We start from the raw sequence: 70,886 nt of genomic DNA, 5'->3' as shown, positions 1-70,886 counted from the left end.
TTAGAGACAGCTGCATTCACGTTAAAAGGGCACCATCTAAATCTGTTGAGACGACACCGTATGAACTGTGGTTTGGCAAGAAACCAAAGTTGTCGTTTCTCAAAGTTTGGGGTTGCAATGCTTATGTGAAAAAGTTTCATCCTGATAAGCTCAAACCCAAATCGGAAAAGTGTGTCTTCATAGGATACCCAAAAAGTTACTGTTGGGAACACCTTCTATCACAGATCCGAAGGCAAGAATTTTGTTGCTAAATTCGGAAACTTTCTGGAGAAGGAGTTTCTCTCGAAAGAAGTGAGTGGGAGGAAAGTAGAACTTGATGAGGTAACTGTACCTGCTCCATAATTGGAAAGTAGTTCATCACAGAAATCTGTTCCTGTGACTCCTGCACCAATTAGTGAGGAAGATAATGATGATGATCATGTAACTTCGGATCAAGTTACTACCAAACCTCGTAGGTCAACCAGAGTGAGATCCGCACCAGAGTGGTACGGCAATCCTATTCTGGAGGTCATGTTACTTGACCATGACGAACCTACGAACTATGAGGAAGCGATGATGAGCCCAGATTCCGCGAAATGGTTTAAGGCCATGAAATCTGAGATATGATCCATGTATGAGAACAAAGTTTGGACTTTGGTTGGCTTGCCCGATGATCGGCAAGCAATTGAGAATAAATGGATCTTCAAGAGGAAGACGGACGCTGATAGTAGTGTTACTATCTACAAAGCTAGAATTGTCGCAAAAGGTTTTCGACAAGTTCAAGGTGTTGACTACGATGAGAGTTTCTCACTCGTATCTATGCTTGAGTCTGTCCGAATCATGTTAGTAATTGCCGCATTTTATGAAATCTGGCAAATGGATAAACAAAACTGCATTCCTTAATGGATTTATTAAAGAAGAGTTGTATGTGATGCAACCAGAAGGTTTTGTCAATCCGAAAGGTGCTAACAAAATGTGCAAGCTCCAGCGATCCATCTGTGGACTGGTGCAAGCATCTCGGAGTTGGAATATACGCTTTGATGAGCTGATCAAAGCATATAGTTTTATACAGACTTGCGGTGAAGCCTGTATTTACAAGAAAGTGAGTGGGAGCACTACAGCATTTCTGATAAGTATATGTGAATGACATATTGTTGATCGGAAATAATGTAGAATTATTCTGTAAAGCATAAAGGAGTGTTTGAAAGGAGTTTTTCAAAGAAAGACTTCGGTGAGGCTGCTTACATATTGAGCTCCAAGATCTATAGAGATAGATCAAAACGCTTGATAAGTTTTTTTTCAATGAATACATACCTTGACAAGATTTTGAAGTAGTTCAAAATGGAGCAGTCAAAGAAAGAGTTCTTGCCTGTATTACAAGGTGTGAAGTTGAGTAAGACTCAAAGCCCGACCACGACAGAAGATAGAAAGAGAATGAAAGTCATTCCCTATGCCTTGGCCATAGGTTCTATAAAGTATGTCATGCTGTATACCAGATCTATTGTATACCCTGCACTGATTTGGCAAGGGAGTACAATAGTGATCTAGGAGTAGATCACTGGACAGCGGTCAGAATTATCCTTAGTGAAATAAGGATATGTTTCTCGATTATGGACGTGACAAAAGGTTCGTCGTAAAGGGTTACATCGATGCAAGTTTTGACACTGATCCAGATGATTCTAAGTCTCAATCTGGATACATATTGAAAGTGGGAGCAATTAGCTAGAGTAGCTCCGTGTAGAGCATTGTAGACATAGAACTTGCAAAATACTTACGGATCTGAATGTGACAGACCCATTGACTAAAATTATCTCACAAGCAAAACATGATCACACCTTAGTACTCTTTGGGTGTTAATCACATAGATATGTGAACTAGATTACTGACTCTAGTAAACCCTTTGAGTGTTGGTCACATGACGATGTGAACTATGGGTGTTAATCACATGGTGATGTGAACTATTGCTGTTAAATCACATGGCGATGTGAACTAGATTATTGACTCTAGTGCAAGTGGGATACTGAAGGAAATATGCCCTAGAGGCAATAATAAAGTTATTATTTATTTCCTTATATCATGATAAATGTTTATTATTCATGCTAGAATTGTATTAACCGAAAACATAATACATGTGTGAATACATAGACAAACAGAGTGTCACAAGTATGCCTCTAATTGACTAGCTCGTTAATCAAAGATGGTTATGTTTCCTAACCATAGACAAAGAGTTGTCATTTGATTAACGAGATCACATCATTAGTTGAATGATCTGATTGACATGACCCATTCCATTAGCTTAGCACCCGATCGTTTAGTATGTGTTATTGCTTTCTTCATGACTTATACATGTTCCTATAACTATGAGATTATGCAACTCCCGTTTACCGGAGGAACACTTTGGGCGCTACCAAACGTCACAACGTAACTGGGTGATTATAAAGGAGCATTACAGGTGTCTCCAAAGGTAGATGTTGGGTTGGCGTATTTCGAGATTAGGATTTGTCACTCCGATTGTCGTAGAGGTATCTCTAGGCCCTCTCGGTAATGCACATCACATAAGCCTTGCAGGCATTGTAACTAAGATGTTAGTTGTGAGATGATGTATTACGGAACGAGTAAAGAGACTTGCCGGTAACGAGATTGAACTAGGTATTGGATACCGACGATCGAATCTCGGGCAAGTAACATACCGATGACAAAGGGAACAACGTATGTTGTTATGCGGTCTGACCGATAAAGATCTTCGTAGAATATGTAGGAGCCAATATGGGCATCCAGGTCTCACTATTGGTTATTGACCGGAGACTTGTCTCGGTCATGTCTACATTGTTCTCAAACCGTAGGGTCCGCACGCTTAACGTTACGATGACAGTTATTATGAGTTTATGCATTTTGATGTACCGAAGGTTGTTCGGAGTCCCGGATGTGATCACGAACATGACGAGGAGTCTCGAAATGGTCGAGACATAAAGATTGATATATTGGAAGCCTATATTTGGATATAGGAAGTGTTCCGGGTGAAATCGGGATTTTACCGGAGTACCGGGAGGTTACCGGAACCCCCCGGGAGCTAAATGGGCCTTAGTGGGCTTTAGTGGAAAGGAGAAGGGGGCAGCCCAAGGTGGGCTGCGCACCTTCCCCCTCCCGTAGTCCTATTAGGACTAGGAGAGGTGGCCGGCCCCCCTCTCTCTCTTTCCCCCTCGGGGAATCCTAGTCCAACTAGGATTGGGGGGGGGGAGTCCTACTCCCGGTAGGAGTAGGACTCCTCCTGCGCCTCCATTGGGCTGGCCGCACCCCTCCCCCTTGGCTCCTTTATATACGGAGGCAGGGGGCACCTCTAGACACACAAGTTGATCCTTGGTGATCGTTCCTTAGCCGTGTGCGGTGCCCCCTGCCACCATATTCCACCTCGATCATATCGTTGTAGTGCTTAGGCGAAGCCCTGCGTCGGTAGAACATCAAGATCGTCATCACGCCGTCGTGCTGACGGAACTCTTCCCCGACGCTTTGCTGGATCGGAGTCCGGGGATCGTCATCGAGCTGTACGTGTGCTAAGAACTCGGAGGTGCCGGAGTAACGGTGCTTGGATCGGTCGGATTGGGAAGACGTATGATTACTTCCTCTACGTTGTGTGATCGCTTCCGCAGTCGGTCTGCGTGGGTACGTAGACAACACTCTCCCCTCTCGTTGCTGTGCATCACCATGATCTTGCGTGTGCGTAGGAAAATTTTGAAATTACTACGTTCCCCAACAACCGGCTCCTTCTCCAGCGCGTGGCGGCACTCCGCCTCCTTCTCCGCCTGCGCCGACGCACCCGAGCAGCCAGCCTCCTCCTTCTTCGCCTGGTCACCAAGGGCGGAAGAGACCTGCCGCCGCTCCGGCTGCTCCGGCGCGTCGTAGTCCTTCTCCTCCGCCTCGTAAGCAAGTAAAGAAGACAACCGCTCCGTCTGCTCTGCCGGCGTCTAGCAGTACAGCCAGAGGCGGGAGGAAATACAGATTTGGTCCTTTTCTAAAGACTCCAGAGAAGTTACCATATGAGAGGACCCCGGAGGAGAACGCCGAGATCGCACGAGAATAAGTGAGGAACTACTTTGAAGGGGTGAAAGCAAAGAAACATCCACCTCCGGAGGAGAAGGTAGATCCGGTGAAAGCGAAGCGCACTCTGGCTGCCCTGACAAAACCACCCAAGTCTCCGCCGAAAGCAAACTATGAGCGCATTATTGGAAAGGAATTTGCCAAAGCGGAGTAGTCGGGGAGTACTGTCAGTGATCAAAGGCTGAAGGAACGACGAGCTGGGAAACAAATTGCCCAGCTCGGCGAACAAGCGAAGCAATCGTGTCCCCCGCTCAAGGTGCCTAGCGACAACGTCGCTAATGATCCGAGGATGGTGCCCGGTTATAGCAATCTTGGCGATTACCTGCCCGATGATGTACATTATGATTTCATGGAGGTGTAGATACAAAGATACGAGTACGGGAAGCCTCTCGTCAAAGATGAAAGATCTCTATCAACGATGATGCGAAGATTGCATGATTGGTACTTGAAAATCTGTAGAGACTCTGGGGGGAGGAGTACTTTGTATGTGAAAGTTAAAAAGGAGCATGACCTCGTTGGAATTGAACTGTTGCCTGTTCCATTCGAGGAGTTTTTTCAGTTTTTCAATCAATTGGCCCTCGATAAAACAACGGTCGCCTGCTACTGTCTGTAAGTAGTACTACTTCTGTCATTAAGTCTCTCTATATAGCTCAGCTCTTTCATTGCATGTATTTATAATCATCCTCAATATATTATGCAGATTGAAGATCACCGAATTGAAGAAAAGACAAGTCGGTGATATTGGGTTCATTAACACATATCTCATAGATGCAACTCAGGTTAAATTTCATGCCGCAGATACCGAGGCCAACTTTCTACGATCGTTGGTAATAAATGAAAACAAAGATATAATACTCTTTCCTTACAACTTCAAGTGAGTGTTACTGTCTTGTGCGTATTCGGTTTCCCTTATATATTAGTCAAGGTTATAGTAATGTAATTGATGAGTTATGCATGCGTGTGCAGTTACCACTATATTCTCCTAGAGATTAAGCTTGAGCAGGGACTAGTAACCGTCTTAGACTCAAGACGAAAAGATCCCCAGGACTATGCAGACATGACTCAAATGCTCGAGAAGTAAGTTAAATCAATCATTATCCACCATATCAGCAACTTTGTTCATTTCCTGATATATCAAGTAATTGTTTTCTTTGTCCGGCAGGGTTTGGAGAAAATTCACCAGAAAAGCTCCGGGACTGCCGAAGGAGCTGCAATTTAGACACCTGAAAGTAAGTACTAAGTAGCATGTTCCGCGCATCTACTAGTGATTCAAGCGCTAGTTTCATCAATACCCATTTGGCATTCTTGCTTATCAGTTTGATTGACCTCTATTTCTTGTAAAGTGGTTGTGGCAGGAACAAGGGAATGATTTCTGTGGATACTACGTTTGTGATTCCATCCGCCACACGACCTGTGAGCGGGGCTACACTGACGAACAATATGAAGTACGTAAATAACAACATTCACAATTTTTATTTTATTACCATCATTTGTGTTGAGTTTCATTCATTCATATATATATGTATTGACCCCCTTCTTCAAATTAGATGTTTCGGAAGCGGGATGAACTCCTAGCACCAGCTCGCATGCGAGCAATTCAAGAGGAATTGGCGGCATTCTTTCTTGACCACGTGATCACTGAAGACGGAGAATACTATGTGGACCATGAGTCCGTATGATTATATTTGTAAGAGATAATTATTGTATATATGTAGCCGGTAGTGTCGGATAGATATACGAGAACTTGTTGTTCGATCAATCTCTCGGAGAAGGAGAGGTGGTCGATATCACTTCTCTCTGTATGCATATATGTTCATGACGATCTTCTGTTTCCTTCGTTTGCTTACTAGCTAGCTAGCTTGTCTAATCCTCTTTATACGTATGTATAGTACGTAGCGTCGACCAAGCACGGACATAAGAGAGGACACTTCTCTTTATTAATTATAGCTAGCTAACACAATATATGAAACACCTAAATTAACCCCCCAAAACCCCCAAAACCCCCCTCTTTAAAAAAATAAAAACCCCAGCCACAGAAATGCTGACACGTGGATGCCTATTGGTCCCGGTTGGTGCCACCAACCGGGACCAAAGGGTCTCCTGACTGGGCTCCACACACGGGCCACGTGGAGGCCCATCAGTCCCGGTTCTGGATTGAACCGGGACTAAAGGGACAGGGCATTAGTACCGACCCTTTAGTCCCGGTTCAGGAACCGGGACAAAAGGCCCTTACGAACCGGGACAACAGGCCCTTTTTCTACCAGTGGGGACGATCATGGAGCGTGAGCATCAGTTCGAGACGAGATCCACCCATCTCAGATCGTACACCTCTTGGAGAGGGAAGACATCTCGAACAACATCTCAATTGCGTACGATAACTTGTGCAAATTCAGAGACAGCCAATCATCTATGAAGAAGCAGGAGGATGACTGTATGTATGCGTATGATTACTGCATGAGCATCCTCCAGGAGCAGGTTGCCATGGAAAAGGAGCAGGCTGCCGAGGAACAGAAGATCCCTTTGTGTTTGTCGGACCTGCCTTCGGTGGCTTGGAGTGTGTGTGTCTGTGTGGTGTGTACCTTCATAACTTTATGCTCGGTGGTTGTTTTATTTATAAAGCGGGGCGAAAGCCTTTTTCGGTAACAGAAGATCTCTTTCAAAGAGCCCGAGGAGTACATGTATGAGTACGACATGCTTCATCCTCAACAGGAGGAGGAGACGGAGCTGACGAGCTCTGCCAAGGATGAGATTGCACTGGAGGAGAGAATTTATGCTGCCTACTGTAGCGGCAGGAATGATTCATCGGCGGGTTGTACCTTCGAAGCCAAAAGTAAGCAAGACTACTTACTGCAGACAAGCAATCAGCTAGCTAGAGCACGCAATTAATCTGTTTGATAACTTAAATTGCTTTATTCTCTTGATCAATTTGTAGTACCACATAACTCATTAACCAAGCAGATCCCTTTCTTTCTCTTCTTTGACTAAGTTGATCCATGTTGATTCCTCACAACTCCTCACTTGATTTGCTTGCTGCTGAAGCCACGTTGAGTCCAGTGTACTTTACACGCTGCACGCCTGGAGTATGCATCCAAGACGACCTTACTGCTACGACCGGGACCAGCTTGCAGATCTTCTCCTTCAAGATCGCTGAGATTAAAGGTGACTTAAAGTGGCCTCTCTATGTGTATGGCGTGGTTGCTGCAGGGACGAAGTGGATTTCAACCGCAACATTCTCTTCAATCGAACAAGGAATAACGCCCAAGAAGTCACAGAAGATGTATGTATGCTTTGAGTTTCCTGTTTTCTCTCCATTTTCCTTTCCTTTATTTCGTTTTTTAATTTGCATTGCGTGTATTATTGTTGATTCGTTCATTGCAATTAAGTGTATATAACGATGCTTGCAAGGTCCATTTTTACGCTTGATTGGCCCAGCTCGGGCAATTTTGCCTGAACTTGAGTTTGAAGTCGAACTAAGGGTTAAGGGCAGAACAAAGTCTCGCGATAAAGCATTGATCAATAAAAGATACCCTTACATCAATTAGGGTACTGGTCTCTTCACCATTGACTTAAACAACTGTCGTTGTAGAATCGAGTTAAGCTTGGAGCAACTTACGAATTCAGTTCAGGCCACTATCATGGGTGTCCGGATCGTTAAGGGTGGCCCGTGGACATTCAAATATGGGGGGCGAGTTGCTTCCTCGTCGCCACCTCATGAAGTTTGGGTCATAGATAGTCAAGGCACTGTTTTGGAGGTTACTGATCCGCCATCCATACAAGTTGTGTTGCTTGATTCTCGATATTGTGATAGTGGAGAAATGCCAATGGGTACTGATGGTTACCTTGATCTAACAAGGCGTGTTGTCTCTGTGGAATTACGAGAAAGCCATGTTTATTATCCAAAAAAGTTTGAAGAGACCTTCAAAGTTGTCATACAAGCCTATTCAGAATCTGGTGATGTTGCTGCACAAGGTCATGTCAAGCTCACCCCCAAACTTTGCAACATAAGTCAAGCTGTATGTGACCTTGGCGACTCCAAGGTGGAGATTACCGTTGCTTGGTCGGCCCATGTTGAAAGCAACATATTCCTTTGAGGCGTGAAACTATCACCCTGTTTTAGTAGTACTGGTTTGTTTGATTGTCTAAGTATTTATGTATTTAACTTATTTTCTCCCAACGTGATAAAAGACATCCACAAATGCGGCGTAACGAACAAAAAAACAAAAGGGAAAAAGACAGTTCGGGAAGTACCGACGCGGCGCGAGTAATGGGCTTCCTGCAGTGATCCGCTTGCTTTTCCTTGCATTTTCTTTTCCCCTTTTATTCATGACGAATCCACCCTAGCTATCTCTTTCTGCAAAAGAAATCCGTCACATCTGACGTTATTGTCGCTGATATATGTCTGCATATTCAGGATTTCAGTTGATTTTTCTCATACCTTTTTCTGACTATCATCATGGTTCATGGATTTTTGGACATAAATCTATGCAGTTCTAACTTCAATCTTGTAATTAGCAACTGAAAAACATGCAAAATTTGCTAGTTCCACGAACACGTGGAAGGAAGGAACCGTGGGGTGTTCCAGGGAGAGCGAAGATCCGTTATCAATGCCGCATTTACATTAGAACTCCAAACTTGTGTGAATCCATTCATATTGAAATTGCACCACAAAGACGCAAACAGAGTAGATCTGATCTAATCTATATGTTAGTTTGTCGCATCCAAGATTAGCTCCACAAAGTTCCTCCAAGTCGTTGCGACGAGGTAATGAAATGTTTCTTCATCTGACACATAAACTGGTTTTAGGGTTTGTTTATGTTTAGATGAGTAAATTTGGACCTCATAAATAAATACGGAATATTTGATTTGTGCACGGTGAGCTGGGGATGGTTTGTGCGTGGTGTTTACATGTTTTTTGCATCATTGTTGGAAACTTGTTTGATCAATTTTATCAATTGCACAGCACAAAAATTTGAGATAGATGATTTAGTCTGAAGTCTGAACCCTTTTTCTTCTACAGTTTATACTTGAGAAAAAAACCGTCTGCAAAGAGATCTTTCCTTAAACACTATTATCAGTAGGATGTCGCTCTCAACCTGGTACAATAACATCTAGTCCTATTGTTCACTTGACTTTCAAGACTTAATCTGGGAAAAAGTGTTGTTGCTTCTATAGTTATCAGCTTTTGCATATCTTCGACCAAATCTCATACGGAATCTTGTCGCTTTTGCAGTAATGTTCAGTCCCATACCTTGCTTTTATGTGTATTATCTTTTTGCATATCTATAATTAAAATATCAGTAATAGAACCAACGAAGGCAAGGCAGGTAGAAATAACAAACTGAGTAGGATAAAGCTACTTTTCTTTTTGTTTCTCTTTTTCAAAGCGTGCTGGGTGCACAATATTCCAAAGTTGTCTTCTTATACATGCATGCTAAAACTTTGTTGCTCTCTGCAACTTCTAAAATCAGGCAACCTGGCTATAAGCTGTGGTTTTGAATATAAGCCGTGTCTTTGACATTTTATCCATTTTCTTCTTTAATAACAACAGTCTGTTAATATGTATGATGGTTATATTTTGTGGTTTGCACATGATACTTTCCAGTGCCCTTACTAATCTTTAGGTTACAGTCTGATGAAAGATGTTACTCTGTTTGGCTAAAAAATATTTAATGATATATTGTTTGTTTTTGCTCATTTTGAAGATTTGAACTAGAACTCTTCCAAATTTTGAATTTCTTACTTGCCCCTTTTATGCTGGTTGCAGGAGCAGAAACCAATCAATTTACAGGAAGCCGGAAGCATTTTCATAAAGAGGGAATATCATGGCTACTAAGGAGTTACCGATGAAGCTCCTGGTTGATACCAGGGCTCAGAAAGTCTGCTTTCCCGAGGATGACAATGAAGTCGTCGAGTCCCTGTCCAGCCTCCTATGCATCCCTATGAGCACCGTCATCAACCTGCTTACCAAAAAGCATATGGTTGGCAGCATCGGAAATGTCCTTGATAGCTTGGAGACGCTTGATGCCAAGTATATATGCTCAGGCAAGATCAAGGAGCCCTTCATCAGCCCAACAATTTCCCCCGCTATGCTCTATCCCTTGCAAGAGCTACTGGGGGTGGGGGATGCACAGTTCAACGTGCTTAAATATGGTTTTGGACCAAGCTTATCCGATTTTGAGACTTGAAGGACAATATATATATATATATATATATATATATATATATATATATATATATATAACGAAAATGCTGATGGAGCAGCTTTTCATTGAAACTTGGGGGGGGGGGGGGGGGGGGTTAGAGGGTTAGATTATTGCGGATTTACATGTCCAGACAACAAACTGTTGGACATGCCATCGTCACTACATCTATTATCGGGTTCCTTGGGTCTGTTGAGCAACGAGTTTCCTCAATCATTCTTTCCAGCACTGTCCGCGCCAGCGAGGGTTGGTTCCTGAAGATTCTGGCATTGCGTTCGTTCCATATGGACCACCATACAAGTTAGACCAAGGCGCTCCATTGCTTCTTCGTTGATGCAGAAACTATGTCGGTGGTCTGCTCCACCCATCGCACAAGTGAGGTTGTGTCGGATGTAGGAGCGAGGTTCGGCTGTAGGTTGCAGCGAGTAATGATGTCCTGCCACATCTGGACTGAGAAGGGGCATGATGCTAACAGGTGTACGACGTCCTCCATTGGCCCATTACATAAGGTGCATGTTCGGTTGTGTGGCCATCCCTTCCTCGTAAGCACATCGGCGGTGTTGCAGCGTCCAAGCAATGCCAACCATGCAAAGAGTTTGCATTTGCCCGGCGCGTCGGTCTTCCATACGAACTCAGCAAAACCAGACCGGGAGCAGCCCTCAAACTGAATGATATACGCCGAGTTGGCCGTGTACATAGCATTTGTTGTCCATTTCCAACGTACCCGGTCTTGCTCTTCCGTTAGGTTTATGCTTTGTACCCCTGCCCAAAGTGCTAGGAATTCCCTTGCTGCATGTGTTGGTAGGTTTGTTTTGAGGTGTCTGACCCATCGGTTGTTCCCCATGGCTTGCGCTACTGTGAGGTTTTTCCTGGTGCAATGCTGAAACAGCGCGGGGAAAGCATCCTGGAGGGTGACGCCCTTAAACCACGACTCCTTCCAAAAAAGGACACGCTCTCCATTGCCCAGCTGGAAGTCGACAGAGGCATTGAAGAGAGATTTCACTGTATGATCAATAGGAATTTCCAGTCCCTGCCAGGTTTTGTTGTTATCGGTCCAGGAATGTCACAGCCACCTCATCCATAGGACGCGACTTTGGGCCATCAAGTTGATGATACCGAGCCCGCCGAATTCCTTTGGCCTACAGACGGTTCTCCAACTGACAAGACATTTCCCTTCGGCCGCCATCCCGCTGCCCTCCCAAAGGAACCCGCGTCGAACCTTGTCAATCAGTTTAGCAAGCCATGCCGGTAAGATCAGCACGAGCATTTGGAAGATCGGCATCGCCGAGAGCACCGTTCTGATCAGGTCCAGCCGCCCATCTAGGGTAAGTAGGGAGAGCTTGCAGCCCTTCGTCCTGGCAATGAGCTTGTCGCAGATAGGCTGGAGGTCATTTTTCTTCAGTTTCGTGTCCGCCAGCGGCATGCCGAGATAAGTGCATGGGAATTCCTTGATGGGGCAGCCCAAGTCATGAAGAAGCTCATGGAGGTCCATCCCGATGCAGCAGATAGTGGAGACAGATGATTTTGCAAAGTTTGTGCGCAGGCCTGTAGCGTCTCCGAACAAATTGAGGATTTGAATCACCTCAAGCACCTCCCTGCGGCACGGGTTGATGAAGAGGATTGTGTCATCGGCATACAGCGAAGTTCTGAAAGGCAGTTTTTGATTGCCAATTGGCCCAAGAATCCCCGTAGCCACCGCCTTGTTGATCAGGACGGCTAGGTAGTCCATTACTAGCACAAACAAGAGTGGGGACAGCAGGTCCCCCTGCCGGAGCCCCTTCATCAGATCGTTCTTATCAGAGAGTTCACCATTGACCAGAATTCTTGTGGATGAGGTGCTGAGCAGCGCGGACAGGCAATTGGTGAAACTCCTCCCAAACCCCCTTGCGGCCAGCAGTTAGAGTAAGAACTCCCAGGACACCGTATCAAATGCACGTTGGATGTCAAGCTTAAGCACCAAATGTATATCAAATAAAAATAAAAATCTTAAAGGACCAAGTATAATTTGGGGAAACTTGAGGACCAAAAACATACTTTTCTCTTGGTCTTGTCTATTGTATTAGGGTTTTCTTTCTGTTTCGTAGAGTACCACCTTATCAGGGTTAATCAACTCATCATCAAACTTTCAGTTTCAAGTAGTATATTAATCCATTCTCTCTCAAAAAAGTAGTATATTAATCTTACAAATGGATGTGATAAGCACGAATGGTTTTTTTTTTAATATCAGTACAGACACAAGCGCTCATATATGCACGTATACACTCACCCTTATGAACGCACACACGCACATCCTACCCTTATGAGCACCTCCAAAAGACTGAACCGGCATATCATCTTGAAATTTATGATGTCACCGTAGGCACCTCGTCGTCGACGAGAACGTCTTCTCCTGAAATAAATTCAGAAATAAATACGAGCACTAGGATTTAAATTCTGATAGGCTGAGAATACCACAGTCCACCATCCAATCACAAGTTGGTTCGCAGCATGCATATTGTTACGGTTGTACCGGTGCGAGCCGAGAGGACACGTGTACCCAGTGCCCACACGAGGAATAACAAACAAAACGTGTACTAGATTGTTTGTTATTCCTCGTGTATATATATAGATCGATCTGTTCCCTAGGTTGTGCGTGCTCCAATGTCCAAGCGAAAAGCCGGCGGCGGCCGCCTCCCCGACGCAGTGCCGGACGCCATGGAGGATCCATTGCCACACATCCCCGACGATATCATCGAGGATATCTTCGCGCGGTTGCCATCCAGGTTCGTGCACAGGTGCCGCTGCCTCTCTCGCGTCTGGGCCAGTGGCGCTGGCCACCGACGACTTCGCCGAGCTCCACTACCGCCTCGCCAACCGCCACGGCGGCCCAAGGATCCTGTTTGTGCAGAACTCGCACTCACCGGCCGGACAACCCAAGGTCCAGGCATGGTCGCCCGCCAACCCCGGCGGCACGACGCTCACGGAGATCCCCCTGAACCCGGTCCCGCGTGTTGTCACGCACCAGTGCCGCGGCCTCGTCATCCTCCAAGCCGCAGGGGCACACCACGTGCTCAACCCATCCACCGGCCGAGTGGCGGCGCTCCCGGAGAGCCGTGTGGTGGGCTACCGCGTAGGCCTCGGCTACGACGTGCGCACCAGGAAGCACAAAGCTGTGCGCATCGGCTACCTCCCGGAATATTTAGGATACGAGGTCTATGAAATCAACTCCGGGCCGACGCTCTGGAGACCGGCGAAGGGTTGTGCTGCGGAGAAATCTGATATTTGGATGATCGAGATCGACATCAGCATCTTTGCGCAAGGCAACGTGCATTGGTTGGCCGTGCGATCCAATGAGACGTTCATCTTCTCCTTCTCCCTGGACGACGAGACGGTTGGGATCGTGCCATCCCCACCACTGGACATGTATAGAAACTTCAATTATCAAAATAAATACAGTTTGACGGAGCACGGCGGACGCCTTTGCCTCTTCCACACTGAAATTACCGACAACATATGGCATCATACCACATGGCCGCGTCGACACGATGTTTGGCTGCTCCGCGAGCATGGTACGGGTGTGTGGGACCTGCGCTGCCGAATAGATCTTCACATGGTGCCACATAGTGTTGTTACATCCATGCATTATGCAGACTGGGTCCTCCCGTTCGCCATTGCCGACGGTGGTTGTCGCATCATCTTCATACAACCACGCTTCATGTCGTTTGGAGGACCAAACTTCCAGTTGCGTGTATACAACCCTGTGACCGGTGACATGGAGAACCTCCTCAACACGAGCGGCCTTCTCTCCAATAGTAGCAAGGTGTTAAAACATGCCGGACTCTACGAGGAAAGCCTCGTATCCCCCGGTAACTATCGACAGTGATTTTCAATTATATTCTTGGTTTTTCTGTTGTATTCCTCATGTATGCTCCTACTTACTAGTGATATAAGATATTTTCTATTTTTGGAATCAAGGACTGGAAGAGAGCCAATCCTATTTCTATTTTTGGAATCAAGGACTGGAAGAGAGCCAATCCTAGTGCAATATATGTCACTAAGAAAGATGTAAAGACTAGACTCAATGCAAATTAAAACTTCTAGATAATAATTTTTTTATCTCAATTGTTTGATTGAGGCAACAGGGAGGATAAGATTTAGATGTTTTGAAGGATAAGCCTATGTTGAAGGAAATTGCATCACACAACTCATCTGGGAGGCGCCATGGGAGAGGTGAAATGAGGAAAAGAAAGAGCAGAAAAACATCAGGGAGACAGCATGGGAGAGGGGGAGAGAGAAGAAGAAAGAACAAAAACAAGCCAAAAAGGCATAGTAGAGGGGCAAGTACCTGGAGAGAAGCAAGGGGGGAGAACAGATCCAAATGCTTGGTGGAGGACGGAGGAAGATCATCCAAGAGTTCGTCCATATTGATTTCACGTAGGCTTATTTAGTCCTTAGACGTGGGATTTATTAAGGCCGCAAAATCAAATTTTTTTAATACTGCGTGGGCAGGGTCTTGAACACAACTCATCTAGGAGGCGTCATGGGAGAGGGGAAATGAGGAAAAGAAAGAGCAGAAAAACATTAGGGAGACACCATGGATGAGGGGGAGAGAGAAGAAAAAAGAACAAAAGCAAGCCAGGAAGATCATCCAAGAGTCCGTCCATATTGAATTCACATAGACTTATTAGTCCTTAGACGTGAGATTTATTTAAGCCGCAAAATAAATTTTTTAATACTGCGTTGGGGAAAAAAATTATATGAGACCAGGTCTCACGGTTAGCAGGTGAGACCCGTCCTAATGGATGACACGTGGCATTCACAAATCACAAAGCATCTAATCTCCCCCCCCCCCCTGATTTTAAGTGGGGGGTGGGGGGTGCTTTGTGATTTGTGAATGTCACGTGTCATCCATCAAGATAGGTCTCGCGTGAGACCTGGTCTCATAGAATTCTTTTCCCTGCGTTGGCATGGTCTTAAACACAAGACCTCCTGGCTCAAATATCATATTGAATTTATGCTCCAGACAACTCATTCAGAAGTCCGAACCGATGGAGATAGGCAGTCAATATATTTCAACAGTCCACAGCTCTAGAAATGTCCTACTCCTTTTGATCAAACTTCTGTTAAACTCTTCCATGTTTTTCCCCACCCTGCTGCTCTACATACATCTGCTACATGAACTAGCCTGCAGAAGAAAAACATCATACAATCTAGCGAAAATTTTGGAATCATCGGGGGGGGGGGGGGGGGGGGGGGGAATTCTAACTGTCTGAAGGTATAAACTGTTAATATTTCATTGTCAAAACACTACACCAACACGAATTCCAGTGTAAGGTACACATGAAAAAAATCTTAGCTGCAGTACACATGAAAAAATCTTTGCTGCGGTACAGGGCAATCTAGGTAACATGAACTGTGAGGAAATTGCATCAAAACATAAGGAAATTCCAGTTTGTGTTCCTTAAGTATCTCAATTCAAAATTTGTCCTGAAGCTGACAGGTGGCCTGTGTGTCGGACTGACCTTGCTGGTAACTAGGTATTACAATAGGGTGGGGCAATTTTCTATGTCACTGGGACTGGTCCATCTAAACCATATGCGACCGAGCCGCTCCTCACTTCAGTTTGCATGGACCTGCCTAAGATTTTGACATAGCAATGTGGTTGCATCAATCCACCAGCGAATGCCGCAACCAAGCAGTGATGGAGGCTTCGACACAGCAGATGACAACCAAGTGGCGACCCCGGGGCCAAGCTATCACTTCCATCAGGGGATCTGTTGAATCACAGGAATGTTGCCTATTCGAGTAAGTGCACAATTTTGCGGCGAGAAAGATTCATAGTGTCACCGCCGGCTTTTAGAGTGCACCATGGGGAGATGCGTATGAATGCTCGCAGATGATGAAACAATGAAACTGCTATCAATACAAGCCACCCCATGTGCTAGATCAAGATGGTCGTTCACTGTCATTAAAAAAGTTCACCCACCTCAACTTACTAAGATTGTGGTAAGTATATGGGGGATTTGGAGTGCTACAATGAAAACCATCGACAGACAAACAGTTTTTTCAAAGTCTCGTACCTACCCATAATTTTTTGGAGCCATTCATAGCCGATTTGGAGTTGACTGTGAAGAAAGATGTGCCTACGTACCAGCCATGCCTATGTTTAAAGGCCGCGTTGGATCCGCCTTGATGAGAAGTGCTAAATTCATGTGTTAATAAAAGGATGTCCACACATAACTGACATTCCACACGAAGGGACGCTAGCACGAATGATACCATGAATTTTGAGTGAACACGTTTTCTCACTCAAAATTCATGGTAGGAGTTAGAAAAAGTGTTATGGTCACGTGGCAAATTAAGGGGAAATTGCTTCTCAAAGAGCCTGGCAAATTTGAAAAATGTTTGTTCTCATCACAAAGCTAGATTTACCAAAAAGAGAAAAAAAACATTCGTGTTAAAAGAAGGTTAATGGAAAATTGAGAAAATAGTCGCATACTAAACAACAACAAATGGTGCTAAACCGACATGGTGGAGCATGCTGCGGCCGGGGAGAAAGGATGGTTAGTTCATAGTACGAATAGAAAGGCTAGGTATCTAGGAAACGCCGCACTCGGTTGGATTGCCCTTGCCGGCCAAAGAAGGACATGGGAAAGACTATCGTTACGTGTCGTTGGTAAATATAAAACAAGTGAGAGAAAAATCCATAAAATAGGTTGCTTAACTTCAGCTATGCAGCTGATCTCTGCGCCAATTAACACAACTCAGCAAACAAGCCCAAGTATTATGCGTTACATAAATAACAATAGTCTTGAACACAAATGAAATACGCAACCCTCTTTTTTGTTGTGAAAATGATTAAATTTATTATGAAGATTCATCGGAAGTACGAAACATCTCAAACATAATAAAAATTACATTGAGCTCAATGGATCACCGAACGGCCATTGCTGCCGCCAGAACGAGCTGCCGAGGCACTGCTGTCGCTGCTTCGAGAACGAGCCGACTTGACCTTGTCGATGACAGCAGAGAAGACTTTGTGCACATGCCCTAAGAACCAGCACCCTGAAGCAGTGCTCCTCACCCTTGAATCATTGAATCGTTCTGAAGAACCTGACACCAAATATCACCGTTGCCTACGCACGATGTGAGAAACCCTAACCTCGCCGCCCTGAGGAGTTGGCAGGAATCTACGCTAGGCTCCGTCTAATTTACCCTTAGGACGCAAGGATCGAACCCCGAAAGCCTGACTCGAAGAAAAAAATGCAGCCATCCATCTAAACACCGCCCTTGCAAGGACTAAAACCCTACCAATCTACTAGCCGGATTTGAGGCAGTCGAAATCCCCTCCCCGCCACCGGCCGCCGGAGTGGCGAGTGGAGGGGAGTGACCCACGGGCTCAACGGTGAAGATCGAGGGGAGGAAAGCTTTCCCTAGTCACCTTGCAAGAGGGGAAAGAAATGATAATTGGCAGCCCTTTGCACGCAGCCCTCCTATGTCTATTTGGCTAAGGTTGGGATTGAAGCTAACCAGATGGCAGAACTGAGGCAATTGAGGAAAATATCCTTCAAATAGTTCACTTAACTTCTGGTCAAAAAATTCATTATGAACAGATTCTTATGTCATAAAAATCAAATCGCCAAAAAAGTTATAGGCAATGATCATTGTCAAGGCAAATAGAAACGCAATATTAACATAATTATTTTGCAGATAGTTGAGAAAAAAAGCTTGCAAATAGTTCGCTTGACTTTCGAGTTGCAGTTGGTCACTGCGGCAATTGATGCAACAAGTTATCTAGTATGTATTTATAACAGGCCAAAGGAAAGGAAAACAGCGGACACATCGCATAAGAAAAACCCAAAAAAATCGGTGCAACCAGATTCCAACCTAGAAACGGTTACGGGGCGAGCAAAGAACGGACGTTCAAAGCAGCAGAGAGAATACGTGGCCCATGATTTAACCCAATCAAAGCGGTGGAAGACTCAACAAGCCAAACGTGCAAAATGCATAAACAGTAAAGAAAAACCACGCACAGGAATAACAACATCAGAACAACAGCATCACACGTGTCTAACAAGGGCCATAATTGAAAAAAAAAACAGAAAAATCGATTCCTTACAGGCCTAGTTTCTTAAAGCATCTCCACCCATCCCTCAGGAAGGCCCCAGGAGCACTTTTTCACCGCCGGCGGATAAAAAAGGTCCCACTCACGCCCCCACGAGCTCGATTAGCGTCATATTTGTCCAAAAACTGAGTCGGCGACCCCGGCGCAAACTCAGGGAGCTGGGGGGCACCTCGAGGGCTTAATTCGCCATTTTGCATGCACCGACCCACCTGCCAGCGTCTCTCTCCCTTTCCCTCCCCGGCCCACCCACGTGCTCCCCTCCCACACCCATCCTCTCTCTCTCGAGGTTGGGCTGCAACTCCTCTCTCTTCTCTTCTCCTTCTCTCCCCCACCAACTCCCACGCTCGACGCCTCGCCTGGCACGCCGCCGCCCTCGCCTCGCCGCACACAGGTCCGGGGCAGCACACGAATAAGGGGGACGGTAGGATGAAGGGCTCCTCCTGCGCCACCACTGAAAGCACGGCCACGACACGCACCTCCTGCAGTTGGGCTGGACGCGCCGGTGCGACCAGGAGATGGCGCCCACGCTGCTCGCGCCCTGCTCTTCCTGCTCGCCGATGTCGTTCCTCCATACATCCGGTGGGCGTCCGGTGCGGCGCAGACACAGGCGAGCTCGCGGTGCGCGGGCGCGGCGCAGGCGCTGGCCTGCCCGAACGGGTCGGCCGGCGGGGACGACGCTGACGCCCTAGATGATGTCGGCCTCGTCGGCCGGCGGGAACGAGCTCTAGGTCCGGGTCGGCCGCGTGCTGCAGGGGGTGCGTCGGCGAACACCATTCCTGCTCCGGCGGTATAGGGACCGAGCTCGAAGAGGTCGCCGACGAGGCTTGAGTAGCCCAGGCCGCCCTGCAGCCAGAGGAGCAGCGGCGTGTCGACCGGCGTCGCCTCCTTCCCCGTCGGCTCGAGGGACCGGGCACGGGGCAAGGGAGCGGGGCACGGGGCGGCTCGACGTCGGCCTCCGGCTGCTGGACTCATCACCTCCTTCCCCGTCGACGCTTGCGCTCCTCCGTTGGGCACGGGCCGAGGAGGTCATCGACGCCGCCGTGGGCAAGATACTCGACGAAATGCCGCTGGCTCCATGGGAGCCCCACACTGCTCGTGGGGCGCAATGAGTGGAAATTTTGGTCCTCCAGGCCAAAATTTTCACCGGCAGCCCCCAAGCGGCGAAAAAATGCCTCCTGAGAGGGCAAACGAGTGGAGATGCTCTTCGTTATTAGTGTTGTGGGCATGGATGGGAATGGAATGGAACATGATAGGATATGCTCAGCTAGCCTCATTGATTCTCCAATCCATGTAATTCGAGCACAGTATTGGAAGTTCATGCATATCACATCACTCCTATGCAGTTTTCAGAATCAGGACAGAAATCTTACATCCTGCTCTCAGAAAGAAATTGTCGATCTTCTTATAGATACTTACATTTCGGCGGCTCCTTTTGTTTTTTTAAAACAGTCATTCTTTTGCTCGATGGTGTTCCCCTCATTTTAGTCGAGTCCTCTTTGAGTCTAGTGCTCTTTTGCCCATTTTGAACCTGCCTTTAGCAAGAGTTTATGTCTTGCTCAGTCAATAAGAATTCTGCCAAGTGGTGGCTAAATTTCATGTTTTGACCCTTTTCTGAAACCTATTCAAGATTTGATCCTAGTTTGAATTTTTTTTTTTTGAGATCTGACTCTTTTGCTACCGCCAGGGACCATGGCGGTAGGTATAACAACCTATCGCCAAGGTCCCTGGCAGTAGGGTTGCATGCCCTACCGCCAAAAACCTCCTAAGTATTGAACACAGTGCGTGCTCATGCCTACCGCCAAGCACCTTGGCGGTAGGATTGTGCAGGCTAACCCAGCCCGGTTGGCGGTAACGATGTTTCCTACCGCCAAAGTTCCTGGCGGTAGGCTGTTAGACCCTACCGCCATGGACTCTGGCGGTAGCAAAAAGGTCAGATCTCGAAATTTTTCCAAACTAGGGTCAAATCTCGAATAGGTTTTAGAAAAGGGTCAAAACACGAAAATTTGCCCCAAGTGGTCGCACTCTACGAAAGTTTCCTTTTGTTTTTTTGGCATGCACCATCGACCCTTTTGTGCCTGCCAAATTTCTTGTCGGATCAACAATGTGATTTTGGTATTCCATTTTGTGTCTACCCAATTCTGTCGGGTCCATATTGTGAGTTTGGTACCGGGAGCCAATCAGCAGCAGTGCAGCACTCCTATGCCATTTAAGATCGGACGGCAAGCAGTGGCGGCGCCAGGATTTTGAGGCTGGGTATTCATTAGCATAAAAAAATTACTCTAAATGTATTATAAAGACACCAGTACAACAATAGTAATTTTTTAATGCATCAAACCATACTAAATATACATAAACATAAAGACGCCAGTACCTTTTGATTGACAGATTGATGATATCCCATCTTACAATATAACTTTGTGATCGCCTTTTCGAAAAAGATTGATGACATCCTCATCCTTTACTTGATTGAAAAATTCTCTTTCAATAAATGTAACCAAACAATTGTTCAAGTAATCATCACCCATTTTGCTCCTTAGCTTATTCTTCACATAGTTCATTGAAGAGAACACCCTTTCAACACTAGCAGTAGCTACTGGCAGAATTAATACCAACTTAAGAAGCTTGTAAACAATATAGTATTGTTCATGCTTGTTTGTCTCGACAAGCATAACTGAAAGCTCACACAGATTCTTCAAGTTTTGAAACCTTTCATCTCTACGCACATGAGTAACATACATGTTTAGTTGCCATGTAAGTCTTGCCAGTTCATCACTTGTGAAATCATTAGCATAAAACTTTGTAGCAAGCCTAACCAATTTCTCTTGATCATAAGCAGCAAATAGACGAAGTGGACAAAATGCTGCCATGCAAGAAAGTAGATCTGTGTTTACCTCATCAAATCTGCCATTCAACTCACTAATTTGCCTATCAATGACACTCACATACATATCAACTTTGAAACGATGGTAATTCGTTGCACCATTAAAGAAACCCCTTCTAGGCCGACCAGCGGGAAAGTGAGGACCCTCCATATGAACAATGTTGATCTTATGCTTTGTACAAAAAGATGCGACCTTTTTGAGAAAATCATCCCATCCAGGATCAGTCCTCAAACCCTCCAAGTGATACTTTGTGATATCAACAAGCTCAATAGCATGAACAATATCTTGGTCTTGCTTTTGCAAAGCTCTACTCAACTCATCTGTGTATCCAATATTTCTTGCATCAAGTGTGCCATGAAAACAAACTCAAATGATCGAAATGGTGTCAATATGGTTAGAGCCGCTTGCGCCTCCGCACCATGGTACTCTTTTCCAATCTTGATGAGGACTCGTCGTATTGCACCATACATACAGATGACATGGTTCACGGTTTTGAAGTGAGAGCCCCAACGTGTATCACATGGCCTTCCCAAATCCATTTCCTGATTCAGCCCACTCCCTGTTTCTACTTCTTCCAATTCCAATGCATCAATGAGTTCCTCAGCCTGAGCTATACGAAGCATTCTCATCTTTTTACAAGACATGCCAAGAGCATTTAACAAGTGTGCAAGTTGTTGAAAGAACCAAGTAGAATCACCACTCTCTTTAGCAACAGCAACAAGAGTTAACTGTAGTTGATGGGCAAAACAATGAACATAGTAGGCAGAAGGAGACTCATCCATAATCAGTTTTTTTAGGCCATTAGCATTACCTTTCATGTTGCTAGCTCCATCATATCCTTGCCCACGAACCATTGCAAGGTCAAATTGTACTTCATAAGCATTTGCTCAATTGCAGCTTTAAGTGTCAAAGAGGTAGTATCTTGAACATGAGCAAGACCAAGAAATCTTACAACAGCCCTTCCTTTCTTATCAACATAACGCAAGAAAATTGCCAACTGTTCATTCTGATACACATCACTAGACTCATCTGCAAGTATTGCAAAGTGGCCACCATCAAGTTCTTCAATGACTAATTTTGTAGTCTCCTGTGCACAACATTTTATTAACTCATGTTGTATATCACGGTGAGTCATCTTGCAGTTCTGTGGAGCATTTTTTAGAACAACCCTATCAACCTCTTCAAAATTTCCAGCTAGCCAATTTAAAAGCTCAAGAAAATTTCCTTTATTTAGTGAGTTTTCACTTTCATCATGTCCTCTAAATGCCAAGCCTTGGTGCAATAGAAATCTCAAACATTTGAGTGTCCATGTCAAACGCTGCTTATACAAAGCCTTATATTGTGAGGTGTTTGAAGCAAAAAAAACTCCCTAATTGATGCTTGTGGTGTAGTGAACATATCATACTTCTCTTGAGCTTCAGCATGAGCACTACTGTAACGCCCTCGATGTGACTATATCTCCCACATGTCGAAGCACGACTTAGAGGCATAACCGCATTGAAAGCAATGTCGCAAGTGAGGTAATCTTCTCACAACCCATGTAATACATAAGGGAAAAGATACATAGTTGGCTTACAATCGCCACTTCACACAATTACATAAATAAGGCATTACATCAACCAGTTACAATCAAGGCCCGACTACGGAGCCAAATAAAAGAAGACTACCCCAAATGCTATACAGATCCCTGATCGACCCCAACTGGGCTCCACTACTGATCAACTAGAACGAAACAACACAAAGGGCGAGATCTTCGTCGAGCTCCTCCTTGAGCTTGGTTGCGTCATCTGCACGGTTCAACGGCACCTGCAAGCTGGTTTTGGAAGTATCTGTGAGTCATGGGGACTCAGCAATCTCACACCCTCGCGATCAAGACTATTTAAGCTTATGGGAAGGGTAAAATGTATGAGGTGGAGCTGCAGCAAGCGACTAGCATATATGGTGGCTAAAACATACGCAAATGAGAGCAAGAAGAGAAGGCAAAGCACAGTCGAGAAACTATGATCAAGAAGTGATCCTAGAACAACCTACGTCAAGCATAACTCCAACACCGTGTTCACTTCCCGGACTCCGCCGAGAAGAGACCATCACGGTTACACACGCGGTTGATGCATTTTAAATTAAGGTCAACTTCAGGTTTTCTACAACCGGACATTAACAAATTCCCATCTGTCCATAACCGCGGGCACGGCTTTCGAAAGTTCAAATTCCTGCAGGGGTGTCCCAACTTAGCCCATCACAAGCTCTCATGGTCAATGAAGAATATGCCTTCTAGCGGGAAGACCCGATCAGGCTCGGAATCCCAGTTACAAGACATTTCGACAATGGTAAAACAAGACCAGCAAAGCCACCTAGATGTGCCAACAAATCCCGATAGGAGCTGCACATATCTCGTTCTCAGGGCAGACCGGATGAGCAAGACGTCGGGTAAGCCAGCCCAGAGTTGCCCCTGGTAGCCTCGGACATCGCTCAGTTGGACCAACACTTAGAGAAGCACTGGCCCGGGGGGTTAAAATAAGATGAACCTTGAGCCGGCCGACTCAAGGGAAAGAAAAGGCTAGGTGGCAAATGGTAAAACCAATGTTGGGCCTTGCTGGAGGAGTTTTATTCAAGGCGAACTGTCAAGGGGTTCCCATTATAACCCAACCGCGTAAGGAACGCAAAATCCGGGAACATAACACCGATATGACGGAAACTAGGATGGCAAGAGTGGAACAAAACACCAGGCATAAGGCCGAGCCTTCCACCCTTTACCAAGTATATAGATGCATTAATTAAATAAGCGATATTGTGATATCCCAATAAAATATCCATGTTCCAACATGGAACAAGCTCCAATCTTCACCTGCAACTAACAACGCTATAAGAGGGGCTGAGCAAAGCGGTAACATAGCCAAACAACGGTTTGCTAGGATAAGGTGGGTTAGAGGCTTGGCTTAACAATATGGGAGGCATGATAAGCAAGTGGTAGGTATCGCAGCATAGGCATAGCAAAAGAGCGAGCAACTAAGCAAGCAAAGATAGAAGTGATTTCAAGGGTATGGTCATCTTGCCTGAAATCCCGCAATGAAGAAGAACGATTCCATGAAGAAGACAAACGGACGTAGTCGAACGGACCCTCACAACTCCGGAACGAAACCGAAGCTAACGCGAGAAGCAACCCGGAAAGAAGCAAACAACATAGTAAACAACCATCACATAACATAGCATGATGCACAAACAAGTATGATGCATGTCCGGTTTAAATATGCATGGCATGGCAAAGGGCACAAACAAAACTACAAGTTAAGTGGAGCTCAATATGCAATGAGTTGCATATTGACGAAACACCACATCAATTATTTAGTTCTCTCGCGTTTAGGTACTCAACAATATTAAATGTTGGTTAACATGGCAAGAGGTGAAACATAGCAAGACTAAACCTCCTAAACAATTTAAATGGGGCTGGATATAATAAACAACAAACCCGGTAATCCCCATATGCATTTATCAATTTGGTGCAACAACAAATTTTAACATTTAAATGTTATTATCATGATGCGGATGACAAGAACAAGTTTTAAGCAATATATATGAAAACGTTGACATGAGCATAATATGGAGCATTTGTCATCGTGGCGAAAACGAAAGGGGTGCCACGACAACGAATCCGAAAATGATGTCACGCAACATATCGATTCCTGTAGCTCATGGAGATGCCGGTGAAAAAGGAAAAGCGACGTGAGCGAGTTGAGCAAGATGGTGGGGTGCTCCCGACTACCGGGTTCCCACATGTCAGTGACAAGGCAAAAGAGGGGCAATGTGCACTGACAGTTTTGGACTCGAGGAGAACAAGGGTGCATCTCATACATCACACAACATGCATTCGTTTCGCGGGTCATCGTCTCGGCGGTTATACCTTCGAAGCGTGCAAACGAGGACGGTTCGAGTTCGGTGCAAAGTAGAGGAAGTAGACGTTCTCGGGACGCTCGTAGTGGAAGTAGTTGTTCTCATTTCGTAGTTGTACACACTCCGTAGGTGTTCGGGGTCGCAACGAGGAACTTGCCGTCCACAGGGTCTTCGAGGGTCGACGGTCGTGGTACTTGAGGTTTGCGAACATGCCGGTCTCGTCAAATCGAAGGGGTATTTGACGTTTTTAGTGGTTCCGAAGACGACGGTAGAGGTACACTTGTTGTAGGGGTACTTGTCGGATCCCTGAAACGTCTTGTGGGGGTTCATGTCTCGGCAACAAGTCTTGACGGTCCAAAACTCCAGGAACGGAGGTGCAACGAGGCAGCAAAATGCTCGGGGGGGGGGGGGGGGTCTCGGCCATGGTCATGCCAAAACTTCTCACGGATGGCCGACGAGGACGAGGGGAGGCACGAACGGGAGGTGCTCGGGAGAGCGTCATGTACTTGGTGCATGCTTGAGCAGCGAGATCCTCTCGCTCGGACGTAGCATAGAAGATGGAGCTCGGGCTCCTGGACGCTGCTCAGGAGGCGCGACGCAGAGGAGGCCGGTGCCTCGCGGGCTGCGCGGGGACGAGGAGGCGTTGGGGCGTTGCTGCAGGCATGGATGGAGGAGACGGTGGCACGAGCGTGTCATGGTGGCAGAGGAGAAAGGAGGAGGCGCCCTGATCCGGCGGCGGCCAGCAATGGCTCTGGTGGCCGGCACGGTCAAGGGAGCAGGCGAACGGGCGCAGCTCCATGGCGAGGCAGCGGCGTTGGAGGAGATCGGGCGGTGGCTCCTGCTCGGCGACAGGCGAGGCGGCAAGGAGGAGGCGCTTGGGGAAGCTCGGGCTGCGCCCCTGTGCATGAGCGAAGATAGGGAAGGAGATGGGGATCGGGCCTCGCTGGAAGGAGTGGAGGGGCTCGGCGCGATGCGAGAGAGGCTAGGGAGGCTGAGGCAGTGCTAGAGGGAATAGGGAGGGAGAGATCGACAGGAGGGGGAGGGGAGAGCCTTGAGGAAGAAGGGGATCGATCGAGGCTCTCCCTCGCTCGATGCATGCGGGATTGGGTGGTGGCGGATGGGAACGAGAGGGGTGGAGATGTTGAGCGGCTAGGGTTAGAGGGTTAGGTGGGCCGGCGCGGTAGTTGGCCTAGGTGGGCCGACGCGGAAGGAGAGGCCCAATTGGGCTGCGGCTGGCCTAAGCTGCTGTCTCCTTCTCCCTAATTTTCTTCAAGGAGAAAAATAAAGAGAAAAGCATAGGGGAAAAGGAGAGGTGTATGAGAAATATAAAAATATCCTCATGACCCTGAATTCATGCCCTATTTGATAAAATTGGTTTGGACATTTTTAGAGGTAGAAAAATAAAACAAGTTTAAATATGATTCAAACTTGAGGCATTTTTGAATCTAACCAAAACAACTCCAAAGGATCTGAAATTTAGCAGAGAGGTTGAAGGAAAGGTGTATGGTTTAAAGGAAAAGAAAGAACATTTATGGAGAAGGGGAAAAAAGGTCACTTTCCAAAATGAAAGAAAGAAGAAGGAAGGAGGAGGTGATGATGCATGATCACACAAGGAGCATCCAACAATGTAACATGCATGAATATGACAATGCACATGATGCAAAGATGAATGCAACGAACCAAACAAAATACACGACGAAACTTGGAACCCATGGAAGGCATCTGAAGCTCCGGTCTTGGGGCGTCACAAATACTAACCTCACCTTCATGTTTCTTCAATCTCGATTTCATGTTCCAGTTCCTAAATCCATTCTTCACAAATGCATCTCCACCGGGATATTTTGTCTTATCCTTGAACAGATAGCAAACAAAGCAGAAAGCACTATCTTTTGTCACACTATACTCAATCCATGGAAATTCTTTAAACCAAGCACGACAAAAGCGACGGTCAACTCCACTTTTATTTGTATACTCAAAGTTATGATAATTTGGTTGACATGGCTTCATCTAGGATTGGGGAACGACCGAACGAGGCAACAAGCAAGAGAAGGGAGCGAGCAATGGGCCGTGCACGTTGCATCTATGTATTAATATTTTTTTGGCACTCAATAATGGGTATTCACGCGAATACACATGAATATCCTCAGTGCCGCCAGTGATGGCAAGTCGTCTGGATGTTTGAAGTGTTCCTTGTCCGTTTTATTTCTACCGATTCATTCGGAAAATACGCGGTTGTTTTCTAGGTTATTCATTTGGGAATGACCTTCATATGAGTTCGGTAGTGTTTTATATTGGAATGGATTATTGAGGACCAAGGAGTAATTTTCTTTACCCCAATTATCATATGTCTATAACGCCTCGTTTTCCTTCTCTAACCCTAGATGGTTAGGGCAAAAATTACACTCCAGACTTCATTGACGAGGTTGTGGATTCACCATCCCTCTACCTGCCGCTCCGGCGGCGGTAGTGGGGAGGCGAATCCTAATGCCTTCGCTCCAGTTAGTAGTTTAGCGTATGATTTTTTAGTCCTCGCAGGCATGGCGCTCAGACGAATGGCAATACTTCTTCTTGGTTTCCATCCAACTCGAGTGAGCTCCAGCATAGATTCCTGCTGTCTCTTAGGGGCGATGAGGTTACGGTTCCTCGTCATGTAGCGAGATTTGGTGTCACATGCTGCAAATCTATGCAAAGGTTCAACGGCGATGACTGCGGCTCCAGGGCGCTGGTCCTTAAAGGCAAGTGCACGGAAACTTTCTGGCTATCAAGGTCAAGCCCGCTCCGGTTGAGGAGTGGCGACAACGGTGCGTCGATGGCTCGTTCTGACAAAAGTAGTGGTTCGGTGTTCTCGAAATCTCAATGTAATTTTTACTATGTTTAAAATGCTTTTTACTTCCAACTTTTATAATAGATTTGATCATTTTCACAAGAAAAAGTGTAACTTTTAATGAGAAAATAATTTGTATTACTCAAATACAGGGTTACATTCAACGCGGCATTGTTCAACGACATCATCAGGTCCAAGACCCTAACCAAACGACAGTGCGTTTTTTCTTTGAGGGGAGCGACAATTGTGTTTTTGACATCTACGGAAGTTCGCCAAAAGCTGGAAAAGCTGCAATGGAAAGGAAACAAGAAAATCCAGCTATGGGTCCAATTGACCCAGCTTGACATGGTCACATTACATCAAACCTTCCCATATAAAGGACTCCCACCTTTAACGACATGAATCCACGTCAAGTGTTTCACGCGGGGGATACTTTCGGGTTTGACGTGGCGAACATGGCGGTAAGATGCGTACATGATGGTGTTTCAGACGCCCACAAACCTTCCCCTAATTTATGTCAGGTTTAGAAAAAAAAAGCAGACGCATTCACGGACAAATAAGGGTTCGTGTTGGATGATAAATGACGTCTACACACCTTGTTGACTATCATCAACAAGGTTCTGATGGCAGTAGTGATCATTCGGTGGTCTCTAAATTTTGAATTTTTTTTGTTATATTTGAGATGTTTTGTATTTCCGATAAACTTTTGAACTTTTACAATAGATTTGATTGATCCTTTTCACAGAAAAAGGTAATTATTTTTGCCAGAAAATAATTTATATTACTCGAATATCATGGCTAAAATCGTCGAGGCATTGTTTGACTACCTCAGCAGGTCCAGGCCCTAACCAAACAACAGTGCGTTTCGTGTTGCATATATATATATATATATATATATATATATATATATATATATATAAAATAAACTACGTCTACACACCTTGTTCCGTAGTATTGCAGACGTTTTTGAGGACGCCCTAGCCTTTGCACATCTCATATCACACGTTCCCATAAAAGGATCCCTCGAAAAAGAAAGAAAAGAAGAGGAGATTCGTGACGCGGTGGCAAAGAAAATCCAGCGGTGGATCCAAATTGTCCCAGCGTCACACGGTCACGCCGCATCAAACCTCCCCATAAAAAGGCCCTCCGCCCTCCCTCCCGTCGCCCCCCACCCAATTTCCTAATCCATGGACGCCAAGCCCGGCGCGCCCGTCCACGAGCCGCTGCTCGCGGCGGCGCGGCCCGGCAAGGACGCGGCGGACGACGATGGGGCGCGCCAGGGCCTCGCCGCGGCGGAGGTGAAGCGGCTGGTGCGGCTCGGCGGGCCCATCATCGCCAGCTGCATCCTCCAGAACGTCGTCAACATGGTGTCCGTCATGGTCGTCGGCCACCTCGGCGAGCTGCCCCTCGCCGGCGCCTCCCTCGCCACCTCCCTCGCCAACGTCACCGGCTACAGCCTCCTCGTACGTGCCATTACGCCCCCCTAGTCCCCATCTATTTTATTAATTCTTCCGTGCCCTCGGCTTGGAGACAGCCGGTTGCTGATTGATTAATCTGGTGGGCTGCAGACCGGCATGGCGACGGCGATGGACACGCTCTGCGGCCAGGCCTACGGGGCGCGGCTGTACCACCGGCTCGGCGTCTACAAGCAGCGCGCGATGGTGGTGCTCTCGCTCGCCTGCGTCCCCATCGTCCTCATCTGGGCCAACACCACCAGGATCCTCGTCTCCCTCGGCCAGGACCCGGCCATATCGGCCGTGGCCGGCGAGTATGCGCGGTGGATGATCCCGTCGCTCGTCGTGTACGTGCCGCTGCAGTGCCACATACGGTTCCTGCAGTCGCAGAGCATCGTGCTGCCCGTGACGGCCAGCTCCGGCACCACGGCGCTCTGCCACCCGCTCGTCTGCTGGCTGCTGGTGTACAAGGTCGGTCTGGGGAGCAAGGGCGCCGCGCTCAGCAACGCCGTCTCCTACGGCATAAATCTGGTCATACTGGCTCTGTACGTCAGGCTGTCCAGCACCTGCAAGAACACCTGGAGCGGCTTCTCCCGGGAGGCGTTCAGGGAGCTGCGCCAGTTCACCGCGCTCGCCATGCCGTCCGCCATGATGATCTGGTTGGTACATACTCCAAAACAAAAGAGAAATTTTAGTATTTTCTTTTCTTCTCTGGTATAAATTACTGTATTTTTGACTTGCAAGTTGGAATAATTACTGCCTGTGCATGTGCAGCTTGGAGTGGTGGTCATTTGAAATCCTTGTGCTTCTCTCTGGGCTTCTGCCCAATCCTCAGCTTGAGACATCAGTGCTGTCAATATGGTAAGCACAATGTTCTCATCATGTTCATATCATTGCGTGATTTAAGCTTCAGAAACTAAATACACCTATATATATATAGCTCCATCTCTGTACTGTACTTAGTTGCTCCCGTTTGCAGCCTTAACACAGGGGCTCTCCTGTACATGGTACCACTTGGCCTTTCCTCTTCTATCAGGTCAGTTGTAATTCCCCAACACAAAAGACCAATTCTGAATCCAATGAGTAACATTATGATGTCCCATCATATATGTGGTACAGTTAGAATTTTGATAAGTCCAGTATAATCTTGTTTATCTACTCAGCTGATTCTTGCTCTTTTTCTCGTCCATAGCACGCGCGTCTCGAACGAACTTGGCGCTGGCCACCCAGAAGCAGCAAAGCTAGCGACGCGAGTGGTCATGTACATGGCCTTATCTGTAGGATTGGTGTTAGCCCTGACCATGGTCTTGCTGCGGAATGTTTGGGGGTACCTGTACAGCAATGAGCAGGAAATCGTCACATACATTTCCAGGATGCTGCCCATTCTCGGAATATCTTACTTGATAGATGGACTCCACAGTTCTCTTTCAGGTACATAGTCTTCATTGTTCTACACAGCTACTTCTGAATATATATAATCAGCAATCCATAAGAGCAAGAGCTAATTTACACAATTAACTAATACCATATTTTCTCAACTGTAAAGGAGTGCTTACCGGCAGTGGCAAGCAGAACATTGGCGCAGCAGTGAATCTCGGTGCATTCTACCTGCTAGGCATTCCCTTGGCTGCGATGCTTGCATTTGTCTTCCACCTAAACGGAATGGTAGGAACTTCTCCTGCTCAATTATTTTACCTGCCATTGAATTGAATGGATGTCCTGAAATCTGAAACTGATATGCTTCGACTAGGGTCTCTGGCTTGGCATCGTTTCGGGCAGCTTCACCAAACTGGTGTTGCTTACATTTATCGTGTGGTGCATAGATTGGGAAAAGGAGGTAAATATAGCAGACCTACCAATCACTAGGAGCAGTTTCATTCTTACAGTTTACTCTGAAGACAGGACAATGTAATGTGTTCTCTCTTGTTCATCCGATTCAGGCACTAAAGGCACAGGACAGGGTCTTGGCTTCAGCTCACCTACTTCCAGTAGCGTAGCAACGTGAAGCATCGATCACGTGGATACACCATAGCACTTGCGCGTTGATGAGGCCTTCTTCAGCAAGGACGACGTATGGTCCTCGGATGGAAAACAGAGCAGATCCTCAAACATGAGATCAGCAGGCAGGCAGGCATGATCCAGACATTTTGGCAGTTGTATGTTTGGTCGGATTCATTCTTGCGGTAAGCGTGTAGCTGAGCTCTTGCTATAGGAGACAGTTTGTGGGTAAGCAATGCGCGGCGAAACCATTGTAATCTCCACCCAATTTGATCCAATGATGTTTGTTGTGTGGCATGTTGAGATGCATATATCCACTATGCAGCTTGGGGGGCGTCTGGAACACATAGCAACTGAAACTGAATATGATTGATTTGAAGAACTTGATCAGTTGCAAGCTACTCCCTCCGTTTTTTGTCCCATATATTCAACCTTGTTTTATGCGGCTCCGTAGCATAGCACGGACACCTTACTAGTAACATTGCAGGATGATCTCCAAAGCATAATAAAGCGGAGATCAATTCAGACGTTACCTCCAGGCCTGCAAGATACTCCATGCATTCACTGTTATAACATGTTCTAGAGTAACTTAAACCGATTAGGACGTATATAGACACATTTAGTGTGTTTGTACACTCATTTCAGTCCGTCTGTAGTCCATATTGAAATAATGAAAATATCTTACTATATTAATGGCCAGAGGGAGTAAACAAAGACCATGGCAGCACTTCTAACTCGAGCTATTCGAGCTATCAAAATTGGATGACAAGCTGTTCAGACGAAAACTACTCCAGGTAATTAAACAGAGAGATATGTGGCTGCAGGCTGCAGCAGAGCGAATCATGTCTGAAAACTACGAACCACCTTACGTTAACACTGCAAACTTGTTCTGCACACATTAACTTTGTTGAAATCTTGGACACTTGAGGGGAATTAGATAGAATAATTAAGTTTCTAATACTACTAGCACATGTTTTTAATAGAAAGGAACATATCATTCATTAATTTCTTCAACGGAACGAGGCATTGCAACTGTCACAAATCACACACTCATATTAGTAAATTTAGATAGACTGACAGACATCACCATACACAAGTTTCTACTAGAGCATATGCTAGGCGTGACAAGCATAGGGATCCTTAAATCTTGGATCTCTAGCGCCTGCTGCGCTTCAAATTTCTCCCACGGGCAGACTTGAGGAGGTCTGCCAGCACCAAAGGGCAGCTGGCCTCCAGGTGCTTGTACCCCTCCGTCGCCAACACCGCATCAAGAACCGCAGTAGTGCTGACAATGAACTCGATGCACTTGGCCTTGAGCTGCGAGCAGTTGTGCTGTTCCGCCAGAGCGAGAGTCGTCGCCGCGGTCTCGACGGTGATGCCATGGGAGAGCTTGCTTTCGCAAATCAGCTTGAGCCTCTCCAACCCGTACCTGTCAGCACCCGCAAGCAGATGCTGGGCCATTGTCGCCACCTGCTCGACCCGTGGATCAAGCTCGGGCACTGTGTCCGTGTAGATGAAGTGCAGCATGGCCCTGAATGCTGACGCCTCCATGTCCTGCACCTCTACACGACGCGAGCGCTTCTCCTTCATTGCTCCAAAGAATTCCGCCATGAACACAGGTGACCTTGAGGCAAGTATTAGCTTGTGCGCAGCGAAGGACTCGCCGGACACGATGAAGGTGACGTCAGCGCCCGTCCCGCTCCGCAGGAGTTCGCGGAGGTGCTGGTGCAAGTTAGTGGGCGGCGGCGGCGCGACCACTTCCTCGTCTGTGATTGTTGGTACTGGTAATTGCCTGAGCACCGTGATGGCGCATTCCACAGCCAAAAATTGTCCCTGAGGTAGCCGGACTCTGCCAGATCGTGCATCTCAATGAGCACTACTGCAGGTGCAGGTGAGTAATCCTGAGGACTCAAGAATTGATGTGACATGCTCTTTTCTTGGGATGGTCCAACCACGCCCCTCTGGTCTATCAACCGGCAGCCTAAAGTCGCCTTCATGGTGTAATTCTTCTTGCTCGTTCTGGGTTCACCGAGGAACGCAAGCTTCACTGCAACCCACCTGGAGCAATAGTCCCAGGACGATTTCCCGTCGACAAATTTGGACTTGGTCGACTTCCGATACAAAGGTTCGTTATACTCATAAGCGATCCCGAACTGCGAGGTTGCAGGATACAGCTGAATTTCCCACTCGTAACCATCGACAATCCATCTGGATTTGATGCAATCGCCACTGGACGTACTCGCGCTGTAGCCGTCGATCTTGAGGACCTGCACCAGGCGCGTGGCATCAGTGAGGTTCGTGCATGCACTAGCCATGGCGAAGGCTGGGCAGCGGGCGCGGTGGATGGTGGATCGAGGGGAAAGACTGGGATGCCGGCGCCGTGAGCTCGTGAGAGAACGGCTGGTGTTTGCTGGGAGAGATGGAGTACATTTTGATTTTATACTGGGCTGGCGATGTGAACCGGCGACGGCTCGTGGAGAGGGAGAATCCGTAGCGTACCGATGCACGTTGGAAGTTGAAACAAACAAAGTGATCAATCAATACAGAATGCCAACAATCACCGCTCGCATGACCACTTTAGCTACAATTCAGTCAGCTGAAATTTCACTTTTGCGTCAGTCAATTTTGTGACCATTAGATTTTTCTTTAAGATTCGTGCTGTGTATTGTTCTTTTTTTAGGCAATCTCGCGAAGCTTTATTCAACCCGTCACAATGTTTACAGGGACGAAAGAAAGACCTTCCGGATGGCCCAGCCATACATGACGCCCAGGCCCTAACCTTAATGCATGCTTCGCTAAATTGTGAGCCTCCTTATTGGAGCTCCTAAACTCATGAACTATGTTACATGAAATAAAAGAAGGAATAGATAACTTAATTTCCTCTATGATAGCACCATAAGTCGATCCACTCCCAGATTTGATATCAGCCACCACGCCTTGGCAATCCGACGCTAGATGTATTCGGTGCACATTCAAATCTTGAGCTAACGCCAAACCTTTCCTGATCGCCATTGCTTCGAGGGTAGCCGGATCGCCTTGGTTTGTGAATACTATCGACTCATTGCTTCGACAGATCGCCGCGACTGCTCCATGTCGCCCCCCTCTGCCCACTGCAGCATCCACATTAATTTTCATATAGAACTCCGGTGGAGCAAGCCATCCCGTGCCTCTGGTGGCCGCGATCCCTCGATTCATCTTCGTCGGAGTCGAGTCCTCGATCTCTCCCAGATATGTGTTTACAAAGCCATGAATAGCAAACGGGCTCTTGAATATATCTTCATATATCGTCTTCCGTCTCGCCCCCCGTAACGCCCATAGCGTTGTCGCGCATCTTACGAACTCATCTGACGAAAGAGTTTTCTCCATGGCAAATATCCACTCCTTGGCACTATCCTGTTGATTGAGACTTAGCTGATCCAAGATGATATCAGTTGAAAGCGCCCAGGTGCTCCTAGACATAGGACAGTCCAGTAACGCGTGCCTCCATGAGTCATGTACTCCACATAATTTGCAAGATGATGATGTAGACATATTACGCCTATATAACACAGCCGCCGACGGGACAGAATTTCTTGCCAGACGCCACAGGAAAACCCTGATTTTCGAGGGAACTTGCACCTTCCACAAAGACTTCCATTCAGCTCCTTCAGCTTCTAAGTTTGATGTGCCCTCCCTGCCTTTGAGCCAAGCCTCTCTGTTTTGTTTGGTTCGCACTAGCATACGGTACGCCGAGCTTATCGAAAAGTGACCTCTTGGTTCCTCGCTCCAAGCCCAAAAATCTGAGAGCCATCTAGTGCATAACGGGATTTGAAGAATTGGTTCTGCATCAAAAGGAGTGAACACCGTACGAACCAGCTGCTCATTCCACACTGCCATCGATGTTTCTATTAGTTCTGCCACACGTCGAGGGGGGTCCGGAACCAGTGAAGTAATGGGCCTTTTGTAACTTTCCCTTGGTATCCAGTTATGAGCCCAGATGTCCATGTTTTCTCCATCTCCTATCCTTCGAATGATACCTTGCGCTACTACATCTCTCCCATCGAGAATGCCTCTCCAAATTTGTGAAGGACGGGAACCCAATTCTGCCTCCAATAGTGATCGATCAGGAAAATATAAAGCCTTCAATATTCTAGCACTCAACGACTCCGGATCATTCAATAGCCTCCAAGCTTGCCTTGCCAAAAGGGACAAGTTAAAAATTTCCATATCTCTAAATCCCATGCCTCCCATATATTTTGGCATTGTCATTGTATCCCACGATACCCAAGCTGGTTTCCTTCTTCCGTCCTTACAACCCTACCAGAACTGTCGGATTATTGATGCGACACTCTCACACAGTCCTCTCGGGAGCCTAAAGCAAGACATAGAATATACTGGGATCGCCTGGGCTACTGATTTTATCAGAACTTTCTTGCCTGCTGCAGACAGTAATTTTCCCATCCATCCTTTTACCTTCTCCCACACTCTGTCCCTCAAATACTTGAAAGTACCATTCTTTGAGTGTCCCACTTCCGTTGGCATGCCCAAGTAACGATCATTTAGAGACTCATTATGCACCTGGATTTTATTCTTCACCCCGTCTCTGATTGTTTGAGAGCACCCCTTACTGAAGAATATAGATGATTTTGCATTGTTTACCTTCTGACCCGAAGCCTGACAATAAGTTTCCAACAAGTTTGATATCCTCTCTGCCCCCTGCACACTCGCCTTAAAAAGCAACAGGCTGTCATCTGCAAATAATAGATGGTTAACGGCGGGTGCCGTGGGTGCCACCTTAATACCTGCCAACAATGACGATTGTGAACTAGATTTCAAGAGGCACGAAAGGCCCTCTGATGCTATCAAGAAAAGGTAAGGGGAGATGGGATCTCCCTGTCGTAGCCCTCTGGAAGGTTTAAATTTCTCAAGCTTCTCTCCATTGAAGAGAACTGAAAAAGAGACACTAGAGATCATCGTCATAACTGTGTTAATCCAGATCTGTGCAAAACCCAACTTGCCCATGATGACTCTCAAGTAGTCCCACTCTAGCCTATCATAAGCCTTCATCATATCCAACTTTAGTGCACAAAAGCTGTTATTTTTAGACTTCTTTCTCTTCATGAAGTGTAAACACTCATAAGCACATATGATATTATCCGTGATCAATCTCCGGCACAAAAGCTGTCTGTTCTTGAGATATGATGTCTGGTAACACTTGCTTCAGTCTGTTGGCCACAACCTTCGATGCTATTTTATACAAAACGTTACATAAGCTTATTGGTCTAAATTGTGAAAGGAGAGTGGGGCTGTTCACCTTCGGGATAAGTACCAAGACTGTTTCGCTAATGCATTCGGGGCTTTCCTCCCCTCTCACTATCCTTTAAACAATATTAGTCACATCATCACCGCACGTGTCCCAATGTTTCTGATAGAACTGCGCAGGGAAACCATTAGGGCCAGGGGCCTTAGTTGGGAACACCTGAAAGAGTGCCTGTTTAACCTCTTCTTTTGTATATGGAGCACAAAGCTCCTCGTTCATCGCTGCTGTTACCTTACATGGGACATGTTCCAACACCTGCTCAACTCCTTGCACCCCTTCGGACATGTAGAGGTCCTGGTAAAAATTATTCACCATTGATCTCAACTCAGCTAGGTCATCTTCCAGCACACCCAGTGCATTCTCAAGAGCCCTCATCATATTTTTCTCCCTCCGTAGACTAGCCCGAAGATGGAAAAATTTTGTATTCTTGTCGCCCGAGGAAAGCCATTCAATTCCGGCCCGCTGTCTCCACATGATCTCTTCGCGATGATAAAGCTCCACCAATCTTTCATTAATCTTGATCTCCACATGCGTTGGTGCCGTGCGTAACGGATCCGCTCATAGTTCATCAAGCTTCTTTTTTAGGTCTTTGATCTCCCGTCTCACACTCCCAAAAGACGTCTTGCTCCATCTGGTAATCCCCTTGGAAACAGCCTCCAGCTTATCATGTAACTCATGAACACTTTCACAAGGCCCCATAGCTGACCATTCCTCGCTCACCGCCCCACCAAAGCCTTCATGTTTTTCCCACATGGCCTCATACCGAAAACTCTGTGGTGGTTTTGCTTCTCTTGCTCGACCAAGGTCTAGGAGAATGGGACCATGATCCGAGGTAGCAGCCACCTGGTGGTCCAAACCTGCTGAAGGGAAACGAGCCAACCACTGAGGATTGGCCAAAGCCCTGTCTAGTCTGCACCTTGTATAAGTCCCTCCGGCCACCTTCTTCTGAAAAGTCCAAAATCTCCCCTTGTATCCAATATCCATCAATATGCAAACATCTGTGGTTTCATGGAAAGCTTGGATTTGTGCATTACTACGTTGTCCAACCCCGGCATACTCGCTTGGACGTAGAACTTCGTTGAAATCTCCTATACACAGCCAAGGCAACGGGCTCAAAGTGCTTATGTTTTTTAACACTGTCCATGTTTGATGACGCAGGTGAGTCTGGGCCTCACCATATACACATGTCATTCTCCATAAATCCTCTCCGGGTTCCTCGACAGAAACATCAAGATGATAACAAGAGTAACCCAAAACATCAACCTTTATTTCATTTTTCCAAAACAAACCTAAGCCACCACTTCTACCTTGACTATCAATTGCATAAGCTTGGTCACAACCCAAAGTACTTGCTAAAGCTTCTACCCTAGATCCTTCAATCTGTGTTTCAACAATACATAAAAGGGTAGGGGCAAATTTCCTCGCAAACTCGCGAAGTTCTTGGACTGTCGCGGCGTTGCCCGCCCCGCGACAGTTCCAACAAAAGATACTCATTGGGCCCGGCGGCGCTCCTCAAAGGAGCCCGCCAAATTCTTCACAGTCTTGTTCTGATCTTCTTTCTCCTGTTCCTCCATCTTTGTGCGCTTCGAATCTCTTGTCGGTGGTGGGCTAGTCACACTATTTGCAGTTGCAACTATAGCCAGCTCGTCACCCCGTAGCATACCTCTTTGCTCTTCAAGCCTCAAAACTGCGGTGGAAGCAGACTCGGGCCTCTCTCCCCTGTTCCTGCTGGGATCATCCATCATCATAGCCGCAGCCGTATCATCTTGTTCTTCCCCTTCTCTATAGAGATCGTCACCAACCGATCCCTTCCCAGCGTCCCAAGTGCTCGAACACCCTCCTCTTCTTCCTCCATGACGACCTCGTCCTCCACCAGGGCCGCTACCTGTCCTCATCGTCCAAGAAGCACAAAGATCTCTGAAGACTAGGGCTGAATTTGGGTGGACACCATCCCCATGTTCTTTGTATACATGTCCCAGATGACCACAAACAGCGCACCAGTCCAGGAGGCGCTCATACTCGATCCGATAAATCTGCCTCTCCTTGCCCCTAATTATTGAAACAACATTCTTCAGAGGTTTGTGGACATTGATCTTGACCCACACGCGGCAAAAGTTACCAGCAAAATCATAGGATGTCTGCTCCACATGTAACACTTCTCCCACCTTGCCAGCTAGCGAAGGAACCAGATGAGCATATAGTGCCGGGACGTCATGTATCTGGATCCAAATATCCAAAGTATCAAGCTTAACCCTGGATGGTTGAGTAATACCATCGTATGGGGTAATAATGACAGCGTTCCCCCGAAAATTCCAGGGCCCCTCCTGCATGACTCTTTCCCAATCCCTCAAACAATTAAACTACAAGGTGTACATATTTGATTCAAGTGGTTTGAAATTCACCGGATGGGCGAGATCCCAAGCAGCTCGCATGTTCCGGAAGAACCATCTTTGGCTGTACTCCCTATCGATGTGCACACGGGCTATTGACAACCATCTTGCGGCATCTTGAGGAACAGCAGTCTCGTCGACCACTACGTCGTCCATATCCTCCTCCTGGAGCCCTAGCTCCTCCATCATCCTCTCTATCTCTGTTGCGGACGTAGAGCCGTCGGCCGTGGCCGACTTGCTTCCAGATTCCGCAGCCATCGTCAAACCCTTACCTGATCTCGTCAGCACCGGGTATGAACAATAGGAAACCCTAAACCTAGCCACCTGGGATGGAGAGAACATAATCAAGGCCGGGCAGTGCTACGAGGAGCACCCCTTGATCAGCCCGAATCGGTTCCCTAGACCAGATCAGCCGGTAGGGAAGAAGCAATCTCAACGACGGCTAGAATCGCCGCCGAGAGGAGAAAACCCTAGCGAGAGGGAAGACTTCGCGGTGCTGTGTATTGTTTCTTGACCTGTCTTGTTTGTGGTGTGGGCCTTTTCTTTTTTTTGACTGACCCTGTCAGTCGATTTCCTTCTGGGCTGAAGCCCACTAACTGTGCAATCCAGCCCTCCGCTTTCTCCTTTCGTTTTTTAACATTTTCTCTGTTTATGTGCTTTTGCTTTTGTTTTTCAGTTTCTCTTTGTTAGTTGGTATTATTTTTATTTTTTTGATATTTTTTGGGGTGTTGGGTGAGTGTAATGTACACACATAAATAATTTGCAATATGTGCGAAAATTACACTACTATACGATTATTGTTTGCGTACTAAAAAAGTGTAATTTAAGAGCGAAGTTGTGTGCAAGTTTTGCAAACTTTAGTTGTTATTTTTTTAATGTGTAATAATAATGCTACTAATTCATTCTTCCTTGTTTTTATTTATTTATTTATTTTTGTTTCTTTTTAAAGGGTAATACTAATGACACTAATTTATTCTTCCTATTATCTTGATTTAGTTTTAGTTTTATTTTATTTTCTTCTTCTTAAAGTGTAATACGAATGTTAATAATTCATTATTACTTAGAAAACCTCATTATTTTGATTGTGCTCTAGTTTTTATTTCTTTCTTGAAATGTTTTGTATTTTACTTTTTTAGTATTATTTTATTTCCTTTAGTCTTTAATGATAATACCAATGCTGCAAATTCATTTCTTCTCAGGAAACATCCTTTTTGTGCAATTACACTTTTATGTTATTATTCCTGCATATTATAAAAATGAGCAACTTCTATGCAAATTGTTTGCAGAATATTTCATTATTTGTTTTATTATTTTCAATTCCTTTCTTCTTAACAGGAAACCAATGACACTAATTCATTGTTTCTTAGAAAACTTCACTATTTGTTTTTTAAGTTTTTACTTAATTTTCTTTATTCTTTAAGGGTAATACCAATGCTTCTAATTCATTCCTACTTAGGAAACTTTTTTTTGGTGAAATTTCACTATTCGTGCTTATTCTTGCATATTATAAAAAAGCGCAATTTCTATTCAAACCATGTGCAAATTTTGTCATTATTGTTTTTTCTTTTACTTTCTTGTCTTCTTAAATGTTAATCCCGAAATCACTAATTCATTATTTTGATCCAGAGAAGTAGAGACACCATGGATCAAATAGCAATTCCACCAATTTATTCTTTCTTTAGAAAATTTTCTTTGTGCAAAAAAGTTCACTATTATGTGTTTATTCTTGCATATTATAACAAAGCGCAATTTATGTGCAGATCGTGTGCAAATTTTGTCATTATTTTGTTTTAGTTTTCTATATCATTGCCTTTCCTATTGAAGGGTATTTTTGCTTCATTTTCTATTTATGTTTCTGTTTCTATGGTTTTTCTTTTTCCTTTTTTCTTTCCTTTGTTGATTATTTTCGTTTTGTGTGGGTTTTTGGCTGAGTGCCAAATTTTCATGATTATATGATTATTTTTGCATATTATGATAAAGTGCAATTTTGGTGCAAAGTTGCGCAAGTGTTTTTTAGTTCTCTTTCTTTTTAAAGGAAATAAATCATTTCAGTTACATTCTGTGGAAATTATAGTAGAATGCAAAAAATGCACTATTATATGCTTCTTCTTTGCATATTTCGAAAAGTGTAATATTAGTGCAAATTGTGTGCACGTTTTGAAAGTTTTTTTATTTTTCATTTTCTTTCTTCTTAAAAGCCTTCATTCTTTCTTAGAAAACTTCATTATTTTGATTTCGTTTTAGTTTATTTGTCTGAAAATGTAATGTCCATGCCACAAGTGTTTTACTATGTTTGTTCATTCATTCTGTTTGTATGTAGTCCCTATTGGAATATTCAAATCGTCTTATATTTATGTACGCCTTATATTTATGTATGAAAGCAACAGTTCACAAGTGTACGTGTATGCAAGAATGGTTTGTACGCATGCAGCCACAACTTAAAAAATCAATTTGAGTAAAGTATGAAAAAGGTAAAAAAAAACGTTAACATAATGAAACTTGTTTGGGCCAGTCGACTGGTCCAAATCTTTTTCAGTCAGCTGACTTGTAGCCAGTCCCTCGCATGACCGCTGCTTGCTCTTCGTTCCGAGATGGTATGAATGTCTTCTTGGTCAACCAATCGTCGGTTTTCATGCAAGTACAAAATAGGCGAGAAAATCCTAATCTGATGGCTATGAACGGTTGCCTGAGAAATGAAATTTTAAACTCATAAATGTTTTATAATTTCATGGACGTTTTAAAAATTCAGCAACATTTTTTATAATTCTTTATTTTTTATGAACATTTTCACGATTTGTGAACGCTTTTTTAGTTAAAGCACATATGCTATAGAATAAGAAGACCCAGGGACCTCAGATTCCTTCCTCGCATAAGACGCGGAGCAGCGAGCGTCGCGCGCCGTGTGCAGCAGTAGGCCGGCCCATTTACGGTTTTGAAGGGTTTTTAACAAAAGTATTTAAAATATTTTGAAAAATAAAAATGTTGAAAAACTGGTTGGAATGGAATATAATAGTTATACATATCTTAAATAGCAAACAATAGGTACTTTTTCAAAAAATTATTGCATTTCCAAAAAGGTAGAAAACAAAAACAACAAGCTTGCCTAGTAAAACACATATGAAATGGACAACGTCTTGCTTCTTATTATTGATAATGATGCGGTACAGAGTACATATTGATCTACCTCGAGATCAATATAGACACGCGGAGCTAATTAGCGTTGCTGCTCTATTAATAAAACGCCGAGGTATCTCACGTTTCTTCTCCACATGGAAACTCCAACCACTTTGATGTTTCTGTCCTATATGGCAACGCCATTGCCTTTGGCATTTTATATGTGGTAGTACTCCACAGCTCGATTGGCAGGAGCATGTATTGATTAATAAAAGCCCGACCAAACTTCTTTTCCTCTGTTGCTGTGTTCAAGCCAGTGGCCCAAGACGCTGGCTCGCTGGACAGACATGCACGGCCGACCTGCTAGCTGCTGCCTGCTGGGCTGGGCGTCCACGAAATCTATCTATCTACGGCAGAGCGAGGGGGGGAGGCGACGAGAGCACGTAAATGATGAATTCGTGCAGCCAGCAGCGGCGTCTAGCTCTATCCATGGACGTACGCAACTGGCAGCTGGCTGCATGCATGCGAGATGGAGGTAGCATGCGCGCTGTCAGCGAAAGTGCGGCCGGGCAAGGAGAAAAGTTGCCGCCGCGCGGCATGACGACGACGGCGACGGTGGCCTGAGCTGGGCCGGCCAGACGATTACCTGCCGCCGCTGCTCAATCCCATACTCCATCCCTCCAGTCCAGACGATCATCTGTTGCCACATATGAAACGCCAAAGGCAATGGTGTTTCCATGTGAAGAAGCAACGTGGGATACCTTGGTGTTTTCATGTGAAGTAGCAACGCAAAATAGCTCGACGTCTCTATATGGAACAGTGATCGCCGACGTGGAGTTTCTAAAAGGGTTAGATCATAAAATACTTTCATGTCGAGTTTAGTTTGTGACAAAGATCGCCGAGAAGGTCAAAACAGTGATTTTGTCCGCTCCTACACCGGTACATGCAGTACTTCCATTGGCTTCCAGTTCCAAGAGAAGTATGGTCGTGCTAATCATGTCCCACACTTAAGCTACTGCTATAGACGTAAGGAGCCAGGAGCAGTATAGTTTTTATACTTTACGTTGGGAAAGCCATTATATCTCCCATGCTTCCATCAAGTCACCAAACGTCCATATTGTTTGGCAAAGATGCGTGTCAGTTGGGCGCATGAATTGCTTTGGGGAGAACTGCCATCGCCATCTTGGGAGCAGAAAGGGCACGGCACTCTGGCACCACCATGCCCACCACCACCTGATCGCCGCCGTCTTGTTCCATCATGGCGGCCGCGGCGCATTCGTGTATGATGTCAAGCAGCACCGTCTTCAGGTCCTTGAAGTCGGCCCACCCACGCACGTCTGCGCGGACGGCCCGCCGGTCGCCGGCGATGAGGTCCCACACGGGGTAGCCCTTCCTCGGCATCATGTAGTCCCGCTCGGCCAGCTTTAGGGTGGGGCAGTAGTCGCCCCTACCGTCGCCGAGGTACACCACTCTACTCGGCCTCCTCATCCCTGTCGCCGCCGCCGCCGACAGTTCTTGCAGCATCCCCTGCATCACCTTGCCCTGAATTTTGTACACCAAAATCTTCAGGCAAAAAAAGATATAGTGAAATCTAGCAACGTGTTAACTGAAAGTGTCTGATGCGTCACCTTGCACATGTTGGGAGGGCAGGTGGCGAGGGCACAGCCGTGGCTGTTGCAGGAGCCATGACGAAAGTCGTGGTGCGGGGTGATCCTGAGGCGGCCGTCGGCGTCGACGCTGGCCGGGTTGGTGCTGATCTCCGAGAAGTAGCCGGCCAGGCCGTGGTGCGCAAGGACGGTGTCGATGAAAAACGCGTTGGCGTCGCTGAGGATCCGTAGCTCGCAGCCGAGAGCCTGTGCCGTCTTGATGGCCGCCACGACGTGAAGGGATAGAGGCGCCGTCCTGATGCTGCCCGCGATCTCGTCGATTGTTTTGCCTTGCGAGTGCAACTCGCCCATCATGGCGTCCTTTTCAAAAAGAAGGCAACAATTCCATAAAAAAACCGCGGCCTTTCTGCGTGAAAATTTAAAAATTCAGAGTGAAATGCGCACTGCAGCTGCTGAGATTTGGTTTGCAAAAGGTCGTAAAGTGATATCTAAGACCGGAGCAATCATTGGAACGATTACCAGGTGCATTTGCCACACCAAAAGGCATCACGTACGGTACGATGCTAACAAACAGAGGCTTACGATGGCCGAGTTCCATGGGAGGTGGAGCAGGAGCTCGTCAAAGCGCTGGGTGGCGCCGAGGGCGTCGACGACCCAGTTGTCGCTGTCGCAGTCGATGATGGTCTTGTCGAAGTCGAAGACGACCACCACGCCGGCGTCATTGCTCGCGGCCATTGTTGCACCTCAGAGAAACTCCTATCTAATTCAACCAGAACAGAGGAGCTAAGTGATGGCGCGTTGGAGTGGTCGGATCGAGCGATACGGCCGACCTATTTATAGCGGCGGGCGACCTTGGCAGCTAGGCCATGAATCGAAACGGCGAACGGGAACTATTGCTAATGGAGTATGATTATTAGGCACGGCAGCGTCGTAATGCGGCGTGATGCCGTCCGCATTGCTGCGAGATCTGGCTTTCTCCCCCTTTCCACTCGCGCGGGTGGGCTGATTTTGGGAGGCGCACCAGCTAATGGAGGCCGGATTTGATTACTAATTGCCAGGATTGCTCTTGGGAATATTCCGGGAGCAGGCGATCGAGTGTATGTGTGTTCCTTCACTTTTCCGCCACCGATGCTTTCAGAAAAAAGAAACTTTTTCGGCCACCGCTTTTCAGGCGGTTATAACGGCTCCTGCGTGGCGCACTTGCCTTTTCCCTGGTTTCCCGGGAGAAGAAGACATATATACGTTGCCTGAGCTGGAGAGAGTAACAAGAAAGGACGCCGGAATGACCGCAATAGCATCTTCGTTGGGAGGGGATGACACATTCGAAACGGCGGCGGTTAGGGGTAGACGTCTGCCTGACTATATAATTAACGCGTCCGTTAATTATTAATTAATGACTCATTAATTTTTCTCAGGCAGTAAAAATATAGACAACATGCGTCCTCGGCTCGGCGCGGCGCGTCGTGACGAGGCGAGCGAGGAGGAGGACGCGCGTGTAGGTCTCCTCTTCTCATACTCATACAAGTGATAGAAGAGCTCACCTTATAAAGAGGTGCAACTCTCTTTCAACTTCCGAGTGGGACTAAACTTTAGCCTCACTCACTCCGCTCACATGTGTGCATGAATGAGCCAAGAGAATTTCAGAATTTTAGTTGGGCTTTGGGCCAAAGGCCTACTAACAAAATTCGAACAGCCATTTACCTCCGTTCGGTTTCACTTCGTCTCCTAACTTCCACTAACGCTTCACGGAAACCCTTTTCTTAGGTTGGTACCAATTCTTCGAGAAATAATCATTTTATCTCTCTTTTCTATTTTCTGCTTGGTTGATTCCCTCTGGGGTTGCACTTTTTTCTCTAACTTGTTCTAGGCGTGAAATACATGACTTCTTCTTCCTTTACTCAATGCTGTTCAGTACGGAATCAACTCACGGAATCAAAGTTGTCAAACAATGATTCACTGAGGTTAGTACCAATGCGCAAGCTTTTTTTGGTATATTTGTATTTTGACAATAAATTACCGCATCCGGATGTTTGTTAAATGTTAGAACCCTAGAACTCAAGTCCCATGCATTCTAGCCCAAACCCTTAATGTATTTTTTTGTCATATTCAATATTAATCAGTCTATGTTTCAATTTCTCGGTTAAATGTATATTATCTGTCCAAGATAGTTTGTCTGATAGTATGAGTTGCAAAACTCAACATAAATTTATTGAATTGTATTTATTATCTGTCTATCTTAACTTTTTACAAACATCTCTTGTTAAATGGTCTAATTTCTTCATTGTCATTAGAAACTGTTCTAATGGTGCTCATTATTGTTATTATTATTCATTGAAATATATAATACAACTACTGATTGTTCTGTTATATCTACATTACAAAATGGATACGCCAATAGCTGTTCATGAGTCTTCACAGAGTACTCTTAGGTCATCTAGGCGACCAAGAACATAAAACACTACACAAGCAACATCTAGTAATAAAAACAACTCTTCTAAGAATTCAAATGAAGATATTGTAAACAGAAAGAAGCGGGATATTCATAAAACAAGAAGCGAACAGAAAAACACCCTGTTGGGGAAGGAGGAAGGGGGAGGAGCGGCACACAGCCACCACCGGCACCCCCTTTGCCGGCGATGGGCAGCTCGACCACGTCGGAACCGCCCATCCCTCCTACCAGCCTCCTCCCCGAAGCACCCTGCCTCGCCCCAACACAGGTACTGGCACTGACCGACCAGAGACCACCAGCAGCCGCCCGTCCGCCAAAGAAGGATGGTAGATCCGCCGCCACCGCCACTCGGGGGAAGGGGATAAGGTCGTGTTTTTGAACTCGACACATTTGGCCTTGAGCTGCGAACAGTTGTGCTGCTCGGCTGATGCGAGAGTCGTCGCTGCCGTGTGCACGGAGATGCCACCAGAGAGCTTGACCTGGCAAATCAGCTTGAGCCTGTCCAGTGCGTACCTGTCCGCAGCCGCAAGCAGATGCTGAGCCATCGCGGTCACGGCCCCTTTCTCCTGGTCGAGTTCAGGCGCTTCATCGGTGTAGATGAAGTGACGCATGGCCTTGAACACTGCCGCCTCCATATCCTTGACCTCCACAACCTGCGAGCACTTCTTCATCCCTCCAAAGAACTCGGCCATGAAAACCGCAGACCTCGAAGCGAGTATGTTCCTGTGCGCGGCAAAAGACTCACCGGAGACAAGAAACAAGACGTCGGCGCCAGTCCCTCTACGCAGGAGTTCGAGGAGGTTCTGGCGCAGGTTCGAAGGTGGCACCGTCACGTGCACATCCATGGGCGGGAAGGTTGCAACCGGCAATTCCTCGAGCACCGTGATGGTGCACTGCAGGGTCAGGCAATCACCCCTGAGATACCACGACGCTTCCAGATCTCGCCTCTCGATTAGCTTGATCACCACCGAAGGCGAGCACACCCCATGGCCCTTGAATATGCGCGACACGTGCTTCTCCTCCAGCGGATCACGTATCCCCATTGGATCCACCAGACGGTAGCCCAGGCTCACCATCAGGTTGCGCGTTATGGGCTCACCGAGGTAGACAAGCTTGACGGCAACCCACTTCGTGTTTTCCCAGGCCATTTTTTCCTTCCACGTCGTGGGCTTGGCGTCCTTGGTGAACTGCGGCTCGTCGTAGCCGGTGCCGAACACCAGCGTCGCGGGGTACAGACTGGTTTCCCAGTCGTACCCGCCGACGTTCCATCTGGATTTGATGCAACCGTCGAAGACGGGCTCCCTCATGTTGGTGGCGGTGCACATGGCCGTGGCCGCGCTGTAGCCCTCGACCTTGAGCACCCGCACCAAGCGAGCAGCCCCGGTGAGCTTTGTGCAGGTCTTTTCCATGGTGGCGAGGGAAGGGATGATGTACTTTCGATCTGATCTTTCAACGTCCGATCCGCAGTTGAATGAGACGAGAAGACAAAAAATTCCACGTCTCCGCCTCTTAGCGTGTCCGCCATAACAAAATTATGGTTCTCGATCACAATAGCTATGAGTTCTTCTCCCACAATGAAAATACCTCCATCCTTAACTCCTTCTATCTTGACCTAATTGGGAACCCCAAAAACTATGGGTGGAACTTCTCGCTCCATGATATTAACCCCCAGACTCTCACACAGCTTCGGACACTTGACAACCCCTTCTCAGATCAGGAAAATTATGATGCTTTCCTCCAAATTAACCCAAACGCTAGCCCTGGTCCGGATGATTTTGGACTAGGCTTCTATCAAAAGTATTGGCACTCAACTAAAGATCAGGGGCGGATCCAGCCCAGCCCAGCGCCCCGGGCCTCCTTTGTGCACTTTAGCAATTGCTACAGTGTTTTGCTGAATTCTACAAAGGAGATGGGCCTCACGCCCCGGGCCTGCCCCCCCCCCCCCCCCCCCGGGCTGGGGCCTAGATCCGCCACTACTAAAGATGTCATTATCCCTTAACAGACCATAGGTGTTGAACATCTCAACAGAGCATTCATGATTCTGCTCTCCAAGGACACCCTTGCCAGAACTAGAAATGACTTTCGACCAATTTCCCTTCAAAATTGCCCTCCAAAGGCCATTGCAAAGCTCCTAAAGCCTCTTATCCCACCGCTCATCCATGATGACCAAACATGATTCACTAATGGTAGATCAATTGCTGAGAACTTCATCTATGCAGCTGACTTGCTTAACTGCTGCCACACGAGAAAAGCGCCCGTCATGATCTTTAAACTGGATTTCCGCAAGGCTTTTGATTCAATCGCTTCCCCTCCCCATTTTGCAGCTTCTCACTGACAGGGGTGTCCCCCTGAAATGGGTTCAATGGGTCAACCCGCTCCCCCCCCCCCCCCACACACACACATTTTCATCATTTTTGGTGACATCCTGCAATGTCTGAATCTTACTATCTCACAATAATGGCCTTCTTCACCACCCTTTAGAACCAAATTGTACCCCCCCCCACCCAGGTTGTCCTACAATACGCGGATGACACTCATCCTGGCAAATGCCACCTCCAACGGGGCAAACCAGCTCAAACAAATTCTCGATAATTTTGCCAACACGATCGGCCTCTCTCTCTCAACTTACACAAAACAACTTTTCTCGCCATCCACCTCTCACCCAACCTAGCCTATGTAATTAGACACATCTTCAGATGTGTCTTCTTTGCGTCCCTCAACCTTACATTGGTCTACCTTCTTCAGCTTTCGTACCCATCATCCAACACACTTTAAAACACCCTCATTGGATGGGTTGCTCGGTTACTCTCTCATGGAGCTCGTCTATCCCTATTCTCTTATGTATTAGACTCAATAGTGGTTTATTTCATGTCGTTTTTCTGTATCCCAAAGAAGATCTTAAAAAAGCTAGACGCGATTCGTAGAGCTTTTTTTTGGGCCGCGGAGGAAAACTATTCGGGAGCACAATGTTTTATTGCATGGAAATTTTTTTTCAAACCTAAATAATTTGGTGGTCTAGGCATAAAAATTTGCTTCTCTAGAATAACTGCTTACTAATGAAGTTTTCTTTCAAACTACTTGAGGGTAACAACCTACCTTGGGTAAATTGGTACCATAATAGATACTCCCACTCCATCGCAGATAAACCTTCAAACCCCTCGTTTCTTTGGAAAGTGATAAACTCGCAGCTATCTACACTTCAAAATATATCCTTTGCGCTGACAAACAATGGCCTTATATACTACTTTTTTGGGTCTGATACTTGGTCACTCATAAACCTCTAACCATTGTTTACCCACACATCTGCTCACACACCATAAAACCAACCATTTTAGTGTCTCTGGTCATGTGGGATGGATTACTAGATAACCTGCGGAATCACCTTACTAATGTTGCTTCAAACGAGCTGGTGGTTGTGTTGTAAGCATGACTTTGCCCCAAATGATGCTTCTGGTGATAGGTTCCTTCTACATGGCACACCTTTCTCCTCCAGACAAGCCTAAACCATCATCACTGAGGAAAACGACATCGACCCCTTCGCCGAGCTTATTTGGTCATCCAAGGTTCCGATCAGGGTCAAGATTTTTGATTGTCTCCTCTTCAAGGATCATCTCAACACCAAGAACAATCTCCTCAAGAAGACAATTTGCCCTCGATGTGATGCACCGGTGGAGGATTTTACTCACTTGTTCGTCCATTGACCATTTGCAGTTCAAGTATGGGATGCCCTACAGCTCGCCGCACCACTCCCACTTGCTGAATTTGAGATATAGGTTCGCCGACTGGGCTCGACTAAGGCATTTGGCCGTTGGTTGCGCTCGCTATTTTGTGGAAAATTTGGGACTCTAGTAACGTTTGCGTTTTTCGCAATAAAAATCACACGCCTAGGACTACGCTTCTGAACCTTGTAAATGATTTCTCCCTCTAGACCTTTAGATTAGCTCATAAAAAGGTGGCTGCCGTGTCTTGGCACCAATATCTTTCCATGCGCGCTAGCGCTCTCTTGTAACCTCGCCTCTGGCGCTTTCAGTAATATATTCAGCTGGGGACGCTCTCCCTACCGGTGATTTTTCAAAAAAGAAAAATGGCCAAAAGCTATGAGCCACAATAACAATCAATCAAAGTCGTACAGACTACATATACATAGCATGCTTAAATATCACAAGGTTCCACAATTCCTTTTTTTTGCAGATAAACTTATATTACTCAAGCATCAACCATACAATCTTGCTTGCATAAATCAATGACCTCTGGGGTCCTGATCCCAACCAAGGTTCCACAATTCCAAGATACTTATTCTCAAAAATACACTTCCAAGGTACATCAAACTGAATGGGAAAACGCAGGCAACCAATTGCTCTTAAAACACGTTGAAAATCCTGTGAAAAAGAATAGAAGATGGACAGAATTCGACAGTGAAAAGATGGATATAAGTTACTTCTAGATTTAGCCCCATGTGGTAGCTTGACTTATTAATGGTGCTTCATTGTACACCTTCTAGCATCACGGGAGTGTGTTGAACAAGAATTCTGCGCACTTGGCCTTGAGTTGGGAACAGTTGTGTTGATCGGCCAAAACCAAAATTGGCACTGCTGTGTCGGCGGTGATGCAACTGAATAGCTTGTTCACGCAAATTAGCTTGAGCCTGTCCAGTCCATATACCTGTCAGCAGCCACAAGTAGATGCTGAACCATCCACGTCGCCGCCTCGCCCTGCCCGTCAAGTTCAGCCGGCACCATGTCGGTGTAGATGAAGTGCAGCATGGCCTTGAACGCCGCCGCCTCCATGTCCTCGATCACGACGACCCGAGAGCTCGCCTCCCTCATTTGCCCAAAGAACTCGGCCATGAGCACAGGGGACCTCGCCGCCAATATGTTCTTGTGAGCAATCAAGGACTCACCGGACACGATAAACTCAACGTCCGCCGCTGTGCCGCTCTGGAGCAGCTCGCCGAGGAGCTGGTGCAAGCCCGAGGACGGCACGACGGGCAATGGTTAGTCGTCCCGGATCGTCACTTCGGCCAGGTCCTTGAGCACCGTGACGGTGCATTGAACGGTGAAAGAGTCGTCCTTGAGATAGCATGACGTCTCTAGTTCCCGTGCCGACATGAGATAAACTGGATCCGAGCAATCTCCTGAGACACCAAGCTGGCGCTTCGGACGATTGTTGAACTTGCACGTGATACTCTTTTCTTCGGAAGGATCGGCTGTGCCTCAAGATGGCAATGGGGTCCCGAAATCCGTGTTCCCGTAGGTTTTTACCCTATTAGGGAACGGGGATGGACATCTTTTCAGCCCCGCGGGGTTGTTGCTGGGCACATTATACAACCTGACATGTTTCGTGGGTTTACACCCGTTTCGGTAGTCCCCGAACCCGAAACCCGGCAATACCCGCGAAATTACATTATTTTTTTACCACTGTAGTCATCTTACCCCCGAAATCTTAGAGGCCTTGATGTGTTCACAATATTGGATAAGAAACAAATATAAAGGTGTGTCTTTCTTTACATATCATCATAAAGTTTATCATTATCTTGCTGCAATGTTTCATAAGATGTTCATTACTACTTATTTGATTCTCATAGATGCTGACAATGAATAAGGACAAAGCTTTTGGAGTTGTCTTCAAGACATTCAAGAGGGAATGCAGGTGAAGTATAGGTACTTGCAAATTTCATATACTAATCTACATATTTTTCTCATGTTTGACTTTAGCTTGAGCGAATTTTGATCTTCCCTAAGACTTGGCATTTTGATTTGGCATTGAAAGATTTGAAGATGGTCGTTTGGAGGCTTGGAGATGTGAAAGATGCCATGATGATTCCAACTTTAAAGTTATTTGTGAACTATAAGTTCTATTTTGGAACTTATATAGTTGTTGAACCATCTACTATTGTTTTTTTTTGAAATTTACTCAAGTTATTCTGCTGAAATATGCTTGTTTTGCTGCTGATGTGTTATTCTTTGTCGCCATTATGTTTGTTTAAGTATTTTGATTTTAGCGTGGGCTTCCCGTGGGTTCCTCGAAACCCGATGGGTTTAGGGGACGGGAAAAAAATTAGCCCCCGCACACGGTGATGGGGACGGGGACGGGTTTACAATTTTCTCGTGGGGATGGGTTTGGAAAGGTAAAACCTGATGGGTTTCATTCCCGTTGCCATCTTGAGCTGTGCCCCTCGGATCCACCAAACGGCAGCGAAGGCTCGCTTGCACGTTGGGTGTAGTGCAGCCTTCGCTGAGGAAGGCGAGCCTCAGCGCGAGCCATGGTCGATAGTCGATGGTGTCGTTCGGCAGTTCAGGATGGACGTGGACTCCCCACTCGTACCCGCCCACGTTCCACCTTGACTTGATCCAGCAGTCGCTGCTCATGGCTTTGGTGATGTTGTAGCCATCGATCCTGAGCAGATGCACCCAGCGCACAACATTGGTCAGGTTTGTACACGCAATAGTCATGGCTGAAGGATGAACGCCGTCAAAAGATAAGATCTATATATAGTCACAAGAGGTAGACTCCAAATCCATACATACTCCTTAATGTACAGCCTGGTAAGTTTTAGGAATTGTCTTGGTTATTTGTCGTGGTAGCTATGAGTCCTAGAAGAAATTGTTATGGACGCTAAAGCTAAGCAAACGCTAGCTAGCTAGCTTGGTCCTTAGAGCATATATCTAACCGATCTCCTTTGGCCGCATCTATATACCGTAGCCGAACCTTCTTCCTCCAGGCCTCTCCGTTGACAGCCGGCCATCTCGAAGCCCTACCGACTGCTAGCAGCTTTGACATCGGCTCAACGTCGCCGGTCGGCCATGAAACCTCCGCCATCCTTCAAGTGTTGGACGATTTTTTTTTCAACCGGGCATAACCCCTTTCCACTATAACTGAATAACCGAAATACACATCGAACCAAAGTCAGAAGGGGACGGTAGGGGGAAACTGAGTTCAGTGCATTGCCAGGAAACCCATCATAGGAACTCGCCTACCAAATTAACACCTGCTATGGAGCGAAAACCCGACGACACCCAAGTCTCACTAAAGAACCACGCAGAAAGTTCAGGGAACAGGCTCCACACACGAGCACTCCCAACGCTCCCGCAGGAGCTGAGGACACAAACAGTTTAAACCAAAAGGAAGGCAACGACGGGCAGAAAACTAAAGTAACCCTGCAGTAATACTGAAGATGGCGATGCTGTAGCTCATAGATCAACTCGCTGCCGAGTCGTCCGTGGCCGCAACGCAAATCATCACCATGTTGTTGCCACTATCTCTCAGCATCTTCGCACCCCGCTCCATCGCCTCACGATCTGCCCCTTTCATGAGACTATTTTTTTACAAAGGAGATCATCCCCGGCCTCTGCATCGGAAAGATGCATGCGACCATTTTATTAAAAAGCCGACAGTAACAAAGTCTGATATGCTCACAAAAGGAGCAAAGCAAAATATAAAGAGTACAAATTTCAAAGCCGCATCTGGCTGGACGAGGATACACTAAGGACCTATCCTATGCAGTGATCTCCATCCAAACCGGTTGAAAAAAACCGGGCTTACAGCCCAGCCCCTGTGCGACGTCTTTGAGATGAATTGGATGAGGAGCGATGTAGTTGACGGAAATATCTCTGGTGCGACCTTTTGCAGCCAATAATAGCTCCAATGTGACATGACCCTGTTTAACCATGAAATGCAAAACATAAGGGGTTAGTGGTTTGAGTTATGACACGCGGGACCCATCAGTTATCCACATGAATGTGGGACCCACCACTTACTCACATGCGTGCATGACCCACAACTTATCTACATAAGCATGCCCAGACCTGAGCCATCCATGAGCCTGAGCCACCCCACCCCCCATTGCCTGCCTTCCCCTATCCCCTTTCCCCCCACATTGTTCTTCCTCTTCTCCGGCAACGAAGCGTGCCGCCGGCGAGTGCGCCGCCGGTGAGTGATGTCTAGCTCAACTTCGGCCTCCCGCCAATCATGGCCGCACTACGGTCCAGTGTTGTTGACAAGATGCCCCGATTGCCCGCGCATGGAGCCTCTGAAACGTTTGACTTGTGTGAAGAAGGAAAATGGCAACCGTGGGCGCGAGTTCGTCAAATTCTTGAGAAAGCCACAACCGGGGCAGGTTAGATCCGTGTACTGCACCAAGCAGCTGGATCGATTTTTTTATTTTTCCTTCGAATTTGGGCAATGGATCTGATCTAGGGTTCATGCCGCCGTCGACCCCAGTTTACCCTGTTTTTCAGGTTCTGAAGTAATGTGGACATTTCGAGTGGCTCGATGAGTACGTTGAGAGGTTGAAATTGGAGGCTTCAAGACAAGAGCTCAATTTCAATTTTGGGGGGCAGCTTGGTGTCGAACACGCCTCACACTTGATGGACAGAGCCGATCCGATGATGGACAGTGCTGAAGTGAAGTGTGAATTGAAGAAAACGGGCAAGCAACTAAAGCAGCTGATCGATTTGAAGCAGTAAGAAAATATGATGGCTGGAGCATTTTATTGCTGTGTCATTGCTATGAGTTTCTTTTACTTGATGTTCATCAATCGCTAGAAATTGTTACAGTTTCAGTATGTTTGTCAAGCTAGTTTCAGAGTTAGGGGTCCTTAGTTTCAGTTATTGTGTCTAGCTAGTAGTTTCAGTAAGTCAGGGATCATTTGTTAGCTGAATTTGAATTTATGTGAAGCAAAGCCTGAATTCTGGTAATGATATTCAGACCCAATGATATTCTGGTAATAGGATGCGATATGTGCGTCATGCCAAGTTCTTGTAACTGAATCAAAGCAGAGATATCCAGTGTTCATGCTCTGTTCTTGTTCTTCAGTTAATAGAGTGCACACCCCCCAAATTCAAAAAAACAAATCTTGCTGCCAAATAGATGTTGAGCTGTGAGAAAATAACTAGGCCCAAATTGAGACAAGCCCACCCGCGTAGGAGCACCAGCCCAGTTTTATAGCATAGAGGCGCCCATGTTTAAAAAATGCTTCGACTAAAACCTCAAAAATAAAATGTTGCTTCGGCAAATAAACCTTTAACAAACATATACTTCTTTACTTGTTTTTTCTTTAGCCAAATTTTTGTGTCGAATAAATATTGGGCCGTATGTACTGTACTTTTTTGTTTTTCTTTACATATTTATTGCTTGTCCACTATTGTTTTGTGATTCTTTTTATGCATATCTATGGCTCCATGAAACCCAAATTTGATGGGGATATGTGAAAGCCTCAGAAAACATTTTTGGAAATGATCAAGTTAAAATTCACTTGAAATAGGTCCAAGAAAATGTTCATGTTTTGCTCTAAAAATAATGGCCAGAGGTAAAATTCAAACCAATATTTTTAGGAGCACATCAATATTTCTTTTGGGCATTTCAGTTGCATGTCCATGGTTGCACAAAATTTACACCCTACACCTACTAGCTAGGGTGACCCTATTAGCCAGGGCCTAGATACATGCATGCACACGTGCAGCACACCACGATATATATCAACTAGATAGAAAGAAAAATAGATAGAACCCATCACAATATAGTAGCATAAGTAGTAGCATTGCATGAGCTAGATAGTACCACATTAAAGATAGATAAACGGGTCCCAAGAACGACATACATAGTACCATTACAACTTATATAGATAGTTCATAGTTCAACCCAACACGACAATAATAAAACGACACCCTAGATAAGATAAAACACCCCCGGCTTGCTTGCTTGCTCCAGGGCTCCAAGGACAACTCCTCCATGGCCAACTCCTTCACTCGTCGTCGTCGGTGGGGTACGGGAGTGTGTGCATGTGCTCATCGGCGGGGAAGGCGCTGTCGAAGTCGGTGAAGATGTTGTACATAGTGAATGCAATGAACTCGCATCCACACCAGAAAACATGGCCGAGGAGGTAGTTGGCGTCGAAGGGGTTGGTGAACCTAACGATGAGCCCGATAGCATAGCCATTGTTACTGACCTCTTCGACTCGAAACATGACCGGAGAGCCCCTCGGGAGGTGGCGGTAGCCGGCGGAGAGGAAGAACTCGGTCAGCCCTCTTGCCCCCTCCACCTCGAGATCGCCCACACCCGTAGGGTGTTCTCCACCCGGACTCCGACAGGGTAGAGCCTCTCGGGGAAGGTGGGCGGCACACGGTAGGTAGCCCGGTGAACTGCATGGTGGCTTGATCGGGTTTGGTTTGTGGAGAAGAAGGAAGAAGGAGGGCAGATTGGAGAGGATGGGGTAGGGGGTATGGATGAGGAGGGAGAGGAAGACGATAGGTGTGGCTTAAATAGCCCAAGTGCGACGTGGTTTTCACCAGGTGGAATTAATGAGCGGGCGGCGTTTGGTGGCGCCCCATCGAGGTGTGTACACGAGCGCGGGAAACCAAGGCTGCCATCAAATGCTGGATCAATAGCCAGGATGCGACGCGTCTGTGCCATTGGTCGCGGGTCAAGGGGTCACGCCTGCCCATTCTTCTATCTCGTGCATCAATTGCCATGCTGCGACATCCCGCACGCGTCTGTGCCATCGTGGGTCAAGGGGACATGCCTGCCCCGTTTTCTTTGCATGTGTCGCCAGCCCGCCATGCATGCATGGCAATGTAGCCTGCTGGCTAGGGCCTGGCTAGAGGTGGCAACGTTCGGTCCAAAGGTCTAATGTGTGGGCTTCTTTTACCAGAGCCCAACGGCTAGCCCACGCAGCGTAAAAAACAAGGGCAGCGACTACTACATGGCACTGCATCCTTTAAAAACCACTACAGCAAATCAGAGCATAGCCCGTGGATCGCTGACATGGCACTGCATGCTGATCCACACCGTTGAACATGCAGTGATCCAGTGATCCAGAGAAGAGGGGGGGGGGGGTATCCAGCGTTGTCTAATGCAGCCAATCACAGAGCATCACACGGATCAGTGACGTGGCCTTAGCGCCTGATCCAGACCGTTCACTAACAGAGATCTAGCGGCTCGGAAGGATGCAGGGTTTCAGATGAGGTTATGAGGGGTTTTGATGGCTAGGGTTGAGCATAACTAATTCAAAAAAAAATCATAAAAATATGAAATTTTCACCCATCATCAAATTATGTGAGTGAGTTGCTGGAAAAAATAAGAAACTTGGTCTATGGGTATTTTCATGGAAAACCCTTCACAAAACATAGCTGTCATGAACGAGGTTGCATGGGATTCAAGCTAGGGTTGAGCATAACTAATTCAAAAAAATCATAAAAATATGAAACTTTCACCCATCATCATATTACGTGAGTGAGTTGCTGGGAAAAATAAGAAACTTAGTCTATGGGTATTTTCATGAAAAACCCTTCACACAACATAGCTATCATGAACGAGGTTGCATGTGATTCAAGCTAGCTAGGGTTTAGGGCTAAGCTTGTCATAGTTTATCCAAATGATCCTATATTTGACATGGACCCTATATTTGCACACTAGATGTCAATTTTAGATTTTTGGCCCATTTATAAAAGGTCGAATTTTTTTGCTTAGGAATGGGGTGTTTAGCCTAGCTTCGGAGCTCATTGAGGCAAGTTCTTCACATCAACAATAAGTGCTCGGATTGATCGCTTAACATGCATATGACTAATATTAAAGCATTGTACCATCAATACCACATACTAAACAAATTTTAATTTTGGGTCAAACTTGAATCTTGGGTCAAATTTGAAATTCGGCCAGAATTTAAATAGCATTACACAACACACATCACCATACACAAGTTTGACAAATGAAGTTTTCACTTCTTCTTAGCACTCGATTTCTTCTTCTACTTACCACTTTTTGATCGTACGACACCTAGTTCACTCAAACACTTGATTTTCATAACTGGACTTGCTAGGACAACTGGAGTTGGCACCACAACATCTACATGAGGCTCAGTTTGCACAACAACTCTAGTAGCTTCAATTGGTAATACAACTTGCAATATAGGCTCAGTTTGGATCACATCTGCCGCAACAACTTCAGTTTGCAGAACATCTTCAGTTTTAGTTTCAGTTTGCAGAACATCTGCCACAACAGCTTTAGTTTGCACCACATTCTGCATCACATCATCATCCAAATGTTGGTCATGATGCATCACAAGATCAAAGACTGCCTCATTTTGCATCACAACATCATCCAACTCTTGCTCATTTTGCACCACAGCATCATCCAACTCTTGCTCATTTTGCACCGCAGCATCATCCGACTATAGTTCATCACCATAACTTCTCTTTTTTCTACAACCATTGATTATTTCCTTTTTGATTGCCCATCAATTTTCAAAAACAAGGGCTTGACCTCCACGCTTCCTCCTGGAAAGCAAAGCTTGTAATTTGGCTAGTAATTAAATACAACAACCAAATTAAAAAAACACAAATGTAAACATACTTTGGCCTTTCAGGAGTGTAATGACATTTTGGAGATCCGTTTTGGTGCCCTAGTTCCTGGCACAACTTGAATCTATTTTTGTTACCTTTTTGGGACCTTTTTGGCTTTGCATCCTTCTTCCCCTTCCCCTTTTTACAACTCCTACCTTTCTCAAACTATGCCTTGAATCTACTCTCTTTAGGCCTGCCAGCTTTTCATTTTGTTAGGGGAGGACACATGGAAAATTCAATTTCCACTTCAGGCCACTGAGACTGATTTGTAAGTGCTGGAATTGGAGTTGCATATGCAGCCTTGAATCTTGCCACTGAGTAGTATTCATGCAAGTATGGGTGCATGTTTATCTTGGGTTGGGAGGCCAAGAAAAGTATGGCATGGTCACAAGGTTTCCCGGTGTGTTGCCGCTCGAGGCAAGTGCAGTCATGCAACTCAGTGTTAACAACATGCCTCCTTCTAGTCTTGGTATCTCTAACTTCAGCACCCCACAATGAAGATTTTTCAACAGACAAATGTGTAAGATTCCTGCTCCTGTTCACCACCTGTTGTACCACTGCAGGATGCTTAACCCCTTGTAGACAATCACCAATCCTTCTTCTCAATTCCCATATGCGCATGATCATGATCCTGATCTGGTCAACCATGTCATGCACAAGCAAGTTCTTTAACTGCTTTATCTTGTTGTTAAAACTTTCTGCCAAGTTATTGTTGATATGATCACACTTGATGGCACTGTTAAATCCTGACCTGTACCACAATAGAGAATGATAGGTGTTCAACCATGGGCCAAACTCACTGCATGCTGCTTTTATCTTATCAAGCTGATATGAATGTGTTTGTTTGGTGTAATATCTTGCTGCTGACCACATTCTCCCAAATTCTTCCCCTCTGATTTTTTGATCAAATTCATCCACATATGGCCAAAGCACTCCCTCTGCTCACAATGGGGAAAAAGATTCTTCACTGCATTTTCTAGCCATTTACATGCATCTGTGTGTACTGCCAAAGGTGACACTGGCCCTATGCATCTTTTCAACTGCATCATGAACCATGTCCATGAAACCTCTGTCTCTGACTGAAACAAACCAATAGCAAGAGGGAACATCCAGTTGTGTCCATCTAAAGCATTGCATGCTGCCAATTGACCATTCCATTTGCCTGTCAAAAAAGATGAGTCTATGCTCAAATATGGACGACACCCTGCTTTCAAACCATCTATGCAAGGCTTTAAAGCCATAGAGAACTTGGAGAAAAGAACTCTACCATCCTCTGTTACCTCAGTATCTATCTCCACAACACTGCCATGTGACCTCTTTTCCACCTCTGCTTTGAAGTTATAAAGCATCCTAAAAGTATTTGCCCAATCACCATCTAATTCTTTCATTGCCCTCTGTTTTGCTTTCCACACTGTGGTATACTTCACCTTAATGGGGTACTGCTTTTCCCCAAGTCCACTTTAAGTTTCTTTGCTGTAGTGTTTGGTTTCTTGGCTAAAATTGGAGTGATCTTTTCTGCAATCCAAAGTTGTGATGTCATGGTTGATACTATCTGTGAACTTGTAATACAAGTATGTAGATTTGGGATTTGATTAACCCTAATGGTACTTCCATCAGGTTGAATTCTAGCAGATATGTACCACTTGCAAGGCCTGACGCTTCCATCGAAACTTCTCCACCTTGCATAAAATTTCTTTCTGTCAGTCCACATAGTCTTGGCATCAAACTCATGTTTGACTGCATAAGTCTTGAAACACATCCTAAACCCCTTCATGCTTGGGAAAAACTTGCCTACTTCAATAACAGGATTTTCTTTGTCATACACACTTACAAGCTCATCTTCATGTGCATCATCTACATCATCTTTCATCAACTGTCCATCCACATCTTCACAAGCATCTCTGTTAGCATCATTAGGCAAATTAGATTCATCCCTCTCTTCCTCATCTTGATCATCTACTGGATCTACTGGAATGCCAAATTTTTTGGCCATCTCAGTGTTAGCCATTGGTGTCGTGGTTCTAAGTCTGACAGTAGAATGGGGGGTAGGAATGTAGAGGCAAGATCCTAGCTATGGAGGAGTTGTACACGTGAGTTTTACGAGTTCAGGCCCTTCTCGGAGGAAGTAACAGCCCTACATCTCGGAGCCCGGAGGCGGTCGACTGGATTATATGCGTGTGAGTTACACGAGGTCCGAACCCTTGTCCCAGAGGAGGGGGGTGGCTTATATAGAGTGCGCCAAGACACCCGCTCCCCTCCGTTACACATGGTTCAATGTTCATAAAGAGAGAGCATTACATGTAACGTCTGTAATAAAGTGCTACAAATGATCATTAAATATATGAGTAAATGCCCGACAGTTGCTATGCAGAACGGCTTTATGTCTTCTTGTACGTCAAGTGGTCTTTTACATGGCCGAGTGGTTGAATAGTCGAGTGACTCAAAGAAGAAGTAGTCTCCGAGTGAATGGTAGGTCGAGTGGATTGCACTCAACGCCTTTATTGGGTCCACCTTGTTTACTCTTGAACTTCTTTGCTTCTAGGGCAAGGACCTTAGGTAGGACGTATAGGTCAGGCCTATTACCCTACCCCAGGTCTACGTACTCATCATTAGCCCCCGAATGGATTGAGGTCCGAGTGAAAATAAGGTTGAAGTTGATCTTGCCTTGACTCTTTCCTTTCTCAAGAATTTATCTCTGAATGGAGGCCAGTGTTGGAACTTTCGGCTTCGTTTCAGTCGCCTTGATCGATTCAGCAATTACCGATTGGTTTTTATAACGTCACCTGTCGAGGTCATCTTTGATGCGAAATCTTTGGCGTGATCAGTTGCCGAGGATTCCGGATTTCGCGGGATTCGAAATTTCGGTAGGAGCGCGCCAGACGGAATGTGCCATGGTAAGCAGAGTGGATAGACATGGCATTTCGATTTCTGCGCCACCTTTTTCGCCACGTATCCCGTGCGTGACTGAGGGAGTCCTGGATTAGGGGGTGTACGGATGGCCGGAGTATACCTTCAGCCGGACTCCTGGACTATGAAGATACAAGATTGAAGACTTCGTCCCGTGTCCGGAAGGGACTTTCCTTGGCGTGGAAGGCAAGCTTGGCGATACGGATATGCAAATCTCCTACCATTGTAACCGACTTTGTGTAACCCTAACCCTCTCCGATGTCTATATAAACCGGAGGGTTTTAGTCCGTAGGACGATATACAGAACAACAATCATACCATAGGCTAGCTTCTAGGGTTTAGCCTCTCTGATCTCGTGGTAGATCTACTCTTGTACTACCCATATCATCAATATTAATCAAGCAGGACGTAGGGTTTTACCTCCATCAAGAGGGCCCGAACCTGGGTAAAACTTCGTGTCCCTTGCCTCTTGTTACCATCCTGCCTAGACGCATAATTCGGGACCCCCTACCCGAGATCCGCCGGTTTTGACACCGACATTGGTGCTTTCATTGAGAGTTCCTCTGTGTCGTCGCCGTTAGGCTAGATGGCTCGTACGATCATCAATAGCAAGGCAGTCCAGGGTGAGACCTTCCTCCCCGGACAGATCTTCGTCTCCGGTGGCTTCGCACTACGGGCCAATTCACTTGGCCATCTGGAGCAGATCGAAAGCTATGCCCCTGGCCGTCAGGTCATATCTGAAAGTTTAAACTACACGACTGACATCCGCGGGGACTTGATCCTCGATGGATTCGAGCCACTACCGAGCGCGCCGCGCTATCACGACAAGCATGATCTAGCTCTGCCGCCGAACAGTGCCCTGGAGGCCGCACCCGCATCGGCTTCGACCTTTAATTCAGAGCCAACTGCGCTGATCGAGGAGGGGCGGTTGGACGCCACCTCGGGGGCTGCGATCCAAACGGCGATCGAGTCTAACACCAGCCCCGCACTCCGCGAGACTCGTGACTCCAAGGAGCCGGACTCCTCTCCGGACTCCGAACCCTCCGCGCCCCTGCCGATCGAATCCGATTGGGCGCTGATCATGGAGTTTACTGCCGCGGACATCTTTCAGCACTCGCCTTTTGACGATATTCTGAAGATACTAAAGTCTCTCTCTTTATCAGGAGAGCCCTGGCCGGACTACGGTCAGCAAGGTTGAGATACGGACGATGAAGAAATTCAAAGCCCACCCACCACCCACTTTGTAGCCACTGTCGACGATTTAACCGACATGCTTGACTTCGACTCTGAAGACATCGACGGCATGGACGCTGATGAAGGAGATGATGAAGAACCAGCGCCTACTGAGCCCTGGAAAGCCACCTCATCATATGACGTATACATGGTGGACACACCAAAAGATGACGACGAGGAGCGGAAGGACGCATCGAAGGCTTGTTCCCTCGAGAAGCAGTCAAAACAGCGACGCAAGCGCCACCCCAAATCCCGCCTCGACAAAAATAACGATCACACAGACCCAGCGCTGGAGCAGGGCGAACCGCTACCGGACAGCGGAATCCGGATAATCAAACCGAACAAACAAATTCTATCAAGGATAATGGTCCGGATGATATAACGCCGGACAGGCACCCGGAGCAGCAGAATGCCCGTAAAAGGCTTGTTGCCACTGCAAGGAGTCTTAAAAAACAGAAGCAAAGGCTCAAGGCTGCACAAGACACACCGCAATTCAGATGGAGTAAAATACTCAACACAGCAGCGAGGTATGGCGACAATCGCCCCTCCAAGAGCTACCCAAAGCGGAAGCTGCTACCTGAATTCGATGAGGAGGCCTCAGACCCCCCCCCCCCCCACAACCAAATATCAAAGCAGCCACCTGGCTGGATAAACGACCCCTCTACCAACACAGAGCGGCACACAATGCCACTCACAATACAACAGGCGACCCATGCGAGGGCTCGCACCCAAAGCACGACGCAACAAGATCCATCTATGGACCACGCAAGCGCGCCCCAGCATACAATGCAACACAACAAACATCCGAACAACACGGTACACCCAGCTACAGGGGTGCTGCACACCCCCTATGTTTCACCGATGCGGTACTAGACCATGAATTTCCAGAGGGATTCAAACCCGTAAACATAGAGGCATACGACGGAACAACAGACCCTGGGGTCTGGATTGAGGACTACATCCTCCATATCCATATGGCTCGAGGAGATGATCTCCACGCCATCAAGTACTTACCCCTCAAGCTCAAAGGGCCAGCTCGTCACTGGCTCAAAGGCCTCCCCGAAAGCTCCATTGGAAGTTGGGAAGAGCTCGAAGACGCCTTTCGGGCAAATTTTTGAGGGACTTATGTCCGACCCCCAGATCCGGACGATTTGAGTCATATAACTCAACAGCCCGGAGAGTCAACCCAAAAGCTTTGGAACAAGTTTTTTACTAAAAAGAACCAGATTGTCGACTGTCCGGACGCCGAAGCCTTGGCAGCTTTTAAGCATAGCGTCCGTGATGAATGGCTCGCCAGACACCTCGGCCAAAATAAGCCGAGAACGATGGCCGCATTAACAAACCTCATGACCCGCTTTTGCGTGGGTGAGGACAGCTGGCTAGCCAGATGCAGCACCAGCGACCCCAGTACATCTGAAGTTAGAGATGGAAACGGGAAATCACGGCGCAACAGCAATAACAAACGCCGGAATAAAGAAGACAGCACGAAGGGCACGACAGTAAACGCCGGATTCAAAAGCTCTCGGCCAGGTCAGCAAAAGCCGCCCTCTAAAGGCACCAGGGATGAACTATCCAGCCTCAACAAAATTCTGGACCAAGTATGTCAGATCCATAGTACCCCTGGTAAACCGGCTAATCATACCCACAGAGAATGTTGGGTCTTCAAGCAGTCCGGCAAGCTCAACGCCGTACACAAGGGGGAGGATACACCAAGTGAAGATGAGGACGAGCCTCCCAAGCAAGACACTGGGGAACAAAAGAAATTTCCACCAGAAGTCAAAACAGTAAACGTGTTACACGTGATCAAGGGAAAAACAACGCGGCGCTCCCAGGAAAATATACCCAAGTTCCTGTCACCAAGAAGTCCTACCACTGGTCGTCTCAACCGATCACTTTTGACCATCGCAATTACTCAGCAAGTATCCGACACGCAGGATGGGCCGCCCTGGTATTAGACCCAATAATTGGCGGACATCACTTCACACGAGTCTTGATGGACGGTGGCAGCAGTCTAAACCTAATATATCAGGATACAATCCGTGGGATGGGGTTAGACCCAACAAAAATTGGCCATAGCAATACTACCTTCAAAGGAGTAACGCCAGGCCCAGGGTCTCGTTGTACGGGCTCCCTCCTATTACAAGTTATATTCGGCTCCCCCGATAACTTCCGTCGCGAGCATTTAACCTTCCACATCGCTCCGTTCCAAAGTGGCTATCAAGCACTGCTCGGACGCGAAGCTTTTGCTCGCTTCAATGCAATACCACACTACGCCTCCCTCACACTCAAGATGCCTGGTCCATGTGGCATCATTTTAGTGAAAGGAAATATCAAGCGATCTCTGCGCGCCAAAGAGAGTGCGGCTGCATTGGCAGCCGCACACTAAAGGCGCCCGGACCAGCGAAAGCATCCAATAGGTCGTCAAGAACTCAGACACAATTAATCAAGTCCGGCGCCGCTATTTATACTGAATAATTGGTCACACCCCTAGTTGTCAACACAAGGGGCTCAACGCGCGCAGACAAGTGGCAATTTTTTCTCATCTTGAATTATACATGGTTTCTTTAAAAGCTATCTTTTCGCACGACAACTTTTTCACCTAAATTCCTCTCTTTTACAGACGATCATCGTGCTACACCCGTCCAGGATATGGCACAACGGAGTCACAAGCGCAGACGTGCAGCAGGGACCCGCTCCAAGGATTCTTTTTAGATTAAGACCCTGCGTAAACCTTTTTTACTGTCTCTTGTTGATACATATCCACCATTGAGAAGGATACTGACGTCTTGGCATGTGGCCATGCCAGAACAATGCACGTACCTGGACACAAGGGGCTTCTTACAAAGGCCATTATTTAGGCCCGGTTTATACCACGAAGACCGAATACCTTAGGGAGTGTTCGGCGTCGCGAGTTTGGCCTTATATGCATCAGCTCCGAATCATTGTCTTTGGTCAAATGTTGGGTTTGCCCGGCTCCTGTGTTTTGGTGCCTTACGTTCCGCTTTACCGGCTAAGGTAGAACCAGGAGAACTACTGCGATTGTGCCCTGGTTCATCCGGACGAGCACCTCAGTAGAGAAAGCCGAAAACTAACTGTCATGATATAGCGTGAGACTGGTCAACCACTCGATGACCTCTTGGAAAGTTAGAATTCCTCTGCCTTAACGAAGGGCCGTTTTCCGGCCAGGCATGTACGCACCCCGGGATCGGGAGAGTGCGGAGCCACCAGGGGCTATCTAGTAGCCCCACTGTCAAACTCCTATGGCTAAGTGAAAGTGCTAAAGCATTATAGTTCGGTTGCCTCGCTCGCTCCGCTATCACCTCCTTAATAGGACCAAGACATTGGGTTAAGTGTGAACGCGTGTTTTTTGCGAGCACCTCTGCATTATATGCGTGGGGGTTGAAGCCGATGGCTGCAATCTTTCAGGTTATACACATGTATACATAAACGGCCGCCCAGGAGGCATCATATTACTTTCAGGCAAAAGTATAAAAATAGCCTCATAAAAATTTATAAAAGCATTTTGCTTACAATGAGATTACATATCACTCAAACATAATATTTTTTGAGCACTGGGTCTCTATCAAACGAGCACCCTCAAGAACTTCATCAAAGTAGTGCTCAGCAGCCATTCGACCTATGGCCGAATCCCGCGCTGCAACAGTGGTAGCATCCATCTCTGCCCAGTATGCTTTAACACGGGCAAAGGCCATCCGTGAGCCCTCTATACACGCCGACCTCTTCACCGCATTAATGCGCGGCACCACATCAAGGAGCTGCTGCACCAAGCTGAAATAGTTGTTCGGTTTTGGCCTTTCCGGCCATAGCTGATCCACAACAGACCCCATGGCGAGTCCGGACAACCTATTCAGTTCGGCCCATTCGGCTAATTGGTCAGTCAATGAAAGCGGACGCTCGGGAGAATGGAATTGTGTCCAAAACAGCTGGTCCACTTCACGGTGCATCTGACCCTGGAAGTACTTGGCCGCATCGGCTGCGCTCGCCGCCAAATCCATATACACATCCTCCGAACTCCACAGCCGATCCAGAGAGGCATACCGTGGATCTCCGAACTTCCTCCACAACATAAAGGTTTTCCCAGCTACAATATCCCCGGCTTCCCGCAGCTCCTCCTTCTTCGCCCTCATAGTAGAGCGGATGTCTTTTCTCATCGCAGCAGCCTTCTCAAGGTCCGATGCCTTCGCTAGGTTTTCCTTTTCAAGAACCCGGCAACGGTCAGCGGCGGCTTTTAATTCTATGGCCATCTTGGCCATCTTATCTCGGCTCTCGCCATGCGCGGCCTTCTCGGTTTTCAACTCCTCGGCCGCCTTCAAAGCAGCCGCATTACTAAACCTCGCTTGTTCCTTGGCTCGAGCAAGTTCTGCCCGCAAGGCTTCAACAGTGGCAGCTCCATCTGCAGTCACAACATATTAAAGATACTGGCATCATGCTGCTCTTACTATGTGGCGTTTACCAGATAATGACACTTACCCTATGCCTCGTCAAGCCTTTTGTTAACAAGCTTGATGTCGGCGTCTGCCGCATCCAACTGCCGTTTTAAATGAGCAAACTTGCTAGTCCGGCTAGCCACCGGAGCTTCCATCACCTGCACATCGAGGCAGTATGGTTATTACCTGGGAATATGATCCTCTGTTCGTCATCGTTTCCGATGACAACCAGAGTCTCAGGGGCTACTATCTACACAGGGCACACCCAGCACGTGCAGGACTATCATACGTTATTCTACGTACCTCAAAGCCTGTCAGTAGACTCATAAAAGCTTCATGCAATCCGCTTTCGGCGGACAAGATTCTCTCCATCACCGTATTCATCAGCACACGGTGTTCATCTGAGATGGCCACTCGCCCCACCAACTCCCTCAGAACATCCGATCGCACACCAGATGGTGCCGGACTCTTTTTTCCGCTCTCTTCGGGAGCCGGACACTGGGAGCTTCGGGGGTCAATGGGATTATCTTCTGGCCTCACCAGACCCGGAGAGGCCCTCCGCGACGACACTTCGGGGTTGCCCGCTTCCGGAGCGGAGGAGTCCGGAGGGGGCGTTTCGCTCTCCATCATCTCTGGAAGAAGATCCCCCGAAGACGAGCTCATTTGAGAGGGGCTAAGGCCCGAACTACAAAGATATATGCGGTGGTTATTTTCTCAGAAGAGAAAGATGGCATACCTGTACTATTAAAGTATTTCGGGTCACTTACGACTCGCGGGAGAATTGATCCCCCCGCGGACTTTGTGCAGCAAAAGCACCCCCAAGGTAGGACCCTCTATGGGAGACTTCTTCTCCCGTTTGGAAGCTTCGGCTTCCGAATCCCCGGGCGCAGTCCTTTTCCTCCTTCGGTTGTCTTCCTTCATGGAGACGCTCGCTCCCTCGGTTAGAATGGGCAGCGTTGGGGGCCCGCGTCCGCCCGTATTATCCTCCCCAGTATCTTCCTTCAAGGGCTTCGGGCAAGGTGCGACCTGGAGCATCTTTTCCAATACCGGATTCTCCAAACCCTCAGGGAGGGGGGCTGAACACCGAATCGACTCCGCCTTTGTCAGCCAGTCCTGGTCAAAAAGCAAACTCTCAGAAATAACTTCGTAACAAGTGAGAGATAGTATGTTCGGCCGGAAGATTCCTTACCTGTTCGGCGGCGCGGTTACTACTCAGGCCCACGTCCTCGGTAATTTCCGGACACTCTACCTGAGGTCCGAAGAACGACTTGTACATCTCCTCGTGCGTCAGGCCGAGGAAATTTTGAATGACACGCGGTCCCTCGGGATTGAATTCCCACAAGCGAAGGGGGCGGCGTTTGCAAGGCTGGACTTGACGAACCAGCATAACTTGTATTACCGCAACCAAACTAAAATCTCCGTTGAAGAGATCTCGAATGTGGCTTTGCAGTATAGGCACGTCCTTGGCTGGACCCCAGCTCAGACCTCTGCTGATCCATGACATCAGTTGTGGCGGAGGGCCCGAGCGGAAAACTGGGGCAGCCGCCCACTTGGCACTTCTAGGAGCCGTAATGTAGAACCACTCCTGTTGCCACAATTCAGACACCTGTGGAATGGAACCTTTGGGCCATGGAGCTCCCGTCATCTTGCATATTGAGGCACCTCCGCACGTTGCATGTTGCCCCTTGATCATCTTCGGCTTTACTTCAAAGGTCTTGAGCCACAGGCCAAAATGAGGGGTAACTCGGAGGAAGGCCTCACACACGACAATAAATGTCGTGATATGAAGAAAGGAGTCCGGAGCTAGATCATGGAAATCTAGCCCATAATAAAACATCAAGCCCTTGACAAAAGGATCCAGAGCAAGGCCTAGGCCTCGGAGGAAGTGGGAGACGAACACAACATTCTCGTTGGGTTCGGGGGAGGGGACGGCCTGCCCTCGGGCGGGTAGCCGATGCACAACCTCAGCGGTCAGATATCTGGCCTCCCTCAACTTTTTGATGTCTTCCTCCGTGGCGGAGGAAGGCACCCATCGGCCTTGAAGGCTAGATCCGGACATGATTGAAGGTTCGGAGCACCTGACCTGAACCTTGGGTGTTTGAGCTTGAGGTGGGGGACGGATTCGATTGAGCACGGGGGGGGGGGAGTAAGAGCCTTGTCCCTTTATAAAGAGGGTGAATATCAAGCTTCCTCTCCGTGGCCATTTGGACTTGCCTATAGTCTAGGAGTTCTAGAAGCGGTTGGGTTACCTACGCCCGTATTGATGAGAATCCTGGAATAAGGGGACACGATCTCTGCTTTAACAAGACGTGCCAAGGAAACCGCCTCGCGTGACACGCTGAGGTGGGATAATAAAACGATTCGAATAAAGGCTTGGCCGTGGTGTGTCGCACCACGTAATATGTCAGCAGATTAGATTTGTGTAAATATTATTCTCTCTATGGAAATATGTGGAAACTTATTTTGCAGGGCCAGACACTATCTTTGTGTTCAAAATCTTCTATGAAGTACTTGGAGGAGGAACCCGCCTTGCAATGCCGAAGACAAACTGCGCGCCGGACTCGTCGTCATTGAAGCCTGGTTCAGGGGCTACTGAGGGAGTCCTGGATTAGGGGGTGTCCGGATGGGCGGACTATACCTTCAGCCGGACTCCTGGACTATGAAGATACAAGATTGAAGACTTCGTCCCGTGTCCAGAAGGGACTTTCCTTGGCATGGAAGGAAAGCTTGGCGATACGGATATGCAGATCTCCTACCATTGTAACCGACTTTGTGTAACCCTAGCCCTCTCCTATGTCTATATAAACCGGAGGGTTTTAGTCCATAGGACGATATACAGAACAACAATCATACCATAGGCTAGCTTCTAGGGTTTAGCCTCTCTGATCTCATGGTAGATCTACTCTTGTACTGCCCATATCATCAATATTAATCAAGCAGGACGTAGGGTTTTACCTCCATCAAGAGGGCCCGAACCTGGGTAAAACTTCGTGTCCCTTGCCTCCTGTTACCATCCTACCTAGATGCACTTTTCGGGACCCCCTACTCGAGATCCGCCGGTTTTGACACCGACAGTGACTGTTTGAGGGATTTGACAGGATCGCCCGGACCCACGCGTCAGCCACTCGGAAGTGGGCCTTTAAAAGCGGCGAGACCGAGGCGTCCGCACGGTGCGTGCCCATTCTCCTTCTTCTTCCTCTTGCTCCTTCACCCCATCCGGCTTCTCCACTCTCAACGCCACCGCTTCGCCGCCATGGGGAAGGAGAGAACGGCGGCGCTGGAACGCGCGAAGAAGGCGACGGGGGCGGCAAAAAGCAGGAAGATGAATTGGGGGTCTTCATCGCGCTCGGGGCTGCCGTCGGGTTGGATCCAGGGAGATTGGATCCGATCTTCGCTTCGACAGGAGGACTTGGACGATATGGCCGAGTTAGGGCTGATCGTCCACGAGTTTGCGCGGCTGTCGGAGGGGGAAATGGAACCGCAATCGCGACCGGGTGAGTGTGTTCTGCTCGCCACCCATGTCGACCGCGGCTTCTCGCTTCCTCCACACCCCTTATTTTGGGGTTTCTTGAATTTCTTTGGGGCCCAACTCCATCATTTTACTCCCAACACCATCACATATCTTGCTGCGTTCGTATCCATGTGCGAGAATTTCCTGGGGTGTCGACCGCAATGGG

General features: G+C 46.9%; 4 protein-coding genes and 5 pseudogenes across 5 annotated transcripts; 3 read left to right on the top strand and 6 right to left on the bottom strand.

The window, feature by feature from the left end:
- Positions 1-6,750: 6,750 nt before the first annotated feature.
- On the top strand, positions 6,751-8,165 carry LOC147961266 (uncharacterized; annotated as a pseudogene).
- Positions 8,166-12,914: 4,749 nt separating this feature from the next.
- Positions 12,915-14,176, top strand: LOC147961265 (putative F-box protein At3g10240; annotated as a pseudogene).
- Positions 14,177-20,755: 6,579 nt separating this feature from the next.
- On the bottom strand, positions 20,756-22,395 carry LOC147961264 (uncharacterized; annotated as a pseudogene).
- A 6,740-nt stretch (positions 22,396-29,135) lies between these two features.
- On the top strand, positions 29,136-31,806 carry LOC125521581 (protein DETOXIFICATION 16). 2 transcript variants are annotated; one of them, XM_087532674.1, is made up of 8 exons: positions 29,136-29,435; positions 29,541-30,085; positions 30,201-30,287; positions 30,406-30,462; positions 30,619-30,857; positions 30,973-31,041; positions 31,177-31,263; positions 31,367-31,806. In XM_087532674.1, the coding sequence occupies exons 1-8, from the start codon at positions 29,160-29,162 to the stop codon at positions 31,429-31,431; spliced, it is 1,425 nt and encodes a 474-aa protein (XP_087388800.1). In that variant the 5' UTR covers positions 29,136-29,159; the 3' UTR covers positions 31,432-31,806. The 2 variants fall into 2 exon arrangements, with proteins under 2 accessions (XP_087388800.1, XP_048542598.2); XM_048686641.2 differs by having other exon boundaries at positions 30,973-31,091.
- A 773-nt stretch (positions 31,807-32,579) lies between these two features.
- On the bottom strand, positions 32,580-33,050 carry LOC125519296 (BTB/POZ and MATH domain-containing protein 1 pseudogene; annotated as a pseudogene).
- A 4,231-nt stretch (positions 33,051-37,281) lies between these two features.
- LOC147961263 (uncharacterized) lies at positions 37,282-38,471 on the bottom strand. Its single transcript, XM_087533736.1, has 2 exons — positions 38,387-38,471; positions 37,282-37,811 (listed from the first exon to the last, which is right to left on the bottom strand). The coding sequence occupies exons 1-2, from the start codon at positions 38,469-38,471 to the stop codon at positions 37,282-37,284; spliced, it is 615 nt and encodes a 204-aa protein (XP_087389862.1).
- A 4,658-nt stretch (positions 38,472-43,129) lies between these two features.
- LOC125522007 (inorganic pyrophosphatase 2) lies at positions 43,130-44,654 on the bottom strand. Its single transcript, XM_048687068.2, has 3 exons — positions 44,417-44,654; positions 43,856-44,194; positions 43,130-43,769 (listed from the first exon to the last, which is right to left on the bottom strand). Exons 1-3 carry the CDS (start codon positions 44,567-44,569, stop codon positions 43,365-43,367), a joined length of 897 nt encoding a protein of 298 aa, XP_048543025.2. The 5' UTR covers positions 44,570-44,654; the 3' UTR covers positions 43,130-43,364.
- A 1,853-nt stretch (positions 44,655-46,507) lies between these two features.
- On the bottom strand, positions 46,508-47,692 carry LOC125519294 (BTB/POZ and MATH domain-containing protein 1-like). The gene is made up of 2 exons (XM_048684150.2): positions 47,501-47,692; positions 46,508-47,410 (listed from the first exon to the last, which is right to left on the bottom strand). The coding sequence occupies exons 1-2, from the start codon at positions 47,690-47,692 to the stop codon at positions 46,508-46,510; spliced, it is 1,095 nt and encodes a 364-aa protein (XP_048540107.2).
- A 3,094-nt stretch (positions 47,693-50,786) lies between these two features.
- LOC125519549 (BTB/POZ and MATH domain-containing protein 1-like) lies at positions 50,787-52,735 on the bottom strand (annotated as a pseudogene).
- Between the last annotated feature and the right edge of the window lie 18,151 nt (positions 52,736-70,886).

The sequence above is a fragment of the Triticum urartu genome, chromosome 7A (assembly GCF_056163025.1).
Source record: "Triticum urartu cultivar PI428250 chromosome 7A, HENAU_Tu73, whole genome shotgun sequence".
Taxonomy (NCBI): domain Eukaryota; kingdom Viridiplantae; phylum Streptophyta; class Magnoliopsida; order Poales; family Poaceae; genus Triticum; species Triticum urartu.
This window is presented reverse-complemented; position numbering and strand designations above follow the sequence as displayed.

Excerpts from the sequence above, each read along its gene's own strand:
- LOC125519294 (XM_048684150.2), bottom strand. The coding sequence starts at position 47,692 with ATGGAAAAGACCTGCACAAAGCTCACCGGGGCTGCTCGCTTGGTGCGG. Across the intron at positions 47,411-47,500 it reads GTCTGTACCCCGCGACGCTG|TGGGTTGCCGTCAAGCTTGT; the intron begins GTGTTCGGCACC and ends GAAAACACGAAG.
- LOC147961263 (XM_087533736.1), bottom strand. The coding sequence starts at position 38,471 with ATGATGATGGATGATCCCAGCAGGAACAGGGGAGAGAGGCCCGAGTCT. Across the intron at positions 37,812-38,386 it reads GAGGCTTGAAGAGCAAAGAG|GAGATTTCAACGAAGTTCTA; the intron begins GTATGCTACGGG and ends GGCTGTGTATAG.
- LOC125521581 (XM_048686641.2), top strand. The coding sequence starts at position 29,160 with ATGGACGCCAAGCCCGGCGCGCCCGTCCACGAGCCGCTGCTCGCGGCG. Across the intron at positions 30,086-30,200 it reads CCGTCCGCCATGATGATCTG|CTTGGAGTGGTGGTCATTTG; the intron begins GTTGGTACATAC and ends GTGCATGTGCAG. Across the intron at positions 30,463-30,618 it reads GGCCTTTCCTCTTCTATCAG|CACGCGCGTCTCGAACGAAC; the intron begins GTCAGTTGTAAT and ends TCTCGTCCATAG.
- LOC125522007 (XM_048687068.2), bottom strand. The coding sequence starts at position 44,569 with ATGGCCGCGAGCAATGACGCCGGCGTGGTGGTCGTCTTCGACTTCGAC. Across the intron at positions 44,195-44,416 it reads TCCCATGGAACTCGGCCATC|GACGCCATGATGGGCGAGTT; the intron begins GTAAGCCTCTGT and ends CTTTTTGAAAAG. Across the intron at positions 43,770-43,855 it reads GCCCTCCCAACATGTGCAAG|GGCAAGGTGATGCAGGGGAT; the intron begins GTGACGCATCAG and ends TACAAAATTCAG.